This window comes from Adiantum capillus-veneris, chromosome 30 (genome assembly GCF_014529385.1).
Source record: "Adiantum capillus-veneris isolate H3 chromosome 30, ASM1452938v2, whole genome shotgun sequence".
NCBI lineage: Eukaryota > Viridiplantae > Streptophyta > Polypodiopsida > Polypodiales > Pteridaceae > Adiantum > Adiantum capillus-veneris.
The window spans coordinates 28,226,535-28,298,623 of record NC_140960.1 but is presented as its reverse complement, the minus strand read 5'-3'; the positions used below and the strand labels follow the sequence as shown (position 1 = coordinate 28,298,623).

The following is a 72,089-nucleotide window of genomic DNA, read 5'->3' as shown; positions in this document are numbered from 1 at the left end:
CGGTATTGGGACAACAACCACCTTTACCAGGAGCAAGACCAGTGGGCATTAGATATGCACCAACCTTAGAGAATCAGGAAGAACAAGCCTTAGTGCCTGTTCAAGCCTATTACGAAGAATCGGGTGCACACATGTCTCCGACAGTGTATTACCCACCAAAAGAACCAAAACAACCAGAACCATGGGGCATGATGGGGAATGTTGGAACACCAACAGTTACAAGTGCTTCTGATGAAGAGAGATACAATATGGACGCAAGAACATTGATGTTCATAGCTCATGGAGGGTTAACAGGACAAAGACCATCCTATCCACAAAGGACGAATCAAATGGGACCAAGACCAGCACTAGGACCCTGTTACAAGTGTGGAGGTGACCATCTGATGAATGTTTGCCCACATACGGAAATCATTAGAATAAACGCTTATTGCACTGAGTGTGGGGTTACTCACTTCATTGAGGATTGTTCAAAGAATCCAAACAAAGTGCAAAAGACGACATTGAATATGCTAGAAACTATTCCTACCAGCAGTGGGTCTGAAAATGAAACTCTGATACCAACGCAAGTTGTTACTAGAGCTCAAGCTAAGAAAACCACTAGAGAACCTGAGAATGGAAAGTTAGCGACTGAAGTGGTTAGTCAAGGACCGCGGAGTCAGAAAAACACATGGAAAGCTAGAAAAGCACGCATGAAGTTGAGAAAAGAACGTGAAGACGCTATTCTAGCTGAGGAACTAAAGCAAACTAAAGTAGATTAGAAAAACTTGAGAGTCAAAACGGGAAACGAGAGATGAGCCCGGAAAGAACGAAACAAAAGAGTATCAAAGAAACAACGAGCTTAAGCTCAGGGGGATCAGTGCTAGTCGACAAAGTACACGAACCATTGGACGCACTGATGAGAGCTTACGAAGCTAGGTTAAAGAACAACCAAACACAAGAACAGAGGTGGATGACATACCCAAACGCGGAATTGGAAAAGCAGAGACTTGAAATGTGCCAGAGAATGATCGAGACTGCACAAGCCTTATTAGAACCACCAAAAGAAACAATGAATTGTGGAAAGGAAAACCCAATTCAGCAAGAGACTATCGTTTCACGGGTAGCTGAAAAGACTCCCAGTGCACAAAAGCCTGAAAATACACAAAAGGATGACCGCATAGTATTGAACACAACCGATCAGGAGATAGAGAGTTTTCATCCAGTCATACAGAGGAGTTACGGAAAAGATGAGGATTACAATGAATTTTGGAAACAAGTGAGAGAGGCAAACTTTGCAAACGAGCTAAGTTGCCAAGCTAATCAGACAAATTGGGAAAAGGACATCAGGAATCCTCCCATAGTGGAATTTGAGGCAGGATCTCAAGTGGACTTGGATCTGCAATCTTACTGGGGAGATGGGGGCTCTGTTAGAACAATGGAGAGCAAACCTCATTCACTGAAAACCTTACCTTCATACTTAGGAGAGTATGAAGCAAAATCCGAGATTAGAGCACTTTCCTCACGAAAAATCTCATCAGAAAAAGTCATGGACTCGCAAGGATTGATAGAGATTTTGTCAACACCAGTGACATGCACTATCACTCTAGCTGAGCTTTTGAGGCTAAGACCACATATGTGGACCACTGTAGGAAAATGCTTGGAGAAATTCGGGATAAAAGATCCAACATCGAGATTGCAAGAGAGCATAGAGGAGCTGAGCAAGCCACAAAAGAACGCTAAGCCTGTACCCTTAAACAAGGTCGGAGAGTATTGCGAAGGTGAAGAGGGGAATACAACCTTACCAGTTGAATTCCAAGGAGTGAAGACGATGGCAATACTAGACAGCGGAGCAGGGGTAGCCATTGCTACAAAAGAAATCTGGAAAAAATGGGGGAAACCAGCAATAAGGAAGACTAGGTTGAAACTCCAATTAGCAGATGGACACATGGAGAAACCTATGGGGTTATTAGAGAAAGTCGTAGTGACTTCTTGCGGCATTGAATACGAACATACTTTTGCTATTGTCGATTTTGGCAAGGAGAATAACTATGATATCATATTGGGAAGACCATTCATGAGACAGTTGAAAATGGTCCAAGATTGGGGCTACGATCACATATACTTGAGAAATATGGAAACCACTACACGTGTGAACCTGAAAGACCATAGCTACAAAGATGTGAACCGAACACCGGTGGAGGAGTTTGATTCAGCTACTTTGGCGGGATCCGAATTTCCAGCTTGGTTAGGTAAACCCAAGGAGTTATGGATGTGTGGAGCTTCGAAATGTGGAAGTCTGAAACGAGAAGATTGTGTTTTAGAAAGGGCTATCGAAGACGAAACTTATGTAGGAGAACCCTTTCCAGAGGACACATTTGAACCATTAGAGTGGACACACATTCTAGCAACCCTAGATGTTTGTGCAATTCCGGATGGTCCCACAACGAAATTTTGCGACAAGGACGGGTACGACGTGGTTCCGTATTTCATGTTGAGAACTGTACTCGAAAAAGAAACTGAAAAGAATGATACATAGGAAAAGGAAGATGAAGAAGAGGTGTTTCACGACATTCCCAATCATCCAGAGTGGGGAAATGAAGCAGACAACGAGTCAATGGACAATTCAAGCGGAAATGAAAAAACTATAATGGATGTCCGATTTTATGATTTTCCGAACCAAACTAAACAACGCCAGAAACACTATAGAGCAAAGAAAAAAACAAAAGGGGTTAGAACCAATCCGATGACTAGAATAAGAGGAAAAAATCAATTCCTAATGCTAGTAAAGGCTGAAGATTGTGTTAAGGATAAGATTTCTGGAAGAATGAGAGGCAGTGATCAAAAGAGCTTACGAAAAGACAAACGAGGCTCAAGAAATCAAGTTCAAAAGAATGGAACGAAAACTGAAACAAAAAAATCGAAAAAGAACAAGCGCAACAGAGAATACACGGAGTCCACGTTAGAACGTAGAAACAAGTACAAAGAGCTCAAGAAAACTCTGAAGGAAGTTTGGACGACAGAAATTGAGAGTGGAGAGGACGAAAACGTCAAAATCAAGGAAAACATGGATGTTCCCTCTCACTATAGGAAATTCACAATAGAGGATAGGAAGGTGATATTAACCCCACCTATTCGAGAGAGGAAGGAGAACGAATCTTATGACGGACCGGAAGATGCAAAAAAAGTTGATTTAGCAGCTCCAGGTGAGCCACCTAGACCGGTCTACATAGCCACAGATTTGTCTCCAGGCGAGGAAGAGAGACTTTTGAGTCTTCTCAGAGAGTATAGGGATGTGTTTGCATGGTCTTATAAGGACTTAAAGGGAGTTGACCCATCGATATGCCAACACTCAATCCCACTGAAACAAGACGCAAAGCCTAGCAGACAGAGACCATACACATATAATGATACTTTTGCTAAGCGAATCAAGGAAGAGATAGATAAGCTAATGGAAGCTGAATTCATATACGAGATTGAACACACCGATTGGGTATCTCCGATTGTGGTAGTACCTAAGAAGAACGGAAAACTCCGAGTGTGTGTCAACTTAAAGAAAGTGAATGCTGCAACAATCAGGGACAATTATCCCCTGCCGATAACTGATCATGTTCTAGAGCGTGTATCAGGGAAAACAGCATACTCCTTTCTTGATGGTTTTTCAGGATATAACCAGCTAGCCATAGCACCAGAAGATCAACATAAAACAGCTTTTGCAACGGAGTGGGGATTTATGCTTATCGAGTTATGCCTTTTGGTCTAACCAATGCTCCCGCAACCTTCCAGAGGCTGATGACGCATGCTTTCAAAGCATACTTAAGGCTGTTTCTAGAAATCTACATGGATGACTTATGTGTACATTCTCTACTGAGAGATGAGCATCTAGAACACCTAAGAAAAGTATTTGAGAAATGTAGGACATATCGCATTTGTCTCAATCCTGAGAAATGTGTGTTTATGGTCCGACAGGGCAGAATTCTGGGACATATTGTCTCACAAAACGGAATATCCACGGATTTAGAGAAGATAAAAGTTATAGTGGATATGCCTAGACCAACCAATGCGAAACAAGTACAGAGCTTTATGGGACATTGCGGATATTATAGACGATTCATTTACATGTACGCTATAATAGGCCAACCACTTTACAGGCTAATAGTGAACTTTGAATGGACAGAGGAGTGTGAGGAATCGTTCAAGAAATTGAAAGAGGCACTCATTACTGCTCCAGTCTTGAAATCACCAGATTGGGAGAAGATATTCCATGTGCATATAGATGCTTCGGCATATGCAATAGGATGTATTCTGGCTCAGCCAGAAGAAGGAAACATGGATTTTCCTATCTGTTACGCCAGTCGACAGCTCAACAATGCAGAGAAGAATTACACCACAACAGAGCGAGAAGGATTAGGAATGATCTATGCTGTGAAGAAATTTCGGCATTATCTTCTAGCCAACAAGTTTGTGTTTTTTACGGATCACCAAGCCTTGCTCTACCTAGTGAATAAACCATGCAATACCGGGAGAGTAGTGAGATGGTTCATTATCTTACTGGAATTCGACTTCACGGTAGTAGTAAAGAAAGGAAAAACACATCTTAGAGCTGATCATCTTTCGTGATTGACGAATGGAGAAGACCCTATGGGAGTAGATGACGACATGCCAGACGCGTACTTGTTCAACATAGAAATGATACCGAGGTGGTCTCAAAATGTCGTTAACCTATTAACCTATGGAGGAGAGTTCGATAGAAGAGAATACAACCTGAAACATATTGCTATTCAGCAATCCAAGAATCTTCAATTGGTTGCAGGAAGGTTGTATCAATTGGGAAATGATCATGTTTTACGACTATGCATCAATCCTGAGGAATATAGTATATATCTGCGCGAAGCACATGTTCAGGAATGTGCATTTCATTGTTCAAGAAGGAACACATATAGGAATTTGTTACAATTGGGAGTCTATTGGCCAGGAATGAAAGAAAGCGTACATGAATATGTCACTGTATGTATTGTATGTTCATCAAAACCGCCAGCCGAGTATTCGACATTATATCAGATAATGATCGCTCCAGAATGGAGTCAGTATATTGTTGAATATCTCACAAATAGAACTTTCCCAGAAGGAACGTCAAAAGCTCGTCAGAAATCTGTAGAGACAGAAGCTAGAGATACGCTTTAATAGGAGATCAACTCTATAAGAGAGGTAAAGACAACCAGCTTAGGATTTGCGCATCAGAGTCTGAGTATGTGATAATCCTGGAGCAAGCTCATGGAGGAGTAGGTGGAGGCCATTTCTCAGGTGATAAGACAGCAAAACTTGTCTTAGCCGCAGGAATATGGTGGCCAACATTACATATGGACGCTGAGGAATACGTTAAACGGTGTGATGACTGTCAGCGGACCAAAGTACCACTTAAAAGAGATGATATGCCGCTTAGACCAATGATGGGGGCAAGAGCTTTTGCAAAATGGGGATTGATTATGTCGGACCCATTTCACCTCCTGCATATAAGACTCATGCACAATACATCATTGTGGCTACAGACTATCTAACAAAGTGGGTCGAAGCAAAGGCAACTCAAAAAGCAGATGCCAGGACCACGGCACAATTTCTATATGAATACGTCTTTGTACGATATGGATTGCCAATAGAAATTGTGAGTGATCGAGGCACACATTTCATAAATGAAGTGATAGAGATCCTTCTAGATGAATTCATGGTAATCCATAGGAAATCAGCCCCGTATCATCCACAAGCAAACGGACAAGCTGAAGCAACAAACAAAACCATATGCACGGTCCTTACGAAGATTGTATCTGAGTCGAGAACTGACTGGGACCAGAAGTTGCATTCAACATTATGGGCATATAGGGTAGCATATAAAACATCAATAGGAACGACCCCATATAACATGGTTTTTGGGCTAAATGCTATCTTACCAATAGAATTCTTGATTTCAACCTTAAGGGTGGCTAAGGATCTAGAGTGGACAGGGCACGAGCTCTCTGATAGAATAGATGACCTGGAAAAGCTAGATGAGCTTCGCCTAAAAGCAGTAGCTTCCATCTACGCTCAAAAAAGGCGACAAAAGGAATTTTTTGATAAGCATGTGCGGACTAAAGAGTTTAAAGTTGGGGACTATGTCCTAGTTTACACTCTGAAACAGCATGCTAAGAAGCTTAAAAAGCGAGGGATGGGACCTCTGGTGATTAAAGATCTATCACCAAGTGGAGCCGTCAAGCTTGCTACATTAGACGGAGAAGAAATGCCAAATTGGATTAGTGGATGCAGAGTGAAAAAGTATCTGTTGCCGCTAACACAAGACATGCTTCTCAAAATACATCAAGAAAAGCTGCGTGTCCAGAAAAAGAAAAAGATTGAAGAGGAAGCGCAAGCCGAGGCGAAGGAAAGAATGGAGAAAAGAAGACTACTGCGTCAGAAACAGCGCAATGAAGGAGCAATACGAATAAACGCAGTTAGTATAACAGAAATGGGGAATGACAAAGAAGAACCCATCATTGAATGCAAAGTAGGGACCAACCAAATTAAAGCCAGAGCACTATTGGATTCAGGAGCTCAAGCTAACCTACTTTCACTCAGTTTGTATAGACAATTGACAAATGACACGAAATTACAAACTGCCAAGCAAGAGTTAAAAAGTTACTCTGAGAACTCAATCAAAACTGTCGGATGCACAGTTTTACATATACAGATTAACCAGTATGTGTATCCTCATATGTTTTACGTGGTTGAAGACCAAGCTACACAACATCCATTATTGCTAGGACAACCATGGCAGAAGCAATACAATGCAATGATTGACTGGAGTTCTAAATCAGTGCTTATCAAATACGAAGGTGAAAGTCAATCAGTTAAGTTCACCAAAGGAGAAGAGCCAACTCCAAAGGACGAATCCAAAGACAAAGATAAACAACAACCAGAGAAAAAGAAGAAGCAATGGCAACCAAAAGTTTCTATACAACCGGGTTACTCTTCGACGAGGAATTCTCAACAGTGGATAAGGAAGACAAGCAATAATATAACAGCTCAACCTTGGAAAAAAACGGAGTCAAAGTTGATATGGAGACCAAAAAAGGCTGTGCCAGAGAACACAAAGGTGGAAAACAGAGTCTTCAATACCAGACAACAGAGTGATTCCAGACAATCAAGGACAGTGAAACAGATTTGGATTCCAAAGAAGTTCATGACGGCACAAAGCTATAGCAAGCAAATTTGGATCCCAAAGATTTGTAAACAGGAACTCCCTTCAATACAATCAACGGAAACTCCTAGGTATTTCAAGGCGAGGGAATCAACACACAGAACAAAGCAGGTTTGGGTCGCAAAGAGTTTGTGGCAAGCACAAGCAAAGCGGAAGCAGATTTGGATTGTGAAAAAAGACAACAAGGTAACGAAGAATCCATCTACTGATTCTACTACCGAAGTGCCAAAACCAACCCAAAACCCGACCACCAATCCTTCAATCAAACAAAGAGCAGCTTTATTGAAAAGACTGTTGTATCATCGCTCTACAATTGCATTGGGAACTGATGACCAAAAAAACTACAATGCTTCACCCACAGACACTTCATAGTCGTCCGGGAGGACTCAGACTAGGAGGGGGGGAGGTATACAGGAGCTACAAAGCAGCTACAAGCGGAAAAAACAAAGAAAAACAAAAATTATATTACAAGGGCAGTGTCTTACATGATTTTGCAATTTTTTATGTTTGATTGCGGATATTGATAATATTTATGCCCTTATATACCTTGTTTTGCAACAAGAAGAGATCAAATGATGAATTTGGGTCTCCAGATGTGTAAATATCACTAAATAAGAGTGTTTTTGGAGCTAAAAAGTGGAAAAAAGTGGTAATCCAAGTCCAGAAATCACAAAGAAGTGTATATTCATACACACAGGGTTACCAGCTATTTATCGTGTATGTTTGGAATTTTTTGGCTTCAATTTGCTATTTTCTTTATTTTTTATGATTTTCTTAATAAAAATAAAAGAAAAATAAAAAAGCAGGTGAAATGAGATCGGAAAAAAGAAAAGAATAGACGGTGATGGTCCTAATGACAAGGGCAACCCAGGATAAAAATTGGGTACAATTCTGGAAAAGTTGCGGAAAGCCCGAAATGACAGAATTTTGGCAAAGTGGACAGATTTCTCAGAAACAGGTCAAACGGAGTCCAAATTGAGAAATTTCAAATCCTAAAGTGCATTTCACGACGAGATAGGAGCACATGTCAAATTTGGTAACAAGTGATCCGGGAAGCCCGAAGTTAATATTTTTCACTTCACTATCAAGCTCATTTCCACTATTACCTTCTTGGAGAGAGCAAAGAGCACACAGGAGCATCCGACCTTCTACCGCCTTCTACGACTGCTACGAGAGCTCAGAGGACACCAGACATGAGAGGTAGACTCGTTGCCATAAGCTTTTGATGCTTATCGTTAACTTTTGTCGCGAAAACTCACCAAAACCAAGAAACAATAGCAGACGGGGAATGGGGAGGAACGCTAGGTAGGGGCACAACCGCCTAACCAAACCTTGCAAGAACTTAGAGGTGGGTTACCCTAGTATAGGAGATGAGTTTCTAGCACTCAAAGCTCGAGAAAGAACGACTGGAAAAACCCTAGGTCAACAGAGCCTGCAAGAGGCAAACAGAAAAAAATTGTCGGAACGACACAAAACTTCTCAGGAAGCTTAACAACATCGAAGGCAATACAACCTTGGAGTATCTCCGGATTTGGATCACCAAAAGTAGGTCGGAACAACCGATTCGGTTGCGGACACACAAAGCGTCATTTTGGCATAACGGCTAAAATTGACGACCAAATTACATGAAACTTCACAAGCAGCTTCAAATATACATGGATGACTTATGTTTGCAAGCAAAACCCAAAAGAAAGCTGATTCACTTACCGATGGTGAAAAAGACGCTTTCGGGCAACCAAATGGAGAAAGATGGAGAACGGGGAGCCAAAGTCAAGTTCAACCAAATAGGTGGCTTCACAACATATCCAATGAGCTGGAAATGCAACTCTCGAGAAGAAAAGTTGAAGAAATTCAACTCCAAGGCAAAAAGACGACTTCGGAGACTGAAATGCCTATAAGGGGCCTTTTTGGCTAAACTGATGACTTTTTAAGTTGAAAACTAGTTAGCAGGGCTTAGGGCACTAGCACAAAGCATTCTTTGCACAAAAAGACCAACATTTCAAGAAAAGACATCATACGCGTATGATGTCTCACAGCATGATTTTCACATCCATTTCAACATTTGAGTGCATAGCCTCATTCCACATGTTAATCACATCCTATGAACCAAGTATCATGAGAATTGGAGTTAGAAAACCCAAGGAAAGCCAAAAAGACGCAAAGTAGGCCATAAAATTGATTTTTGGTCCTAATTTTGTCAAAATAACTCCAAACTCATTGAAACTTTGTAGGATTGTTGATTAACACATCTACAAGCTATCTGGAACCAAAAAGCACCATTTTGACATAAAAGACATCATACGCGTATAATGTCTATTTGCACTTACAGAGCCAAAAATGCTCATTTGTCATCATACATCCATTATATATATCTAATACATGCTACATATGAAGTTTGGAACCATTTGGTCAGGTGGATCACCCCATTAGCCCAATTAAGAGAAAATCCTTCATACAAAGCCTATTTTTGTCCCAAATCCAACATATTCAAGTCCAAACCAAGATTTGAGTATAAACAGTCCTTCACTAGCACATGGAGAGTCCACAGAACCAATCCCATGAAAAATTGACAAAAAAGACATCATACGCGTATGATGTCTCCAGAGCCATTTTTAGTCCAAATTCTATTTAAACTTGATAAATCCACTGAATAAGCCTATCTAAAGCCAAAACCAAGCTTATAGAGAAAATTGGTCCAAAGATGCACTAAAAGACATCATACGCGTATGATGTCTCACTATGTGATTTTGGCACCTTAGGGCTTCAACCACCAAACAGAAGTGTTCTACATGCCATTTGAAAGTAATCCACCAAGTTTTACCCAATTTGGATCATAAAATCCAATTCCCTTTCAAAATTTTGCCAAGAGCCTGAACTGGACTGAACTGGCCAAAACTTGACCAAATGGGATCCAAACTCAAATCCAAGCATATGACACTCATGTATACACTATCAGCTACAAGCACAACCAATATGAAGTCATTCTGACACAAAAGACATCATACGCGTATGATGTCTCAAGCATGTTTTTGAGCCCAGTTTGCATATTTTTTCACCTACATTGCATCCTTAGGCCCTGAATAGCTCATGTTTCAATTTTCAAGTCATTTGAATAGTTAAAAGCTTCATTTCGGCTTTCAGTACTAAAAAGACGCTAACTTCTGAAATTGGAGTTACAGGATCCATGGATTCCGCTAAGTCATCGACAACTAAGAGAAAAAGACCAACCATCAAGGATGCTCTTGCAGAAGCAGAACCTTTTGATATTCCAACAGAAACCCTCAAGCCAACCAAGACTTGGGTGGAGGAAGCAGTACTAGAAAAAGAGGGAATAAAGATCTACCAGGGGACTTTCAGAGATCCTCAAGGGCAATCGGTCGATGTACCTATGATCCCACGAGAATTAGTGGATTATAGCAGATCAGAGAACATCAGCAGATACCTGGAAAAGGCTGACTTACACAGGTTCTTCACCTCGAGACCATCAGGTGTAGACACAAGAAGAGTGTATGAATTGGCAACATCCATTCAGAAGGATGGGAAAGCCACGTTGACAGCCATGGATGGAGAAACAGTTGAAGTACAGATCACTCCACAGCTCATTGCAGATGCATTGAAGCTGCACAACAAAGGGAGTTCTGTCAGAGAAAGAAGGGAGGCCATAGAGGTCTATGGATCAAAGAAACAAAATACAACCTACGGAGATATGGCAGATCAACGAGCGGCAACCCTTTGCCGATTATACAACCAGTTTTTCCATGTGTGCAGTAAAAGACCGCAGAAGTATACTACACCACCCCATGCCATTGCGACAACCATCACATGGGCACTGAAGAGCAACATGCCAAAAGAGGTGAATTATGCTCAATACATCCACGAGCAAGTAATCGCCATGCACAACCAGAAGCCAAAGTACATAGGAGGAGGAGAAATCCTAACAAGAATAGCTTATGAAGCTATTGGAGCTAGGGATCAAGGGCCACGGGTTCCCTCCCAGAATGAGTGGCTTAGAGAAGCCGATGAAGAGAAAGAACAGCAAGAAGTATCCAAGAGGGCGTCCACAAGAGCACGCCGAAAACTAGAAATAGTTTCAGAACCTGAAGAGGCTGTGGACGAGCCGCTAAAGAAGAAAGCGAAGAAGAAGGCTGATCCCAAGCAAACCAAAAGTCAAAAAGCCGCAAGAATGGAAAGGTTGGTGGAGCAGTTTAGAGCGGAAAGAGCTCTAAAGGGGGACTTTGAAGAAATGTGGGTGCCAGACCCCACTAAAGTCGGAACCAGCTCTGCCAGGCCACATGTTGATCAATATGATCAATATATTAGAGCTTATGAGGAGTCGGAGGCCATATTGGAGCAGCAACCTGTCGAGCCTTATACTGAAGAGGAAGTACAGCTTTTAAAAGCTGAGCTGAAAAAGGACGGCAAGGAGAAGAAGGAAGTAGATGAGTCTACTGAACTTCGAGAGAAAGACGGGCAAGCAAACAAAGGGAAAGCCAAGATGTCTGAGGACAATCAGCCCTCTTTTACTGATGCACCAAGCCCGAAGAAGATGGAAATTATTGTGGAGGAGACCACAATAGAAATAGAAACAGAAGTTATGGAAAAGTCGGAGGCAGGGACCAAGGAAAAGGAGATAGATCCAGTTCAGCAAAAGAAAGATGATTATGAGGATCTGGTAGCGATCGGATACAGTGAAGAAGAGGCCCTGGAGGCAGTTTATGGGATATCCCTACGAAAACAAGATGATCGGAAAGGGACGAAGGAAAAGACAAAAGGTACAATGGAGAGTAAAGAGAAAATGGACGAACAGACCATACTAGAAGAGCCGAAGCCATTGGAGGTGGTGGCAGAAAGAGCTGTCAAGTTGACAGATGAAGATGAAGAAGACATGCACATGGTGCATGAACTGCTCAGCAAGATTAAAGAAAGATCCAGAGCAAAGGAAGTAGCAATTGAGACAGCAAAACAAAAGGAAGCAGAGTTGCAGAAGAAGTTAGAGAATGCTATGACTGAATCTGAAAGTCATAAAGCATCACTTTACGACGCAGAAAACGAGAGAGACGGCTTGATACTCCAACTAGCCGAAGCTTCAAGAGAGGTAGCAAGTTCACAGGAAGCAAAGGAGCGAATAGAAGATGAGCTGGAGGCAGCCAAGGATGAGCTCATTGAGCTAAGGGAAAGAGTCGAACTTCAAGAAAAAACAATCACGAGACTCAGGACCACCCCTAGAGCTAGCAGAGCAGGAACAGAACAAGAGGGAGCCCTCGTACCAGCTCTGGAAGATCAGGTCAGAAGTTTGCAAAGAGAGCTAAGGTTAGAGCAAGTGCAAAGGTTGCACATGGCAGAGGGATCATTGGCTGCAGAGGAGAGGCTCACATCAGAAAACCAAACACTAAGGACAGAAAATGAGGCCCTCCGCAAACAGCTCCAAGACCTCCAGGAGCAACAAAGAAGAGAAACAGAGCCACCACAAGAAGAAGCAGGGGGAGCAACCATAGAGCTACCAGAAACTGGAGAGGCAACCACAATTGAAGATCCAGCCCCAGTTCAAGAAGCGGCCTCGACTTCAGGAATCTCTGAAGAAGAAGAACAAAGGCTCCAGGACCAAATAGAAAAGTCAACAGAGGAAAGTGCCAAGGCAGAAATGGAATGGGAAAGGAGACTCCTCATCTCCATTAGACTTCAAGGTTTAGACACAAAAGTGCTCCATGAAGAGTGGATGCAACCCAGCCTGCCTTTCCCTCTGATGAAATTTGAAGTGATAAAGACGAAAAAGAGAATAGAGGAGGAGTAGTATGTCGCTCTTTACGAAGGCGACATCACAAAGGATGAACAATCAAAGAAGATTGTAGATTCTCAACCTAGATGGAGGAAAGGTTGGCTGAACAAATACCCAGCCTACCTCATCTACTTGGTAGAGGCTCCAAAGGAGATTCGGGAGGATGCAACCTTCTGCCCGGTGCCAAGAGTCAGAAACTGGAAAGAGCATGGCAGGATTGCAGAAAAGAAGCCAAATTGGCTTAATTATCCCAGGATGCCAGGACCAAAGGAAGGAGAGAGAATAGGTAAAGCCTACATGGTGAAAACCCTAACGGGCACCATCAAACTCTTTACTGGCTCTCCTGACCTTTCATGTCAGATGCTAAAGAAAATCTGCAGGACTCTCTTAGCATGCATTGAAGTGTTCGCGCCAGATAAAGCCACGACCTCGAGTCTACTATCGACGGCCGACACAGTGACGGATATGATGTATGATCTTTCATTGCAGCCATCACCAAAGGTGTTACATCTCTTGTACCAAAGAATTATGTTTTTGCCTAGCTTCCACATGCAAACATTCGAAGAAGCTTTCTACACCGGCTTTTTCACTCACGAAAGCAAAATATTCGGCCCAACCTTGACCATCGGCAACCTACGCTACGAATCACATTTGCAGATGCTCAAGACGACAGGACTCTATTGATCAAGCCTAAAAGTCATGTCAGGGACGACATGAACGCGGAGGGGGGGAGTGTTGAGCCAGCAGAGGATCACACCCGCATTTTTGCTCACACCCATCATTTTGTAACCATTGATTGTAATAAATGTCTTTCCGACATTAATTTTGATTCGAGCCATTCATTAAGTAACGGGACTCAATTGAGTTTCCAGCTTGTAATCCCGAAGTAATTTCACCTGTTGATGTAAATAATTAGAGATGTTCTCACCTCCAAGGTTGAGGTATATAAGCCAAAGTTTTGTAACCTAAAGGAGATTCAATTATTAATCAAAGTAAGTTTTTGAGCGTCGTGACTGTGTCTGAGAGAGAGAGAGAGAGAGAGAGAGAGAGAGAGAGAGAGAGAGAGAGAGAGAGTCTTATCTTCTTGCTACGCGAGCTACGGGACCGCCATTGGAGAAGCGTCACCACCATTGTGTTAGCAACGGTGAGAGCTACGCACAGATACCAAGAGTGTGCGCTATCGGCTTCTACGTGTGGTAAGTTCCTACGAGCTTCGGTGTGAGTTTTCTTTCAACTCGTGTGTCGGAATAGAGCGTGCAGCATATCTATAGAACCACAACGAGTAGAGCTACACATTAGTACCATCGGGGTCAAGTTTCGGTCACCGGTATTTTTCGGCCTGTCTTCATACGCGTTTGCCGCACGGAGTGGTTATAGGTTGATTTTGCAGTTCAAGTCTTTAGGGTGTTGTTCTTACCTAGTGTATAGACTTCCCCTTGAGTTTGAGATCGATTCAATGATTCTAGATCCTGTTTCGTATAGCATTCGTTCGTAGTACGGATTTCAGTCACTTGCGTATTCTAGAACTTAGATTTGATTTCCTTAGTAGTGATTGTCATTAGAAGGTCGAGTAGGTGATTTGACACCCACCTAGTTGTTTCCATGCGCCTGCGGGTCAAGCTCCGTCCTCGTCTGACAAATTCTGTTGTTGGTTGAGTTCTCGCTATTTAGCTTCCGCTAGCGGCGTAACCGCCTTAACACCATCTCATATGAATTTTCCCGTCTCGTCAAGCTCTTTGATAGTTGTGTGATCTGAAAAATCCATATCCTGATTTGGCCGAAAATTTACTTGCAAGTCACCAATTTCTACAAAAACTGCGTAAAACAGCATTTTCTCACTTTTTCCTTAATCTACGGGCTGAGACGAGCATCAACATGAAGGAATCTGAAAAAACTCAAAGAAGCAATATTTTTCCTCGTATTGAAGACTACAATTCCTACTTAAAAAACTTTTCCAACTTTTGATCTTAGCACCCTCAAAACTGGCTCCCGAGAGGTGTCCCGGGTCAAAATTTAAAACTTCACGGAAAAAATCAGAATAAGACCCTAGACTGTGGAAAAACACTGAAATGAACAAAATTTGCTCCAAACAAAATATATGTCAAAAAATTTGCAAAATAGTCCTATTACAGCTTTCAATGAGTCTCCATAGTCTTCTTCTTTCAAAAACGTTTAGGCAGACATTATTGACCAAAGTCTTGATGTTGGGTTGACTTTGAGAGGTGTGTGTTGGAAAAAAGAATAGGCTTGACTTGTGAGATAATTGCTATGTGGGCCCGACCAACTGGCCTAGTGCTATTGTGGTGTATGTATTCAAAGACAAGTATTGGGATGGTAGCTTCCTTTGTCATTATTATGAGAAGTTGACCATGTTGCACACTTATCTTCGTGCTCTGAAAGTGGTCTATACTTCAATCCTATTTTTGAATGGTGTGGCATCATCATCTATAGCTAGACATAGAGGGTAGATGGGATGTTGTTGTACGAAGAAACGATGAGAAGTTGACCATGTTGCACACTTATCTTCATGCTCTGAAAGTGGTCTATAATTCAATCCTGTTTTTGAATGGTGTGGCATCATCATCTATAGCGAGACATAGAGGGTAGATGGGATGTCGTTGTACGAAGAAACGATGACAATCATTGCTAACCCAAAGGATATCGTCAAAATAGAGAGAGAGAGAGAGAGAGAGAGAGAGAGGAAAATTGCATGCATGCCCGATAGTCAGTGAACGAAAGGGAGAGAAAAATGAAGGGGTGGCAGCTAGTGTGTGTGTGTGTGGGTTGGCAAAGATGTCCTACAGATAGTAGGTGGTTGGCGAGTGTGGGCCGAGAGAGAGAAAGAGTGGTGGATATGTTTGTCGATTTCCAGTGGCTAGTTGCATGGTAACGAATGAAAAAATGTGTGGGCGTCGTCACTCGCAGATGAGAGGGAGAGAGAGTCTGCAATGGTGGTTGGAGAGAGAGAGAGAGAGAGAGAGAGAGAGAGAGAGAGAGAGAGAGAGCTCGGGTTGGTTACTGTAGAGAACGAGAGTGTGTATGGTTGGTGGCAGTCGGTAACCGAGAGTGGGTGTGTGCACCTGTGTAGCCAACGAGTGGTAGAGAGAAGTTGGCGGCACCGCTTTGCATGCTCCTTACAATATGCTGCATGTCTTTTTTTTGTTGCTGCCATTTTAACGGACACACGTGTGTTGTTGTTGTTGTTTGTGTTGCCGAGCGCCACTATCAAAGGACATAACTCAGTGATAAAATTAAAGCAGCAGGAGCCCAACTTGAATAGGTGGCAAGCCTCAGACATTAATTCATAGAACCTTCCACTGGTGGGCTCACTATTCTGCACAAGCTTTTCAAGGAGGGCCACGGTGGGGTAGGAAGGAATTTAAATTGTGCTAATTTTGGCTTTAATATGGGCTCTTGCAGTAACCTTTTAATGTACTTTAACTCTATGGCATATAGATATAAGTTCTACATGGGTGAGCAAGCTATATAGGCCCACATGGATACCATTGATCTGCCATTGATCTGTCAAAAGTTGTCCCACTTGCATTGTACGATCATGTGATCAATTAGCTAGGTGTTTGACATGATTACTTGGTCTTTGGAAAAGGAGAGGCGGTTCTTGTATTCCCAATTAGTCCATGAGCCAAGATAGCATTTGCCATGTCCGTGCTCAAAATCATATTCTAAGAGGCTAGTTGTAAACAAATTGGTTGGATAGGTTTATGGTCAAGACTATTGCAAAGCATGGTCTTAAGTTTCATCATCAAGAGCATTGAGATCATAAAAAAGATTAGGCTTAAAATAGATTTTAAACAAAGTTGGCCATAGTAAATGGACAACCCATTATATATGGCTCAAGAACATTTGAGGAGTTCTTCATCAAAATTTTATACAACCTAGGCTACCCTTTTGTTCTTATCATTTAACAAGGTAAGTAAGAATCCCTCATTAATAAGGGTTAGTAAAGCAAAGTTACCAAAATTGCACGCCTTTCATCGTGTGTCATGTAGCATGATTCCAAAAGTGAATCGGTTATGTAGGGGTTGCTATAAGTCACCTCAAGTGAGGTGGCTGTACCCATAGAATGCTAGACATAGAGAATTTTTGCTTCACGGTGTCTACTTCTTTTGCATCCAATTCCTCTGAATTAAGTTGATAGTGGGGTCGATGGGTGGAAAAAGAGAGTATTACCGAGCCCCTTGCAGTATGCTCTGTCTTTGTTGGCATGCGAGAGGGTCATTTCCTCAACAATATTCCATGTAGCTCCATGAATCTTCTCATGGTAGCGGGCGGATGCTTTTGGCACTCCATTTCTTCCTTAGAGTTTTGAGAAATAGTCAATCTTTTCATGCATGAACAAAGAGGTTTCATCTCCTCAAAACACTTGTTATTCATGTCCACCAAGGACTTTCGAAAAAAAGCACAAAAACACACACAAGACTATTAGACCTATGTAGCCACCATGTTCATGTAGTTGGTATTGGAGAAATACAGCTCTATTAGGAGTTGCTAATTCTCTTGGTTTACCACCACAACCATTAAGAAAAATTGCATTTGCTGGATCCATTGTGTGTAGGTGAGAGTGGTGGGGGGCAAGGGAGAGGGGGTGATCCACTTTGTAATGATGCAAAGTAAAGAGTGAGAATGGCCTTCCATGCATTCAAATGATAATAATGAGAGTGTGGTGCAGTAAGATGGTACGATTACCTTCTTTTGCAATTGCATATGGTAGTTTTGTATGCATCTCCTTTTTTGGGGTGATGGTGTGTGTGTGCAATATACAACCAGTTAGCTCACCACACTATGAAAGATAAATATGGGAAAAAGAAGAGAGAGAAGAAGGGTTAAGAGGAATTTCCCTTAGATAAACAAGATACTCACAAGTCCAATGCATCAAATTAATAAGAAATGGCTTGAGTACATGAGAGAGGGGGAGGGAGGCTACACCATTTCTACAAGTTTATTTCACCACATAGGAAATTGTATAGTCATTAGTTGTCATATGTGTGTGAATAAGTAGAGGAAATTGGAATTTCCATCACCCAAGTGTGGTAGATTGGTTATCCCATCTTGCTCTCGAATAACAAGTCTCAAGTTGAAGATTCTTTTGACGGACCTTGGAGGTCTCTTGTGATTGCTCTTATGACATTAGATGCTACAAACAGATGCGTGGCTACCCTGCAAAATACCAAAAACAATATACTACAAGCCGTAAAACGGATAAATCTCCATACCTAGCGAATCCACGAGCACATAATCGACAATATACACGAATAGAGAGAGATAGAGAGCGGGAGAGAGTGAAAGAACGCGTGTAGGTGTACCTCCTAGAGCGGAGTGCTACGCCAACACGGCGAGAGAAGAGGGGAGATGAGAGAAGAATACACACACTGGGTGCAATCTCCCTCCGTGCAAGAGTGACCATTTCCCTCTTGTACGTATTTCATTTATAGATTTCTTAAATGGTCAAATTGAGTACAAACTGGCCGGCCGGTCATAAATGGCCAAAACTCATAAAAGAGCACTTGAATAAATATACATAAAATGTAATTTCCTTTTGCAATAGCCTAGCTTGGTCAAGCCTTTTCCACCTATCAACTGCAATAAAAGTAAAATATCAATTCCATAACATACCTCTCCGTTGGAAAGCAACTGTCCTCAGTTACGAAGATAAAAATATGTAAACAATACTTGTCAAAAACAATGATTAGAAATCTGTATCAAATAGTAAAAGAAAAATTCATAAAATTAGACAACATTCCTTATGCCTGCCGTCATCCACATACTACCTATTCTAGTGTCCCATACCACTAGAATAAGTAGTATATGTCATACCCCGAGGAATCAGGATATCATTGGTCATACTCATAATGTCAAGTCCCATTACATAAACACTGCCATGACAAAATAATCATCAGATACCAAATCCCAATCCAATTCCAATTCCACAATATAAGTACAAATCCAAATCACTTTCATTATGTACCCGGGTAACAAAATCATACCAGTTACAGTGGTGGCCAGTCACTGCAGCATGATTTTGTGATCGGTGTTGCCTCATGCGGCGAGTCTACACCAATAAAGCGTGCTGCCTAAAACGGCGAATCTGCATTTGATATTGTTTAAAAATCATGAATTTGTGATTTATCAATGTGCTGCCTAAATCGGCGGATCTGCACCAAGATGAGTATCTACACACTGCCTAAATCGGTGAATCTGTGTGTCTGTGACCAATGGACTAGGCTAAGCATTAAAAAATATAACAATTATCACATGTGTAAGACCAATTTGGAGCATGTTGGAGTTGGAGGATACTTACGAGTTGTTGTTTACTATCCTAGAGCACCTTAGCTCACATCAGTGTCGTTTATATATATATATATATATATATATATATATATATTCCAATATGTGCATTGAGAGAGATACAAGTAGGGGTGGGGGGGGGGGGCTACCATTATCACTCCTGCATGAAAGTATAGTTAACAATGGCAAAATGTGGTAATTTTGTGCTGAAAATATTGTATGTAATAAAATAGAATTGCAGCCTGTTTAAGATAATGCAATGTATGTCAAAAGAAGAGCAGTACTACCTGTCTGCTCTAAGGATACCATTGTATAAAAGGCTACACGTTGAACTCAATTGCACATGGAGGATGTTTATGACTATTTATACCAGAATTTAGAAAAAGAAATGCTTACAAAAACTTGCAAGCATATTTAGGGAAGGTAGAAATGGCAAGTCAAATCACTAGTATGCCTGAAAGTTTGTTGACATGAAACAAATAGTCAAAGATTTATCTGCAATAGTAATCCTCAAAGACAAGGAGTAAAATAATTGACGTCTGATCAATTGTAAAACTAATTGAAGCACCCACTAATTGTTTGAACAGGTGAAAAGTTTGTAATGAGAGTTGTGATGAAGGTAGAAATGGGTGGTAGTACAAAGGAGGGTCATGTGATAAGAAGACGAAGGTCAAAAAGTCAGTCCAAGGAAGAAGCTAATAAAGGGGATAAAATTTCATTCTAACTATATGACCTTATGTTAGCATTGAAGTTGTAAAATGAGTGGACAAAACAAGGTGACTAGATGTGCACATTATGGTTGCATAAATACGTGTGAATCCGTAAGTGAGTTAGAGACATGTAACAAAAACATATGAGGATCATGATAAAAGAAAACATTGGATTAATGACAATCAAGACAGAGATATAGACAATTGAACAAACTCAAAGTGTGAATAGTAATAACCACCGTGACATTTTCGCTTTGGCGGTCGGAGAAGAGATGATTATTTTCCGTTGAGCGGGGGATGTTGAGATTAAAATTGAAGTTTTATGTCGGGGATAGTGTAGGCATAGACTAGAAAATCTAGAAAAATGACAATTGAGGAAAAATAAATAAATAAATAAGTTAGGTGGGTTTTTTATCACCATAGATACGGTGAACGTCTGCCTCCCAGTTGTAACCCGCAGCAATTGGGGTCATTTCTTTCCAGTCAGAGTGGTTGTGTTGTGGTTCTTGAGACTGCCACCACGGGCCATATTCGAGGTGAGAAAAATAAGGTTTATGGTCGTCGTACCAAGCATCGGGAAGGGTAAGATTGGTAGCGGGGATGTGTTCACGTGCATGGATTTTGGCTCTGTGTTCTGATAGATGGTCAGAGAGATAGGGTGAATGCTCATCCCATCGATTACCAATGCAGACATCACGAAAGTCCGCAAACATACATGGTTTGTGATAAGTATCATACATGATGAGGATATTGTGGGGGTTATTACATAGAATTTTACCAAAGACATTGTGGAAGTGGTTGGGTAGTACACAATGAAATGACTGATAGACATTATGCTTGAAAGACCTGTCCCAAACTTTAAACATAACAATAGGAAAGTAGCCCCACAGTTGATTGAGGATGAGTGCTTTACGAGCCTGAGTGGTCTCCACCGTCGGTGAGTGTACTAAGTCGAAGGCATTAATGTAAAGAATTTTATTGGTGATGCGGATTTCTCCCGTGTGAAGTTATGCTTTAGCCCACTCGATGTTTCCGGGGCGAGGTGTGCCGAGGTCCGAAAGGCCACGAAATTCTGGTTGCCCTTCAACATATTCATGCCAAGCGCGGAGGGTGTTGGGTACCAAATAGTCTGTAATTGATCGACCAGTGGGAAAGTAGCGACATACTTCGATACCCCAGCAGATGTCATTGCCGATGGCGTAATCCTGCAGAATGGAAATTTGAATGTCGTGGAGGGCCATGAGAAAGGTGGTTCGACACACATAACTGAAGCACTTGCAAAGAGGCTGACGTGTCGAGTATCAACAATAGCACTACGTGATGATGGGAGAGGCGGACACGTAAAAGATCTTTGTCAAGGTACGTAAACTGTCAGGTAGTGAGTCGAGACCCGCCGCAAAAGCTTCACTAGTGTACCGTTCGTTGAAGAGCTTGCTACAACTATCTGGGGCCGACGACACATGTATTGTGGTTGTCAATTTTAATAGAGAAGGGCGGTCGAGAGAGGGGGCGTTAGCTACGGCTTCAAGCGCTGGGAAGGCTCTTTCTCGTGCTGCTTCACAATGTAGGTCTTGTAGGCTATCAACAATATCACCAATGCCTTGGCATTGAGCGGTCCACCTTCAGGACAGAAGCATGGTGTTTGCCTGCAATGGCTGTGTGTTAGTAGGCAAGTGAGGATTTTTTTTTTTGGAGAAGCTAGTGTTGCATGTCAGTTACTACATGAAAAGGAGAGAGAAATCAAGTTCGCCACGAGAGAGAGAGAGAGAGAGAGAGAGAGAGAGAGAGAGAGAGAGAGAGAGAGAGAGAGAGAGAGAGAGAGAGAGAGAGAGAGAGAGAGAGAGAGAGAGAGAGAGAGAGAAAGTCATGCAATTTCTCAGCTGTTGAGCCTTGGGAGGCTGTGAGTGCCTGTGATTTTATTGTCAAAGAGTGCAAAAGATGGTGATGTACTTAATATGTATGATCGAATCAAGCAACTCAAACAAGACAAACTCATTCAAGCCCCCCCCAGTGAGCAGAAGTATATAGCAAGCTTGCAATTACATTTTGCTAATGAAAAGAAGAACAAGCTAGAGGATGCACATTCTCTGCTTGCGGACAGACAGACATAGTAACCTACATGCATGACATCTATGATAATCGCTTGCCTTCTAAAGCTTCTATCAAAAGGGCGGGATTTGCACGGGATGATCTGAAAAGGAGCGGCACAAGAAAGCTCAAAGTTGGGCATGGTCAACTAACAAAGAAATCCGGTTAATCTTCTGCCGACATTGACGCTTCTTGATGTGTATTCAATAATTCTCCTTGAAATCCTATGATTGAGGTTGATACAATTAGGGTGCACTCCCACGAATCTCTCCCCCCATTCTTTCTTCTGCTTCCCTCTTTCATGTCCCCAATTAGCGCTGATGTAGTTGTACTACCCCATGTTTATGCTACATGCAGGAGTTGAGGCGTGTAAAACTAAACACAAACATCAAATATCGATAATTTGTGTTCTTCTTGAGTCTACTCTCTCATGTCTCTGAGCTAGCTCATCACCTTTCTATGATGCTCGGAACCACAATGCTTTCTTCAAAAACTCCAATTATGATAATAAGAAACCATTAATAATAATATTAGCATACTTTGACCATACCTACATCTACACATGCAACTATGCTACCAAAGCTACATAGACTCTATGGCATGTGAAAGAGGCTTGTTATAAACAATCTTTTAGTGGAAAATTAATACAAATTTAAGTAACCAAAGATTGTCGAGAGCAACGCATGCTAAAACTCATGAAAAAAAAAGACACTTATCTTCCTTGTAACATCGAAAGAGCATTTCATGGCTTTGATTCTAGATCTTTGTAATTTTTAAATTATCAAGAACATTTCCTACGCTCTGATACCACTGCTACAAACAGATGTGTGGCTGCCCTGCAAAATACCGAAAACAATATACTACAAGCCGTAAAACGGACAAATCTCCGTACCTGCATGCGAATCCACGAGCACATAATCGACGATATATACGAACAGAGAGAGGGAGAGAGCGAAAGAACGCGTGTAAGCGCATCTCCTAGAGTGGAGTGCTACGCCAACACGGCGAGAGAAGAGGGGAGATGAGAGAAGAATACACAAACACTGGGTGCAATCTCCCCCCGTGCAAGAGGGACCATTTCCCTCTAGTACGTATTTCATTTATAGATTTCTTAAATGGTCAAATTGAGTACAAACTGGCCGGCCGGTCATAAATGGCCACAACTCATAAAAGAGCACTTGAATAAATATACATAAAATGTAATTTTCTTTTGCAATAGCCTAGCTCGATCAAGCCTTTTCCACCTGTCAGCTGCAATAAAAGTAAAATATCAATTCCATAACATTAGAACTTGTCCTCTCATGGCCATGCGCACTTTGTGTGCGTGCATGAATAAGGAGAGGAAAGTGAGATGACATTTCCATCACCTAAGTGTGGTAGATTGGTTATCCTAGCTCCCTCTTCAATAACAAGACTTAAGTTCAAGACTTGTGAGATAGACCCTTGAGGTCTCTTGGATTGTTCCTACTACGACATTAGAGCTTCTCCTCTCATTAGTGAATGTGTGTGTGGGTGTGTGAATAAGAATAGGCAATCTTTCCATCACCCAAGTGTGGTAGACATTATCCCAACTTCCTTTTGAACGACAGGTCTTGAGTTCAAGACTCAAGCTGGGTTCATACGTGGTAGTGGAAGAGAGAGAGAAAAGGGCGTGCCTCCTCCATTGCACCATCTCATTGGCAGCAAAAAGCAAAGGGATTTAAGAACCCATCATTTCATGGGCGACCCTCCCCCCCTCGAAAATGAGGTACTTCCACCTGGAAGCTTGCACATCTTCAACCACGTAGGAGATTGGTGCAATTCCAGCCATTGATCTGTTGCTGACCACTCAAACTGCTCACCCTGCCTTCGCTTTGTGTGAATTCTATGGGTGAAAATGCATTGCATTGTTGCCGCCTCGTCTGAACCCACCCTCATTTGGTAACAGGGGCACGTCTATTCAAAGACCCTCTTTTCAGGAATCTAACCGAGAAAGCACTGGGTAAGCTAAAAAAATATATCGACCTCAACAGACACAATGCGTGGGATCTCTTTGCTCGGAGCATCCAGAAAGCAATCAAAACCTCGGTCCCCCGAATCAAGAAAGCTAGGGAGGATCACCTTTCGCATCTTACAGCGTAGGTACAATTGCTTACCTCTATAAAAGCCAACGGGCAGGCTACTGAGGATGAACACAAACGATGGCTCGAAGCAAAATCTAACCTTTCTAATGAGCAGTTAGAAGATATCAAAAAGGCTAGGCTTCTCTCCAGGGAGACTTTTCTGCAACCTGAAGCCTCCAATCAAGCTCATTTTTTTAGGGCTTTAAAAATCAAGAAGAGCCGGGGCCATGTCCGCTCGCTCAATGATGAGAACGGGATAGCAACTCATAACCAGGATGAAATGGCTGGTCTGATGTTGAGCTATCTCAGTCAAATCATTGGACGGCCGGAGACCCAGTCCCAAGAAGTGGAAGAAGCCAGAGGGACCTTACTTCAGAGTGTCAAGAAGGAAATTCCCCACTCAAAAGCTAATAGCTTGGAACGGGCATTCTCCGAAGACGAATGTTCACTAGCATTGCAAGCCCTTGGCAAGGAAAAGTCCCCTGGTTGGGATGGGATGACAGTGGAATTCTATAGAGAATTTTGGGATGATCTCAAGGCCCCAATCACAAGATTGGCCAATAAAGCCATGGTCGAAGGGTCGTTGGAGTTAAGTGTGAAGAGAGGGCTTATCAAGCCCATCCCAAAACAGATTTGTTGTTCTAAACTGAAACATTGGCGCCCTATAACAATGATGTCGGTGGACTACAAATTAATTATAGCTAAAGCAGTGGCCCTCAGACTAGCCCCCTTACTAACCAAGATCATCTCTTCCCATCAACATGGTTTCATCAAAGGAAGGTCCATTTATGATAACATCTTGGCAGCAATGGTGGGCATAGAATACGCAACTATCACAAAGCAGGAGTGCATTCTGTTGCAGTTGGACATGGACAAGGCTGATGACAGAATAACATGGACATATATAGAAGCCGTCATGGAAGCTCTGGGCTTTGGGCCGCGCCTATGTCGGCTGGTTCGTGTAATGGGGGATGGAAGCCAGTCAGAGCTCCTATTCAATGATAGAATTGTGGGTTGTTTTGAGGTTAAAAGGTCTATTAAATAGGGATGCTCTCTGGCCCTCCTACTTTTCGCCATAGGATCACATCCTCTAATCACAACGCTTGAAGCTAGTGCTGAACGAGGGGAGGTGCAAGGCCTTGTCTTACCTAGAAATATCCAACTCCTGGAAAAACTTTTTGCAAACGATTCTCTCCTCTTCTTGAAGGCGTGCCCCCATGTCATTAGAAAATCTTTGGAGATTGTACAAATATTCTCGGTAGCTTCGGGGTCCCAGTGTAATATAGAGAATTCAAGGATGATTTCCCTATCAGAAAATGACTCATTTGACCCTATTGTCTGGTCGGGGGAGATTGTCACAAAAGGGAATATCTTTAGACATCTGGGAGCCCCCTTGGGGGTGGACGTAACTCACAAGCAAAGATTCGAGTGGGTGCTTGAAAAAATCAAAACAAAAATGAGTAGGTGGGAGTATGCTCTTCTCCCATTCTCAAGTCGGATAAAAGTGATGAATGCCTTTATGATTCCTTATATTGCCTTCACTAGCCCGCTTCTCAAGATGGCTAAGTGTCACTGAAAAGAGTTCTTAAAACCAGTAAAAAGTTTTTAATGGAAAAATAACACGAAATCTTCCAGGCCATGGCAATGGGCCCATTGGGAATCAGTTGCTCGGCCGGGGAATCAAGGAGGCCTCGGAATTCTCAACCCTATGGCCCATGCAGAAGCTTGTTGCGCCAAATTTGTGGTTTCCTTGGCTAAACATGATCAAGTTTGGGCTGTCATGATCAAAGATATGATAGCTAAACTTGGTTCGAAGGGTGGAAAGTGGGGAGGGATGGAGGTTCATGACAAATTGTTAGCCCCGGCATGGTCTACTTTAAGACTGGGGGGCAGCTCAGGAGAATTGGTAAGAAAATGCAATAGAGCAGCAGGAGCCTTAAGGTGGGGGGAAGAAGCCAGATACTTCAAGAACTCCATCCTACATTGGTCCCCCTGGCTCTCCCAAGTTGTAGATTTGCCACAAACTCCCTATTGGATTGAGACAGCGAGGAAGCTGAATAATAAGGGTCTGAACCGACTTGAGCACTTCTGGGACAGTGGCAACAAGAGTTGGAAAACCATTGAACGTATGGTTACCCAGTACCAACTTAATAGCTTGGAGGTCTTCTTGTCCAAAAAGTGATGAAAGAGCTTGACAATCTAGCGATGCCAATCTGTGATTCGGATTTGGACTGGAATGCATGGAAATGGCCAGGAAGGAGTCTCTTCATACTAAAAGCATCTATCAGACAATGATGCAAAAGAAGAATTGGTCTAGCCCCCTTAACAAGATATGGAAAAAGAAATTGTCGGAGGAAAGGTGGGAGCATGTAATGGAGAACATGTGGAAGCCAAAGGTTCCGCAGTACATGAAGGTTTTCTTATGGAAGGTTATTTGGAGTGCTCTACCGACGGGGGTGAAGATTCAGGAGAGAGGGATTGGGTCTGATCAATGCTTGGGGTGCAGGGTAGCTAGTGAAGATCTGGCCCACCTATTCATGGACTGCCCATCTATCAAAGGCCTCTTAGGGAAAGTATGCAAGTAGGTCCAGAGAACATGGAAAATTAGTTTTTTCAAGACTGACCTATTCCTTGGAGGTAAAATTTCAGGTAGTCTTGCACTCCTCGTCAGCACAAAATTGTCAGATACTTCTTCTTTCATAATGTATGGCAGACAAGGAACCTCCGTGTGTTTGAAGGAGGTTGTGAGGTGGCAAGCTTCACAGAAATTATACAAGAAAGCAAAGTGCTAATATGGGCACTCGGACGCAAGCATCACTCAGAGGATTGGTCTATGACTACTTGTGCCTTGTTGTCAGTAGATGGAATGCCTAGGATGGGGGCAAATCTTGGCCATCGGTAAATAAAAGATCTCAGAATGACAAGAGTATGGACCTTGTGTATCAAGGATGTGGAGGCGGGTTCGTAGGGGTGGCTGCCCTGATAGCCGATGTAATTATGATCCCTGGAGGTTGTCATGGCTTAAAACGAGCATGACAAAACCTTGTAATTTTATGGGCTACTCAATATAATTCACTCACAATTGTGAGTTTTGCTTTAAAAACAAGTGATAAAATCACCAGGCCTGCCAAGCATAGTAGAAATTTCTTTTTGACATTCAATTTTTCAAGCCCCCTTTCATATGCTTTGTGTAATGCGATCAAATTATATAATTTTCCATATATAACGTTAACTCAAAGGTATAAATACAAAAAATGACATACAATTTCGAGATTCTAGCCTTGCCCTTTGGGAACACATCACTATGACCTTAGCCAAAAAGGGAACATATCACTATGGCCTTAGCCCTTTGGACATGCCAAAAAGGAGGGGAGGCTACTCTTCCTCGATTGCACGCTATATATAAGCTCTGCTTTGACTCAGCTTAAGCTCGCCCATTGTCTTGCTCTTAACTCTCCAGACGCTCACGTTAACTCCATAGCATACTCCAGCTCCGCTCATGCACTCGGCTTATCCCTTTGTCAGCTCAAAGCTCAAGTAATCACAGGCTACAACTTCTACTCGTCGCCTTCTACCCTTTACCATCTTCCATCTAGCACTGTATCAGTTTGCAGTAAGTACGTCTCTCAACATACACATATGTTTTGAAAATTTACCTATTCATAGTTATATGTATGCAGTACGTTTGGTATAATTATAATTCTTTTAAGGGAAAATTACCAAAATACCCCTCTAATTTATGGAAATTCCCAAAATACTCCTCAAATTTCAAAAATTATCAAAATACCCCCAATATTTTGTCATAAATTCCCAAAATGCCCTTCAAATTTTCCAAAATTTCCAAAATACCTTTGGCTGTGAGAGTAAATTTCTCCAAAAATAATTTTTTTTTGTAGCTTTTCATAAGAAGGCTAATTGTCTATCATAAAAGATGCTAAAACTAGAAATTGAGTTGGTTATGTAGGCTTTGGAGATGAATTGCATAATTGCCTTTTTTGGCGCGGTAATTTGTGCCAAATTACATGCTAAAACTGATCTCAATTGTCAAAAAGGAATAAAGATTAGGAAGTCTTGATACAAGGGTATTATGGGAATTTTTGAAATTTAAGGGGTATTTTGGGAATTTCCACAAATTAGAGTAATCCCACTCTTGCCTCCATGTTTGGTTCCTCTGGTCACTATCATCACTATCACTGTCTCCCTTTCCACCACAGCAATGTACCGAATGCCCGACCTGTTGCATTCCAACTAATGGACATGATTTCTGACAAGCAGGACCTTAGCTTTGTCGAAAAAGTGCCAAGTCTTCGAGGCTGAGATTCTAAAGCTATGCAATACACTAGCTCTAGCTTCTACAAAAAGCAAGGATAATGTCATTGCAAGCATTGATTTTGATGCTATGAACTCCCAAGCAGCTAGTGTCATTGGTTTCTATGGGGATAAGGTCATCCTTACAAGGATATTCAAAGAGAAATATAGCACCATCATCTTTAATACTTAAAATGCACTTAAGCTGCTTGAGATCTGGCCTGTATGCATGTGTTGATGCAGCTAGTAAGCTCTGTCTATTCTATTGGGATGGAAGAGACCAATTTGTAGAGGCCAGCAGAAAAGATGTGTCCTGCAACTTTGTGAGATACTTGATGGAGCTCTGTGAAACGGTCTTTGTGTGTGTGGATGGAAAGGCCATGGAGGAGGTCTCAATGAATGGAGTAAACATCCTCTCTATTCAAAAACATCGGACACAACGACTTCAAGTTTCCATGCTTAAAGAGTCAGAAAATGACTTGAAGCTGCACAAAGGCTTCCATATTAAGCTTGATGCAAACCTATCTCATAACCATCAATTGGTGGGGCTTCCCCAAGGTCTACACGGGTGTCTATTCTTGACTGCTTCTCTCAATGTGCCAAAGCTAGTCTCAAGAAGAGACTCTCAAGAATAGACACACCTGCCAATCTTCACGCTTGGATTGCCTCTCAAGCTATTAACTTCTCCCTCGATTGTTGTCCGCTCGACGACAAAGATTTCTTGCTACTCCTGAAAGTGCTCGACAAACACATCAGAGCCAAGCCGCAATTCTCATCTTAAGCATGAGGCCAAGCTATGTTGTTTGTGGAGTGACCAAAATGATCCAGAACAGAGGTTTTTATATCATGGTTCCATAGTGGAGATGGCTCATGTGGAAAAGGATGGTGAAGAATATGAATCAGGTCTGGTCTTCTCTATTGAAGTGCTTCATACCCAGCACAAAACGATAGGTGGGCCTCTTTACACTGATAAGTCTTTTACACCAACTGGAAAGGATACCTCCGAGTCTCACAAAACGGTTGGTGTCCCTATTTTCTTTGGGTAGCATTTTGTGTTGATTGTCAAGGATTCGGTGTCTCATGCAGGTTGCATGCATAACTTACTTTTCCCATCTAGATGGGGTGGCCTTGTCTAATCATGAGCCAGTGATCTTGAATGTAGATACAAAGCTCATATTGAACCTATCGATAACAAATGAAGGTGAGCTTGTTGTAGTCAGGCATGCTGGTGGTGGCAATACAGGTCTCCTAACATGGCTGACATCGTTTTGCAATGAATCTATGTCCCTGTACGGAAATGCAGCTGCAATAAGTCATGTTATAAGCAAAACTCACAGCAAGGCACTGAATGATGAAGTACTTGAAAAATGCTTGAAGGAGCCTCAGAGAAAATGGCCTGAGATGAAGTGTTTACCCTCTGAAGCAGCTTCAATCATGTTGGAATTTTTGTCAGAGAAACAAGAAGAAAATATTTATATTCAAAACCGCATAGCTAAAATTTGTAGAGGTATTTACAATGATGCATGCCAGAAATCTTTAATGCCTGCCGACACTTGTGTCAGCAATGAAATTTTCCCTGCTCTTCATGAGCGCAGCTGAAGAAGCAACTACAGCAACAAAGGGAAACCATGAGAAAAGCCCATGACACAAAAGCAAAATCTCTACCATCTTTTCGGTAGCTTGTTGGATGTAGCTGGAGGCAGATGCACAGATGGTGTGTGGATTACTGCGAAAAGTGAATCTGATTGTCTTTATGTGGTTCTTGACTTTGAGGGGCTGGGGAGTTTTGAGCAAAGCGAGCAAGAAGACATTAGGAAGAGCATTCATAGTATTACAAGCGCTTGACTCTTGAGCATGAAACTTTGCAACCGAACATCATAAACTCAAATAGGATAGATAACTACTAAAGCGTTCGAAAACACACTGAGGCAGACGCTTGACTCCCAACTCCCAACTCTACAAATCTGCAAACGAAGAGCAAAACCAAAACGGGGATAAATCAAACTAAAAAGTTGAAAAAGTTTGAAGGAGTCTCACCATGCATGAATCTAGAAATGAAGCCTCGCAGCAGGAACTGATCCATGAGGTAAGCGCCAACAAGTAGCCCTCTGGAACCACCAACGCTATGAGCAAGACATCGGGCTGGGTTGCAAGTAAGCGCAGGGCTGCGCCAAGCGCATCGGTTGAGAAAGGAGAAACCCTATTCGGTAGGCCTAGGGACTTGACGCACATCGTTGTTGTGTTTTTATTCGATGAGGTGTTGCAGTTGAGCCTTGAGGGCAAGTTAGGGTTGGCAGCGCTTCATGCATGAGTGCTCATGACTCTCTTGATCCATTTGTTCAGCTAGTGGTGGCCAACTTTGTCAAGTCTTCAACATCGTTGCCTCGTGCCCATCCTCATCTCCTCAAGGGCTGTGCCAAATGTCTCCTCAGCATTCACGCATTGCAAGTTTCATGGCTCGTGTACCACCCAACATTGAAACTCCATGATGTGCTCGACGGCTCGTGAACTCATTTCATATTTTTCAAAACTCAAGACATGTCCATCATTACATTACACTCTCTTTATTTAAATGATTGTCCACTATCTTATTTCAACGAATCTGTCTTTTTGGCCTATAAAAAAATGCTTGAAAATATAACTCCATCTTTTTTCTATTTTAGTGAGCAAAAAGAAAAGGTATCACTATAACCTTTGGGCAGCCCAAAAAATATTCCTCATAATTTTTTAAAAATTTTTTAGCCATCCAAAAAGAGAACCCATCTCAAATAAAAATAAAATAAAAACGAAAGAACTTCTCAAAATGAAAAGATGATTCTTGGGATTTGTGAACCCACAAAATGAACAAACCCACGTTCTTTTCATTAGAGGCAACCCAAAATCTTTAATATTTGAAGACTCAAGACATGTCATCATTAGAGTTACACACTCTTCATTTAAATGAGTACCCACTATCTTAATTCAACCAATCAACATTTTTGGCTTAGCAAAAAATGCTTAAAAATACAACTCAATTTATTTTTTCTATTTTAGTCAACAAAAAGACATTGCATCGCTATAGCCTTTGCCCTTTGGGCAGGCCAAAAAAAAACTTCTCTTCTTCTTCTCTCGTGTGGAAAATGATGAAGTTTGAAATTCAATGACATTAGGTCACAACCAAGAGCAGCGCGCATGCTGAAGTTCCCACCAAAAAAACCTCAAGAGCCTTCTTTATACTTCCATCTCGAATCGGGCTACAGCAGTGTCCCCTGCCTTTACTAGATCCTGCAGGGCCATGGCGTCTATGCTGGTAAGTACTTCATCCCCTTCCTGAACATCCCTTCTTTCTTGTGCTTCGTCTTCGTCATTTCCAGCGGAAACCTGGAACTCAGAAAATGAGCTCCTTTCGTGGATTCCTTCTAGGCTTTAGATCATGTACGTACATTTTTTGCGGAAACATGAAACTTGGAAAACCTGAGTTCCGTGCGTGGGTTATTCCTCCATCATTTACATGCATCTTCTGCGTTCGTTACCATTGTATGTTAGGCTCGTGAAAGTACATGCCTTCCGTGGCATATCCTGTTGCTTTCTGATAGCATTTACAAAGCTTTCGAATTTCATGCAGCAACCTCAAATCATTCTGCTGAAGGAGGGGACAGATACATCACAGGGGAAGGCACAACTGATCAGTAACATCAATGCTTGCACTGCGGTTGTTGATGCAGTTCGCACAACCCTTGGCCCCAGAGGTATGGACAAGCTCATCCATGATGACAAGTCCACCACTATTTCCAACGATGGTGCCACAATCATGAAGCTTCTTGACATTGTCCATCCGGCTGCAAAAGTTTTAGTGGATATCGCCAAGTCCCAAGATTCTGAGGTAATTTTGTGATTGAATGTTGCAAACTTGCAAGCAGACTTCTTCTTTTTTGAGACTTGTCATTGGTTACATTCATTGTTTTCTGCATATGAATGGGCTTGGGCCGTATCATGTATGGCAATGTTTTGGGTAGATAGGTTGATGTGATTGGATTGGGGCAATGTCTGGAATTGGATCTCTTTGTAGGATTTGAAGTCAATTAATTTATTGATTGTACCTCTAGTTAGTTGTTACTCATATTGCTACTTTATAGTCTAGGGACCTAAATGACATGGGGGAGAGAAAATTATGAGGTTGAATTGCGTGAAGTATTTTGTTCTGCTAAGAACAAGGTTTTAAGTTTGGTTTTTCTAGTAAAAGGTTTTGACTTGGGCTTTTAACTTCTGCTTGTCATAAATGGTACCATTTTGGGAGTTGGCTTGACTAGCATTTAGTTTAATGCAGAGAATAGATCTTAAGGAGAGACTTAAATGGTCGGAATTTTGAGAGAATGGGAATGTCACATTGCTACAATATTTGATGACTCTTGAAACACTATGATGCAAGGTCTACAACTAGTGTTTTGAATACAAGAATGGATGACACTTGGTGTTCCTAGGAAAGACAAATCCAAGGCCAAGAATACTTTATCACATCATTAATGGAAAAAGGCGGGGTGTACGTGGCACACATAATTGGTATGAGAAACTACCTCACGCAAGCTAGGCACGATGTTACAACAACCTTGACTCCTTTAGGTTCGCCCCTAGAAGATATTGGGGCACTTGCAATTCTATCGAGAGAGGTGAAAATGTCACAAATGGTTGACGTGTCAAGCCATTGAAGACTTGAGCCGACTTGTAAATCCCGGCCGAGGGGCCTAAACCCTAGAAGCAGTAGAAGAAGTTTTACCAACTTACAATGTCTTGCAGAGTGGCCTATTTTTAAAGAGGAGTTTCCATCAACTTATGGGACCTTGTCCTATGGGGCCCAATTGAAGATTGTCCATATAGTTGCCACGTCAGTATGTTTTATGCCTATACTTTGTGTGTGTGTAGATCTTGTTTTGTGTCACAGACTTGGGCACCCCAAGTCGAAAATTCGACACGACACACGAGATAACCACTTCAAATACTTCACAACTTTAAAATCATAGTTCAATTCGAGACGACACGGTTCGATGTAGTTCCATTCCCAGAAGTATTGGCCCCAAAGACTGGCGCCCCTTTCGGTAGTTCTTTTATATAAATGCTTGATCAAAGTACAACTCCCGCAGGTCCTGTACTCTCACTCTACGTCCATATGCCCCTGAGAAGTGAGGCTCCTTAGGCTCCTTTTATTCTTACAAGGGATGCCAAAAGCAGAGCCCCAAAAGTTGTTAAACCCAAAAGCAAACTATTCCAAAAGCAATGATTCCAAAATCTGCCAACAAAAAGCACAAACGTGATTTATAGAAATTCGTAAAACCGCCACGTCAACAATCAATGCAAAACGCGAAAATCCGTGCATTCTGCCACATCATCATGTCAACGCAAAATCCGGGTGTCCGTACAGTTCTGCCACATCATCTCGATGTACAACATGTCACATCACCATGCTGCCATGCCATTTGTTGTCTGGGCAATCCTACCACGTCATCATTTTGTGACATTTTAGGCAGATGAAAAATTCAGCTTCGTACCAAGATTATCCATCAAGGCACGCCAAAAATTTCCTGTCACGCGAGGATCTCGATCACTCACAATAGACTTAGGCATTCCATGATGCTTAAAGATCTGTGCCAGGAAGACCCTAGCCATATGATCTGCTTTGATCGTTTTCTTGATTGGTATAAAGTGTGCTTGCTTGCTAAACCTGTCCACAATGGTCCAGATTGCGTCATTTCCAGTCTGAGTTCTAGGGAGGTCCATGATGAAGTCCATGGCAATACTTTCCCAAGGTTCATTAGGCACAGGCAAAGGTTGTAGCAACCCAGGCGTCTTATGCCGATCATACTTCACTTTTTGGCAAACCAAGCATTCACTGACATACTTATCAATGTCTGCTTTAAGGCTAGGCCAAAAGAAATATCTTTCCATTGCTAAGGTCGTAGGGAGAATACCCCGATGACCCGCATAAGGCGAAGCGTGTGCTTCATCCATGATCTTCTTTCTTAATGGTTCCGCCACACATATGGCCTGATGGTGGTAGAGATAACCGTCCCGAATGGAATAGGGAAACTCATTCTCTCCACGATGTAGCTTTTCCCAAATGGTGGAGAAGTCTGGATCATTCGGATACAAATCCGGTAGTGCTTCTAATTCTTGGTGATACACCGAAGTGATAGCGTTCACCCTTGGCCGCCTAGACAATGCGTCCGCGACCACATTCTTACTCCCAGCCGTGTGAAGGATCTGGAAGTGAAACATAGACAAAAAGTTTGCCCATCTCATCTGCTTCTCAGATAGTTCCTTTGCGTAAGAAAATACTGCAAACTCTGGTGATCAGTCTTGATCACAAAATCTGCCCCTAGAAGATAGTGCTTCCAGTTGGATAAGGCGTGAATCACAGCCGTGAGTTCCTTTTCGTAGATTGATGCATGCAACTCTGCATCCTTAAGTCGTCTGCTTTCGTAGGCCACTGCATGGCCTTGGTTTAACACTGCTCCGATGCAATCGCCTGAAGCATCGCAGTGAACCTCAAATGGTTTTCTTAAGTCAGGCACTATCAAAATAGGTCCATGGCTTAACAAGTACTTGATCCGATCAAAAGCTCCTTGTTGTCTCGATCCCCATCTGAAAGGAATCTTCTTCTTTGTCAAGTCATGAAGTGGTCCTGCTACATGAGCAAATCCTCGGACAAACCTTCGATAATATGAACATAATCCTAGGAAACTACGTACATCATGTACCGTAGTGGGAATAGGCCAATCTTCTACCACTCGGATCTTGGCAGGATCCATACTCACTTGATTGTGAGAGACTATATGGCCGAGATAGTGTATCTCTGAGAGAAAGAACTCGCTCTTCTTTGCATTCACATGCAACTCATGCTCTCGCAATTCTTGAAACACTAAGTTCAAGTGCTTCCGATGTTCCTCTTTTGACTTAGAGAAGATGAGTATGTCGTCAAAGAATACTCCCGTAAAAGCTCGATACGGGCTGAAAATGCGGTCCATCATGCGATTGAACGTCGCAGGAGCATTGGTCAAGCCGAAAGGCATTACCAAAAATTCATATAGTCCAAAGGTTGTGCGGAAAGCAGTCTTATGGACATCCTCAGGGGCGATCCGTATCTGATGATACCCACTCTTTAAGTCTATGCGACTAAAGACACTTGCACCCTGCAACTTATCAAGTATATCATCAATTCGAGGGATCGGAGAGCGATTCTTGATCGTGATCTTGTTTAAAGACCTATAGTCTATGCACATTTGAAACGTGCCATCTTTCTTTTGCACCAGTAAAACTGGAGAGCAGTAGGTGAAGCACTTGGCCGTACTAACCCTTTCTCTAGAAGCTCGTTGACTTGCTTCAAAATTTCCTCTTGCTGAGCAAGACTCACCCGATAAGGGGATTGATTGGGAGGCGAGCTACCTGGTATGAGATCTATGTGGTGATCTTCCGGGCGTATCGGAGGGAGTTCATCAGGAAGTGTTTCCGTGAAACAAACTTTGTACTTTTCAATAAATTGAAGACGATTAATTTCCAGACTAGAGAGAGAGTCCCTACTAGTTTTATCCTTCTCACGTGCAAAAATCAAGTAAGCAGAAACACACTTCTTCATTTCTTTCTTAATGGAGATATGGCTTACAATTGGGAACTGCCAATCTCCTGCATCAGCATGAATCTTTATTTTCTTACCCCCATGATCAAAAGTGAGGGTCTTTTCCACATAATCGGGAATAGGTGTCATGTGGAAGTGCCATGGCATACCCAGGATGATATCCCTCGATGGGTGCCATCAAAAATGATTCGCGGTCCTTGTACTCGCCAATCCGAAGATTGAACTGTCCTTGCACGGGAGTTGCATTGGTTGTCAACCCCTCGAATGCCGATCCGAATGTAACCGGTGTGCCAAGCTGAGCCGGTGTGAGGCACAAACGTTCCGCAGTATCCAGGGAGATGAAGTTATCCGTGGATTTTGGATCATAAAGAATCAGTACTCGCTAGTTGTTCAAAGACCCCCAGCCCTTCTGAAGTTGACGCTTTCCTTTCTCCATTTCTATGTTTCCTTGAACATCTGGAATTGAGTTCGAGCTTGGCGGTGCGGGTTCCTTCCTTGCTTTTTCTTGCCTCGCAGAAGCTTGTTCTTGCCGTTGCTGCTTTAGAGGGCAATCCGGTTTCACATGTCCTTTCTTGCCACAGTAGAAGCATCTTCCTTCCTCTCTGTAAGTTTGAAGTTGAGTAGGAGAAAGATACTTAGTTCGCTTGCCATTGCCCTCTGGCTTCTTAGAACGATCATCGTCCCTCGATGGAGGACGTTTTCTTCCTTGGCCCCCTTGGTCATCGTAGACCCCTCTGTCTTGCACGGTAAGTGCTATGTTCCATTTTTCTGGGCGTCCCAGTAGAGTGCAAATCCTCAGCAATGATTGCTGACTCCATCATCCTCTGAAGAGTGTCATGCGGATACACTTTCATACTCTTTCGAAGCTGCGGTTGGAGACCCGCTTCGAACTTTCTTTTCTTTTCCTCGTCGGCAATCTTCATGAAGGGAGTGACCTTCAGAAGAACCGACCAATACTTGTCCACATAGGTCGTTACTCTTTCATGTTCCTTCTGGGCAAGCCAGTCCCATTCCTTCCGTATGTCTTGCTCGAAGTCAGGTGGAAGAAATTGTTCATAAAATTCAGATTTGAAGCTCTCCCAAGTTCTGGTGTGAGAACCTTCCAGAATCTTGGCTAGCCACCAATTACTTGTCGTTTCCTTGAGGTGCATCCCCACATGGCGTAATTTGGATCTTTCTGTGAAGTGCCCATTGGTAAAGGCGACTTCAAACTGTCTGATGAAGGACAATGCTTTGGAGATGTCTCTCCGTCCGTTGTAGGTTTCGAACTTGATGTCCTTGTCGCCCGATTTGAAGACTCTCATGCGATGTTGAGACTTGCGACCATGCTTCTTGAATCGAGGCTTATCTTTAGGTTGTTGAAGAGTAGTAGTAGTAGCGGCTTCCTTCTTCTGACGAGATGATCGAGAAGTAGAAGTATAATCAGGAGAGTAAGATGGAGAGGAGATAGAGATGTCCTTGCTCTCGTTTAGCAAAGAGAGCGCTTTTTCCTGGCCTTTCCTTGGAGTAGGCCGTTCATTCCGATCCGAAGATCCTTTGTGCACCTCGGCACGTTCTTCTTCTCTTTCCTCCTGTGGTCTCACGCCAACAGTGTTGTCTTGATGCTTGGCTGCATCAGTTCCATTCGTTTTCTTCATTCCGCCCAAGAGCTTTTGGACATCCGACAATAATAAGATTTGTTGCAAATCCGCAAGCTGAGCTTGCACTTGTTGAAGCTCCTCTTCAACGCTTCTCCCTTGGCCCGACATGGTTCTTTCCGTTCTTCCCGGAATCGTCCTTCTTTGCAGAGAAAGAGAGGAGTCCGAGCTCTGATACCACTGTCACAAGACGGGAGCGTACACGAGCACTTAGAAATCTGAAAAATTAAAATACTTTGCAAAGGTGAGAGAAGGGAGAAGATGACACAGTATTGGGGACCAGAAGATGGGCTGGTCCCCCCCCCGTTAAGAGTATTCTTTTATTTAGGGAGAATTCGTATACAAGCACGAGAACCCGAGGAAACCCCTCCGTTCTGTAATCTTAGACCCGAAGGTCGTGCTTTCCCGTAAAGGGCTTGGGCACAAGGCCGTTCCTTCCCGTAAGGGGCTTAGACGCGAAGCTGTACTTTCCCGTAAGGGACTTAGGCGTGAAGTCGTACTTCCCGTGAAGGGCCTTCCCGTAAGACGGGAGATTCCTGCAAAACAAACCACACCAAGCAACAATTCTCAATGCGTATCAACATCTTATACCTGTCGCTCCTTGCTCGGAAAAACGACCTCCGTACTCAGTCGTCACACGAACACTTGTCGTTTTCCGTCGTCAGCCTCTGCTCCAGAATCCCAGCGCTAGTGCTTTCTGCTGCTTCCGGCATGTCCTAAAACTGAACGCTTGCTACCCTTTTATAGGGTTTGGCACCCGGCAGGAATAGAGCTGAAAAAGCAGGCCCTGATGCCCTAGAGAGAGGAGAGAGAGATCGTTGGTGCTGGCGCTTTTCAAAGAGAGGAGAGAGAGAGAGAGATCGCAGATTTCAGCCCCCTGCGTAGCTTTTAGCGCTGGTTTTTTTTTCTTCATAAGAGCCTTGCTTTATTTTATTAATAAAAGGGTTGGTCACTTAAAAGTGACCGGCCACTTTATAAAATAAAGTGTGAACCTGTTCAAACTTTAAAAACTCACTTAGTTAGTGAAAACAATGCTACACGAACACATTCCAGGCGTCCCCAGGTGCAGAACTCGGCCATAGATGCAATGCAGACATAGACTCCTCGCGGGAAAGCATCTGTCCTCCCGTGAATGTTCCTGCTTTTCGTAAAAAGCTTCAGTGAACCCATCTTTATTCTTGTGCTTGCGTTCTTACGCGTATTTTCTTACTCAGTTTGGATTTCCTCCTTAGCCTACGGAATGCCCCCTTTCTGATGCACCCGTCACCCATCATGTGACGCATCAGGGGCACTCGTAACCTGGCCCTTTCCACCGAACTTACGGAAACTCCTTCGCGATGTTTACTGTCACCCATCAAATGACACATCAGAGTTGCTCGTTCTTGATGGCAGTTCTTGTAGCTACAATCTTTTAACAGTTCTTAGTGCACATAATAAAATATCCTAAAAAAGAGATTAATCATTAAAAAATAAGAAAATAGTCCAATTAGCAACAAAGAGCTGTGCACTGACACGAGTGCAGTGGGATCTTGGAGAGCGGTTTTGGAGGGACGCTTACTCTTTAGTCGACCATCTAGGGGTCCCTTTCTTTTAGTACACTGTTCGACTCGGACGTCACATAGTGGAAGCACGGAGAGAGGCTCGTTTTGCTGCAACACCTCATTGGCAGGAGGAGGGTCTCACAACAGAGTTCTTGTCAACCTTTTGGGCGAGGTTGTGGGACGCCAGACAACCGTGGCGAGTCACTGTTCCAGTGGCTAGTTGCACATAGAGCTACATCAATGGGGAGCTGGCTAGTACATAGTGGCCTTTCGACAGCATGCGCAGCTTGTGACCACCCTTTGGAGAGTTAGCGCCACTGTCTGTGGGACTGCCCTATGGCACAACAAGTTTGGCTTCGGGTCCTTCGGTTGATGCTAGCGCTTTCCACAGCACGACAGTACACTTGGGGAACAGTTGCTTGGTCCACTCTCACAGGCCCTGCACTACAATTTGAGCTATCCTCCACTAGCAAGATGATAGTGATGCAGGGGGGTCGACCTACACTCCAGCCGGCTACAGAGCTTACTCCATAGGAGTGGTGCAGTGAGAGATAGGTGTGCTTGGAGTTTGCTGTGGCCCGACACTCTGGTTCATCTGGCGGGCCCATTGCTTTTGTATCTTCGAGGCTCTTCTTGTGCCACCAACGGAGACTGTTCGAGATTTTTGGCCGGAGTTGATCCATACTCTTAGGGCACAATTCAAGAGACTTCAGGGCAGCTCCGACCGCATGCTAGAGCGCAGAGAGGCGTTCCTTCGACTCTGGCGCCCGGGGCCTTTCTTCACCATGGTCCGGGGTGAGCTCAAATGGCACTACTTGTGTGGCTTTTCCCTCCTCCCATCTCCTGATTTAGCCCTCATTGTACATATGCTGTTTTTCTTTGGGATAGTCTCCTCTTATGGTTGTTGTAGCCCTCTCTATTAGAGGTGGTTGACCGTTGTAGCCCTATGGACATTTTTATTAACTAATAGAAGGATTTTTTTCTCGGGAAAAAAAAACAATTTCAAGGAGATGGCTCACCTTGTCGCAAAAGAGTGGATGTCTAGCTCCATACTTCCCAATGCTTACAGATGCAAGTTCGTCGCTTCTATTACCTTTTATATTTGTACACAAATAACAAGATCTTGCAAAAACATTAATTCCACACATGCTGAAATTTTTTGTAGAAACCCTAATTTTCCAAAGTTGTTGGATGTAAAATCCGTTCACGTCAATGCGCATAGCTTGTTGAGTGGATCAACTTTGCCTTCTGTCGCATATCCAAATTCTCAACCATCGAAGAGATTTTTAAAAGTCTTTGCAACACAGAATAAGCGTCAAAAAACGAACTCCTTTGTCTCTTGCAAGTGGTCTTGAATTCCTTATGGCTTATGTCCTGTAAGACAGAGCGATGAAGACGGGAGCGCGCTCGATGCGCAATGAAGTAAGGGTGGGAGTAGTTGATAAGTCCGGGGTCGGCGCACGAAGATTCTTTAATAAAAGGGTCTGCACACGAAGATTCTTATATAAAATTTCCAGTGAGCTTTGGAAACGCCACTTTGCTCTGTCTCCTCTTTGGTAGGACCGGTGTCAGGAGTTTTTTGGAGCAAGGGATTGCGCATATGTACATATACATGCATGGTGCATCAAATAAAGGATTGCCCATTTTCCTTAGCCAGGTGGTTATGTGGGGCCCACATGTGTATAGGTAGGACTGCATGTACATAGTGCAGCGATTTTCACTATTATCAATACTAGTGTGTTCTTTCTACAATAAGGAGGATTTGGTAGCGCGTAAAACTTCTCGAGGAAGCTATCCACGGGCCGACGACGTGAGGTCAGCAGGTGCGTCAGATGGCATCTAGTGGCGTCAGGAGGGCGAACGAGGTCAATATTTGCACGCAGATGAGGACGGACACAACGTGGGTGTTTTCTTGTGAGAGTTACGCAGAAAGGTCATCATTAGGACCACTTTTTGGGGCCACTTCACGTGGTGGCGAGATGCATTATTGGAAAAAAGCTGAATGCCAGGTGTGCGAATGATGCAAAAAGGTGACAACTATGTACTGCGAGGTCAGTTTTTGGCCTGTTCGGGGTCCGTTTGAGCCCATCTAAAAGGCCAAGGGTGACCAACTAATAAATCTAAGTGTGGGAACTGAAAAAACTGAGAGAAGACCAGAAAAAACGTGGAGAAGAGAGGAGGAACAGTCGCAGCTGTGTTTTTGCTCATTTTGGAGTCTGTTTTGGCCGTAAACTGCTCATCCGAGGTCGTATTTGAGCACTTTGACATTGTAGACTGGGGTTTTGGGCCGTTCCGGACGCGATGGCATTGTCCATTTTGCCAAATTCCTCACTCTTTTCCTGCTGTTTTTCTGTGTAAGTTTCTCCTATGAGCGAAGTTTCTGCTCTAGTTTGTGATTGTATCTGGCTTATTTTACCCATATTGTGTGAGCTATTTGCCCCATTGGTGTTGGCCCAAGCTCAATTGTATCTAAACATCAGAAATTCTCCTCTTTTGAGCTGAGTTTTTTAGGGGTGTGTGTGTGTGTGTGTGTGTGTGGAGTGGACAAGTGGATAATTTCTCTCCTCTCACTCCAGAGGTGTGTTCCCTGTCTCGGCCAGGTGTGTTGTCTAAGCCGAGTGGTGCCCTATAGTGTGTGTGTATCTTCCCAAGAGTGTGTGTCGGGTCGTTATAGAGGCGCTGTGTGTGTTTTCATCCGGCTCACACCGGTATTCTTTCAAAAAAGCACACGCTTGAAGCTTGGATACCACTGTTAGAGACTTGGACACCCCAAGTCGGAAATCTTGCACGATACACGAGAGAATCACTTAAAACACTTCACAAAACTTTATCACAGTTCAACTAGAGTCGACACGGCTTGGTGTAGTTCTGTGCCCAGAGGTATTGGCCCCAAAGTTTGGCACCCCTTTTGGTATTTATTTTTATATAAATGCTTGAATATTTAAAGGCCCATGGCCTCTCACAAAAGCAGTTGATGAAAAGCTTCAAACTCAAAACCTTGTGGCCCAATAGCTGCCAAGGAAAAACGCGATAATCCGTATACTGCCACGTCAACAATTGTCAAGGAGCTATTCGTACGGCTTGCCATGTTCGATGCGAGATGCGGGGTTCCGTATTGTGTATTCCACGTCAGCATTCCGACGTCAATTCGAGACTGCTATGTCATCAGTTTGTGACATGCCCACCGTAGTGTCGTACCAAGTCTTTGGACTATTAGGTTTCTTGGTTAGGGCAGCCCACCATAGTCACATGGGGACGAGGACGGGTCTCGGGGATGTGGCAGATCCCAGGGACGGGGACGTGGCAAAACAAGGGACGGGGGACGCGCTCTAAAAAACACTAGTTCTTGCAAATTTAATACTGAGACAACAGTGAACACTAAGAGCACAAGATTGCAAAGAAAAAGTGGGTTTTGCACTCATATTACATAATACCAAATATAACAAAGGGCGTGCGTGAGAGAGAGAGAGAGAGAGAGAGAGAGAGAGAGAGAGAGAGAGAGAGAGAGAGAGAGAGAGAGAGAGAGAGAGAGAGAGAGAGAGAGAGAGAGAGAGAGAGAGAGCCTATGTGGCATGGATGAGAGAGAGAGAGAGAGAGAGAGAGAGAGAGAGAGAGAGAGAGAGAGAGAGAGAGAGAGAGAGAGAGAGAGCCTATGTGGCATGGATGATGGCTCGCCGCCCATGGGACTCGGTAGCACTTAGAAGTTAGAAGGGTAGGCTTGCCAGGCCTTCCCTTGTGTGCCCTTAAATAGCAAAGAGAGATGGCCTATGTGGCATGGATGATGGCTCGCCGCCCATGGGACTCGGGAGCACTTAGAAGTTAGAAGCGTAGGCTTGCCAAGGCCTTCCCTTGTGTGCCCTTAAATAGCAAACTATTGCCCCCAAAAATGGCCCAAAATTGGTTCGTCCCACCCCTGTCCGCGTCCCATGCTGCCCCGTCACCGGGGACCCACGTCCTAGGACGCGTTCCGCCCGTGTCCCTTGTAAGGGACGTCCCTGCGTCTCAAATAGGCGTCCCATTCTCGCGTCCCCCGTCACGTCTCGCATGTTGAGGGCCGCGTCCCCTCGTTCCCTGCAGCCCACCTTGTCAAAGCCTACCTTTAAGAAAAGATGTGACTCATAGCAACTTGGATTCTTTCATAAAATTTTCGATACTGAATAGGACGTCAAAATGTTGTTAAAACTTGAGAGTGTTGTGGGAATCTTGGACGCATGAGAAGCTTAAAAATTTGGGCGTAGCACCACCATCCATAAAAGGTTTTGGACCCAAATCGGCCACCGGAGGTGTTGAGTAATTATAGTAATGGTGATGATGCGCATGAGATGAATAGGTAGGTGCAGTAGGTGGTGGTGGGACATGGAAGGAGGTGTAGAGGGCAACGGTAGTGGTACTTTGGAGGCTATATGCGATTATTCTCCTGAAGCCATATTCTTGAAAATGCCTCCCAAAGGCTAAGAGACATCTCCAGAGCTCTGCCATGAAGAGGTGGTCAGGTGGAAGAGGAGTAAATCTAATAGGGTTGGGATGGCATTATAGGGTTAGCAAGGGGATTCAAGGTGCTCAAATAGTTGTGCAAAGCTTCCAAGTCAATCGTGTCATCCGTTGGTCTTTGTTTTTGTTGTTTGCCACATACTTGGCATGTGTCTCGTTTGGGTGTCTCTGAGTGGTTGGGCTCAACAGATTTTCTTCTTCGGTAGTGCGATCTCTCGGTGCTTCGTTCATGTCGATAGGATCGCGCTTTGGTTTGCATAGGGCAAGGGAGCAAGCTATGCTGTGATCCCACTGTAGTCGCTTACAATGAGAGACCGGAGGGAAACACAACGACAATTGCAACTACACGCCCGACTACACTTAAACACTTCAAAATACTGAGGAAGAGAGTAGGTGACACGGCTCGACAGAATTCCGAACAAAGACGTATTGGCCCCAAAGATTGGCGCCCCTTTCGGTATTTCCTTATTATTATTAGTGTTCGCAAAGTACAATTTGTGAGAGTCTGATTCTCTATGAGACTTCGCGTCCAGATGCCCTTGAGGATTGGCCCTTGGGCACTTATAAACATTACAAGGGATGCCAAAAGTAGAGCCCCAAAAGCTTACGTCCTAAAAGCTCTTCCCCAAAAGCATTTGCATCAAAAAGCTTGTCTACCAGAAGGTCACTGAGAGGTCCAAACATCCGAAAGTTAGCCTTGGACCCGAAGGTCACTCAAAGGTCCTAACATCATGCAGGTGGCATTCAGATGTAGAAATCACATAGAGAGAACTGATCACGACACATAGGATTCTGGCTTTGACCAAGAGATTGACATGGACCACCTTCTGAGGGAGAGTGAATCTGAGCCATGCCTAGGTGGAAAAGTATTTCTACTGGCCCGAGCTCAAGAATAGCTTGTACGAGTTTGTGTGCACTTGCTTAGTGTGTCAAAAAGGTAAAGTTTGATAGGCATAGATGGCCAAGACTCCTATAGTCTTTATCTATTCTTGACCGACCTTGGGAAAGTGTAGCACTGGATCTTCAAGTACAGATGGAAAAGGAATTGAGAGCTCGTCCCTAGGATTTTACTTACGGGAAGGAAACGATCATCGAGTCTAACAACTAGAACGGAGGGGTTTCTCCGGTTCTTGTGCTTGTAAAAAGATTCTCCCTAATAAAGATTCTATCTAGGGAGGGGGCAGGGGACCAACCCATCTTCTGGTCTCTGATATTGTGTCGATCTTCTCCTTCGTCTCTTTCTTCAGAGTTTATTTATTTTCAGCTTATTGATTATTTGTGTGCGCTCTTGTTTGTGACACATCCATTTGTGACACGTGTCACAACTCTATGACGAGGCTGCCCAACACACCCTCTTGCAAAGGACCCTCCCCCGGTTGGCTTGTTGACACGTGGCATGACTGTACGGACTGCCGGAACTTGCAGCGCATTTCACGGGTTGACAGGTTGTCGCAAATTGGAGAGAGAGAGAGAGAGAGAGAGAGCTCTTTTGTTTGCTTTATTTGAGAGAGAGAGAGAGAGAGAGAGAGAGAGAGAGAGAGAGCTTTTGCTTTATTTTACAAGGCTTTTGATTTCAGCTTTTGGGCTTTGCTTTTGGCACCCCTTGTAAACTCTTTAAATAAGTTGTTTGGGCTCTGACTTCTCAGAGCATCTGGACGCAGAGTGTAAGAGTGAGTCCTGGCTACTCGCTTGTACTTTGAGTTGCAGATTAATACAAAAAGAAATACCGAAACGGGCGCCAGTCTTTGGGGCCAATATCTCTAGGCACGGAACTCCGCAGAGCCAGTGTCAAATCAATTGTGAATTGTGAACTCTTTTGAAGTGATTATTTGTCGTGTCGAGGTAGACTCTCGACTTGGAGAGTCCAAATCTATTACAACATGCAAAATGTGTCATAGGCTTGGGCTCCCCAAGTCGAGAATCTGGCACGTCATACAAGAGAATCACTTAAAATACCTCAACTTTAAAATCACAGTTTAATTTGGTCGACACGGCCTTGCCTAGTTCCATGCCCAGAGGTATTGGCCCCAAAAGCTGGTGCCCCTTTCGGTATTTATTTTTATGTTAATGCTTGAGCAAAGTACAACTCTCGAAGGGGACCTCTGCTCTCAGACTCTGCGTCCAGATATGCTCTGCAGAGTGAGGCCCCAAAGGGTTTATTTATTCTTACAAGGGATGCCAAAAGCAGAGCCCCAAAAGCTTCTAACTCAAAAGCAAGTAATCCCAAAAGCAACTGGTCAAAAATCTGCTAGCGCAAAATGTGGAAAATCCGTACAGCTGTCAATGCAATTTGCGGTTGGCCGTACAGGCTGCCACGTCATCAGCTGTCAGCGTAATTTCCGGGTCTGCCATACTGTTCTGCCACGTCAGCATCCTCTGTCTGCGGTGTTCATACCACGTCACCACTTCATGACAAAATGAATCCAATTTTTGAGTAGACATTGGCCTCGTGCAGACATACCAATGACCATCCCTTGCTGGACAATACATTCTCTAACCATTCATCCACCTAAAATCCAGTTCAAGAAGCACTAAACATTCATATCCTAATCTATCTAGTCATCTCATCCTTATGGAGCTTTTGGTGCACTAAAATGAGCGGCTGTTTAGTCTTTTGGAACTTTATTGACCATCTATCCAGTCATCTCATCCTTCCAGAACTTTTCTCTTTCACCTAGTATTCAAGAATGTATTGAGTTTCTATAACAATTAAGTGTAATTTACGCATGGGAAAACTTTACCAAAGAAGCCAATCTGATTTCAGTCACCTCCTGAACTTGCCAATATGAGGCAATTTATGGCACATGCCCATACTGGATACTGTATGACGAGGAAGGATTTTGTTTGACAATCGCATAGCAGAAGATAGCAACTCATTTGTAACATTAACAAGCGCTGGACTTAGAAGAAATGGGTTTGAAGTGCGTGCTTTAATTGTGGCCAAGGGAATCATGTATCTTGAGTCTCTTAAGGCCTGCCATGTTCACTTTCGTGACAGCCATGCCTCTCCAGAGCTGAGATGCGGATATCAGTGTGCAGACCCTTGTGTGTCTGTGTGTTTGTGTTTGTGTTTGTGTGTGTGTGTGTGTGTGTGTGAGTTTGCATTTCTTGACACCTAGTTCTACACGCATTAGTGGCCACTTATGAAGTTAGTGGGGATGTCATTGGACTTAGTCAACAATTCTCGGAACTGACGCTTATGTTGTCTTGCGGACCGTGGATGAGAACCATATGTTAGCAACTTGCACTTTTGATAGTGAATTTGGGCTTTGCCTGGTTGCATCTATGCATACGTTGTTATTGTTGATGTATTTATGTAATTGCTCTGAAGCTCAAATTCTTGTTGAAGGTAGGGGATGGTACTACGACAGTTGTTCTCCTAGCCGGTGAATTTCTGAAAGAAGCAAAACCATTTGTGGAGGAGGGTGTTCATCCTCAAAACCTTATCAGGAGTTTCCGCATTGCCTCTAATCTGGTTAGTTTGTCTAAATGTTCCTGCTCATTTTAAAAGGGATGTTGCTCATTCAAAACGTTAAAAAAAAGTTAGTTATCGAGGCTTTATTTAAGGACTACTGGTGTGTGACATTGCAGGCTATTGCTAAAATTAAAGAGCTTGCCATCAGCATTGAAAGAAAAAGTTTGGATGAAAAAAAGGGTCTTCTGGAAAAATGTGCAGCCACAACGCTTTCGTCAAAGTTAATAGGTGGAGAAAAGGAGTTTTTTGCCAAAATGGTTGTTGATGCAGTTACAGCCCTTGGAGAAGATGATCGCTTGAATATGATTGGAATAAAAAAGGCACATTCTAAAGATTTTGCATCTGGTTCATTCACATTAACTGAAGCATGCTATTTTCATTATTATTTACTCAATAATGTCTTTCAGGTTCCTGGTGGAACAATGCGTGACTCTTTTCTGGTGAAAGGTGTTGCTTTTAAGAAGACTTTTTCTTATGCCGGTTTTGAACAACAGCCCAAAAGTTTCACAAACCCAAAAATCTTGACTCTAAATGTGGAGCTGGAGTTGAAGTCTGAGAAGGAGAATGCAGAGATCAGGTGTGCATTGTGTTCTATTTGCTCTGCCATCCTCTTTGTAGTGGAATCATTGCCCTAATTTACATAGATACATGACTAGAGGGTTTCTTTTGACATAAGGTGGAAGCACTGAGCTTCAAGCTCTTCAGATCTGCTTAGAATTATTGAGGTTGTGGTACAAATCATGTTAGTAGCTTGCTTGTTCACGTTGGCATCTGCTGTTCTGAATATAATCAGCATCGTTCATGGCCAACAAAATGGATTTAGAAAATACGTAATTTGTGGACGGTGTATGGTTTTGTTTTTTGTGGAAAGAAGACTCTCAGGAATCTTGTTTTTGCGTTGTGCAATAAAATACTTTCTGTGGGGCTAAGAAACTTGGGTTGAAGAACACTTTGATACTCTGTCCTTGGTTGCTTCCTTAGTATGTACGTACACCGTCCAAGCCTATTCAATTCTAAGTTCTTGTTTTTTTTTTTTTTGCAGGTTGTCTGATCCAGCACAATATCAATCTATTGTAGACGCAGAATGGAACATAATTTATGATAAGCTCGACAAGTGTGTCAAAAGTGGAGCAAAAATTGTTCTGTCGAGGCTTGCAATTGGTGACCTAGGTACCCAGGTAGAACAAAACAAAATACGTGGACCTTCATGACTTCATAACATTTTATTAATTGGGAGAAGGCGCGCTTGCGTCCAAGTGGAGAAAAATAGTCTCAATTTATTTGTTTTGTTTAAAGTTTCAAGGCCACAAAGGAAAATTATGCATATCCTGAACACACCCATACATGCTATCGATAATATCATAAGCCCTGCAACCGTTGATTGGCAAATGTTCATTCTTGGTTCTGTTTTCCAAATTCCATGATTGGGACAATGCTGTTGTTGATATCTTTTTAATGATCCTTTGCACTATTTTCCTGCATTTCTGAGACTGGAATTGGCACTGACAGACAATTTGTGCTAAGACACTATTAAACAAATTTGTACATTTAAACTGCAAGACATAACATGTCTAAGCTTGGGTCTCTTGTGTGAGCAATCACACATCTGGCAACCTTATTCAGAAATCTTGAATATCAAGGTCTAGACTTAGAGATGCCTTGAAAACACCAGGGCAGGTTGCATTTGCTGCACCAACTGGGCCAATTAGCTGTTTTCAATTATGGCATCATGGGCACTGTTCCTCTTTAGCAGGATGACTTGTGTGTGGTGTGTGATGTGCAATCTCCTCCAGAATGCTGACCAAATACAACCATGTTCACAACTGAACAAATTCTTCATTTCTACCTAAATGAGGTGCAACTCTTCTTGAGGCTATATTAAATGTAAGTAAGCTCGCTCTCCTATGTGCTGAAATTTGTCACATCATATTGCAGAAGTGGGCTTACGAAGAGATAGCATTCGTATAACTGGACTTACAGAGAATAGGTGCAAATTTTAGAGCATCGGAAGCCTCTTTGGAGGCCGCTTCAGAGCTACTTCCTACATACGAGTGGGGAGAGCGCTAGTTGTCCTGTACTTCTGGCCTCCTTTATCTCTTTAGGGAGTTGGTGTGGTTGTCTTGTCTTGATTAGAAATTCATTAAGTTAATTCATGCTGATTAGCGTGTTGTACTTTTCAAAACATTTATAGATCTTAATCCTATGCTGGTGTCTTGGAGGCTGGGCCAATCCGACTAGCAGAACAGAGGTACTCACGACAGTCTAGAGAGGATAGTGTGGGCTCATCCATTTGTGGCAGTTTGCACTCTATCTGAATCTCAATCTGGTGGATGTATATGCAAATTGGATGCCAAAAGCAAGAAACTGATGGGAGAAGGGGAGAGGGTTCAGTCTCCACTTTCCAAGTAAATTTTGTAGGAGATTCGGGGGGGGGGGGGGGGGGGGGGGGGGGGGGGGGGGAGGGGGCATGGAAACTTACTTCTTGGGCTCAAAGCCGCATATTTCTGTTGGCAGTACAGGGGGTAATGGTTCAGGTTTGAAGGCTAGTGGCAAGGCTTTTCCTGCTGACATACATTATAATAGAAAAGGAGGCCATTTGCACTGTCTTGAAGCGCAATCAGGGAAAAGAGAAGAATTCAAGAGCCAATGGCTTGATTCACAACGGTGCCCCAATTGTATCCCAATAGCAAAGGTGTAGTGGTGGCTATCAATTGGTATGAAGGAGGTTTTGGCTACTTTAAAGTAGCTGGTCATTTGCACTATCTTGAAGTGCAAAGAGAAGAATTCAAGAGCCAATGTCTTGATTTCACAACATTGCTACCCCAATGGTCCAATAGCGAAGATGTAGTGGGTGCTATCAATTGGTATGAAAGAATACTAAAATATTTCCAGGTGTTGTTGGCTGGATGAACGTCCAAATCTTGTTTACAATTTAATTTCTTTTCGGATTTATGGAAATGGATTTGACATTTTCTTATGAAGAGACTAAACAGGGTGAAATGGTGTGCAGTATTTTGCAGATCGAGACGTGTTTTGCGCTGGCCGTGTCACGGAAGAGGATCTACAGCGTGTGGCCAGTGCAACTGGAGCTGCTGTTCAAACTAGTGTCAACAACATTGTTCCTGAGGTGAACAAGTGTGGGTTGGGGTTTATTTGTTTTTCCAAACATTAATGGCAACGAAATCAGATATTTTATTTCTTGGGCATGTTTCTTTCAGGTTCTGGGGCTGTGTGAGGTTTTTGAGGAGAAGCAGGTCGGAAATGAGCGCTTTAATATATTCAGTGGGTGTCCTTCGGGAGAAACAGCCACTATTGTGCTGCGTGGTGGAGCTGATCAGGTTTAGATCCTATAGCCATCATGTATTGGGCACTGTGTTATTGTTGATGGGAGGCTCCATTATGAGGTGGACTACAACGGGTGCATATATCTATTCTAAATAGCAAATGACAATTTTGAAATTGAAAATGTGAAGCAATTCCTGGTCAGAGTTTCGAAATGAAGGATTCTTGGAAAATAAACTGGCCCATTTTGTGTGAGTGGATGCTGCAGTGCAGAAAAAATGTAATCAAATTTTGAGGGCTTTTGTCTTTGCAGTTTATTGAAGAAGCAGAACGGAGCTTACATGATGCCATCATGATAGTGAGAAGGGCGCTAAAGAATTCAGCAGTTGTTGCGGGTGGTGGAGCTATTGATGTATTGCGTCTTTTGAAAGCTGCCAGATTTTTTTTTAACCCCCTAGGGGGTTATCATGGTTGATGGATTGTGCTTCCTCTGCAGATGGAGCTTAGCAGATACTTGAGACAGCATGCTCGAACAATTGCTGGGAAGTCCCAACTTTTTATAAATTCATATGCCAAGGCTTTAGAGGTGATTCCTCGCCAGCTTTGTGACAATGCTGGGTTTGATGCGACAGACGTGCTGAACAAACTCAGGCAAAAACATGCCATGAGTTCAGGTGCATAGCGTCCTTTTCACATCATCATAACAAGGTTTTGGGTTAGATCTCGCACTCAATATGGCTGCGCTGTTTTGCTGATTCCAGGTGAAGGCGCGCTTTTTGGAGTAGACATAAACAATGGAGGTATCATCGATACATTTTCTAACTTTGTGTGGGAGCCATCTGTTGTGAAGGTGAGTAAAATAATCAAAGCTTATCTTGTTACCGAAAGCCAGCAGTGTGGTTTCTTATTAGTGTTCTGCCGCTAGATCAATGCTATCAATGCAGCAACAGAGGCTGCATGCCTAGTTCTTAGTGTCGATGAGACTATACGGAACCCTAAGGTGAGTTTAATGCCCCAGCAAGTTGAAATTTGTAGATGTCTGGATAAAAGCATAAAATGAAGGTCGACATCTATGCATTGCAGTCGGAAAGTGCGCAAGGGGAGGGTGCGGCAAATGCAATGGCAGGAAGAGGACGAGGTGGATTTAGAGGAAGAGGACGCGGGATGCGGAGAAGATAGGCCGATGTGAAGAGTCAGAGTTGGCTGTTTTTATGATTGCATTTGAGGCAGATGACAGGCTGGCGCTGGCGTTTTCAGCTGTAAATGTTTTGCAGATTTGTGCTCTACATGACACCTGCTTGTGTGCCATAGCCTAAAATTTTGCAGTCTCGATCGTTGCCACGACAGTTTTTGAGTATTGCAATCTGCTCATGTAATAGACTCTTTTTTGGAAATTGAAGGTTTTCCTGTAGCTGAGGCTGTAAACGATTGTTCTACAGGTAATACATGATTTGGTTTTTGTTGCTGATCTCTCTGATTTTGTTTTTGGAATCGAATTTGTTGACCACCAAACGGTTTTGACTTTTCTGAGTTTTAACTAGCTGTGAATCACTGAAATGCATGTTTTCTGCCATTCACATGTCAATGAACATGATAATGTTACAACCTGCCCTAAATTAAATAGTCCACTGCCACTAGGGGATGTTGGTTTTTTGAGCTTTGGTTGGGATGTAAATTGGAGTATTATGCTGGAAAGAATAAAAAGAATTTGCAATTTTGAATGTTGATTGTTCTTATTCTATCTTGGAAGTGACCTTGTGATTAAGGATTACTATTCTCAAAAATAGTTCGTGGCCTTCACAAAACATGTTCACTTTTGTGAACTGATGGGTAACCAGAGGGGCTCGATAACAACTCGTAGAGTTGGTAGAAAGCTGTAAAATGCATTCAAACTTGTGAGAAATGTTTTGCTCTTTTGTATGGATGGGGGGGTGAAGGCCCTTTCTTGATTGTTTACATTTCATAACTCTATAATGTATAAGGAAGAGTTATACCTTCTGCTCTTCCATTTATTAGTTTAATGTTTCATTCTAATGCATATAAAAAACTCAGTAGAACACAATTGAAATTAAGAAGCTATGTGTTGATGGTAGCATTCCCCCCCCCCCCCCCCCCCCCCCCCCCCCCCCCCCCCCCCCCCTTCCTCCCCCAATTTTTTTTAATTTACAACCAAGATATCCTTTGCCTACACTACTACATTTGGAGTGGCTCTCTATGCTTGACAAAGGCATGCGTTTGTTAACTATGACAAGGTTACTGTCAAAACAATTTTAATTAAATTTTATCGAGGTCCAAAACCATGACTAGATTGAGAATGTCAAAAAAGTAATCTCTCAGATCTTAAGATTGTGTGTGTATGAGGAAAATATCATTCAATTAAACAACTAAATTCATAATTGACTTAACTAAATGGGGCAATTAGGTATTTTTGATTAGATATGAGGCTTCATATATGTATCTAGGCAATATTGTTAGTATTACTCAATTCATTGATTGCAAGTGCCATACATTACTCAATTCTTGTGAGTCACCACGTAAGAATGCGTTCTTCACATTCATGTAAGACCCAACATTTTGTCATAGCCATTGCAACAATGCTATGGATAGTAGCCATTTCAGCTATGGGTTTGAATGCCTTCACATAAGTTTATGCATAATCTTTTGGTGCCAATCTAGCTTTAAGCATACACATTGTGCCATTTGCATTGTGTTTCATCTTGTAAACCCATTTGCAACCGATAAAATTATTTCTTTTTGGCAATGACACCAAATCCCATGTCTTATTAACATCAAGGGTAGCCATCTCCTCACCCATAACTTGATCCCACTTGGGATCTCCAAAGTCATCCTTAGAACAAGTAGGTTGTGCATCTTGCACAAAATTTACCAAATATGCTTAATGGTGAGGCACATAGTTTTCCACTACTTAACAAAAAAAGTGTAGAAAAAACAAATTGGAGAACCTTGTTTCCCTACATACCCTTCTACTTAAGAGCTATTGTGGTGGAAGAGTATACCAGGAACTTGAGGACTACCTCATTTGCCTCTTTGCTTTCCACAATGAACCCATTGATTATGCTTCGTAGGTATTGTATGTCAACTTTAGTTGCGTTTGCTTTGCATCAAGCCGACATCAATAACAAGTGCTTTACGTATATGACCTTTTACTGAAACCCAAAGGTGCTTAGCCAGCTTCAAAATCGAAGGCATTATTTTGTTGCATGCAATGAGCAGAGTTACACTAATCAACTATGGCATATCCATAGACCCTTATTAAATGTGGATGCGCATTTTGTGGGTGAAGGGTATTCTTATCCTAATGGTAAATGTTCTTTGGTTTTATTTCTACGATTGTTAAGGTGTTTGCCTTTTTCCTTGCAGACTTGCTAAAGAAACCAACTTTGAAGTTTCCACAATGGGTAGCCTTTGAGGACCAAGAAGCTATCAAGGCCCTCCTTATCCACCTACTTTATCGAGGACGGCTTAAAGAATATGTTAAAAGTGCCTCTCTATATCAATGGGCCCTACCCAACTTACTTGGAAGATAATTCGAGGTCTTTTTGCAAAACCCACAAAAGAATGCACCTCGGGTTCTCACAGTCCCAAATGAGGATGCTTTGATCAAGGAAAAGGACCCAACAAAGCTAAAGGGTGCAACCCTCGATTCCTCACAGAAAATTAGATGCTTAAGAGAGATAAGGAAAGCACAAAAGGCTCTTACACTTGCAGTGCCAAGGCTTCCTTTTCAAAGGTCCTGTAGGCAAATAGCAGAGCAATTTAAGATTGACATGAGATGGACAAGAGGTGCTTTGGCATGCATATAGGAAGCTGCTGAAGACTTTTTAATTGAGCTCTTCCAAGATGCATACATATGTGCAACCCACTCTCATAGGGTAACACTTATGGAAAAAGATATGATTATCTTGAGGAGAATAAGATACAGATTCCGCAAAATTCTTGAGCCAATAAAGGAGGCTCAAACTTCTATTGCAGAGCTTTTGGGAGTGAAAACTGAAAGAAAGGAAAGAGAAGAAACTTGCAAGGTGAAGTGAAGAGAAGTGAGAGATGGTACAGTAGAGAGAGAGGGAGGGAATGATCAACACGTTTTTGGGGGGACCCCTCAACCATGAAGATGTCATCCTAGGGGCACCATGGTTTGATCGTATGGCTAGTAATGTAAAGTTCCCTGAAAGAAGGTTGTACTTCAAGTACATGGAAAAGAACATGTATATAGATGGCTAATGAGTGTGGTCGTACCATACCCCTTGTAAATTCCCCTGCTTTTGACAAATAAATGAAAAGATTAGTTTCTACGTACATGATTTTTGTCAAACAATCCATGAAAGGTCCTAATGTTTTATCAAATGAAAATGGTAGGAATCAAGAAGAGTTGGACTTGTCTAATTTTCTAAATGGATTCCAAGATGTTTTTATCGATGATATCCCTATGGAATTACCTCCAAAACGAGGGGATGATGACCATCAAATTGAGGTCCTACCAGAAAACTCACCACCTAACAAGCCTCCTTATTGAGTTTTCCAAGCTCAACAAGACGAGATCATGAGGCAAGTACAAGAATTGGTAGAGAAAGGGATGGTGAGGCCTTTCTACGGGCTAATGTGGCTCATCCTAAGCCCCACGCGCCATATGAACCCAGTAATCATGCACATGGTAGAAAATCAAGCCGTTCCATGGCCTCTTCTGTCACAAAGTGACTTTTGGCAGTTTGATTGCGGCTTGATATTCCGCCATGTGCACGACGGTTGGGTTCAAACGTCCCGCCGGTGGGCAAGAAAACATCATGTTAGTACATAAATTGCTCGTGAAGCACATTGAACCTACAAGGTGCTTAGAACAAATGTTTCTACGCTCATGGGATCTGTTTATCTAGCAAGTAGCAAATACAACTCATGTGATGTCTATCCCGAGCCCCACAGGCCGTATGAACCCCGTTGTTGTGCATATGGAGGAAAATCGAGCGATTCCATGGCCCAATGTGCCATTTAGCAACATTTGGCAGTTGGATCGGGTCAAACTACCAAAAGTTGCTCCGTGGCATACAGGGCCACGGAACGGCTTGATATTCTTCCATGTGCACAATGATGGGGTTCATACGGCCGGTGAGACTCGAGATGGGCAAGAAAACATCATGTTGATACACAAATTTCTTGTGATGCACATTTAATCCGCAAGTTTCTCAGAACAAATGTTTCTACGCTCGTGTAATCTAGCTAGTAGAAAATACAACTCTTGTGGTGCCCATCCCGAGTCCCACTGGCTGTATGAACCCCGTGACCGTGCACATGGCAGAATATTGAGCCATTCTGTGGCCCCGTGTGCACGGAATGGCTCTATATTTTGCCATGTGCGTATGGCGACAAGGTTCATACGGCTGGTGGGGCTTGGGAGGGCAAGAAAACATCATGTTAGTACGTAAATTACTTGTGACACACATGTATTAAGACAAAACTTCACTCAGGCTGATAATTTTATTAATTTCAAAGATACATTCAGACGTGCAATGCACATGGCTAAGATAGCCTTTTTACAAGCTCATTGAAAGCAGCATGACCTAGGCTCCTTGAAGTTGGTTTTTCACCAAGACGTGATACAATATCTTCCTTGCTAGTTATTCCTTGCCCGAGGCAAAGGCCGCAATACTCTAAAAGGCTTCTAGCCCATTTCTCACCAAAACTATGGATTGTTTCCTCTCTGTTTACAAGAATACATTTGTGGGAATTTAGGGCTATATGAAACTCAACCAAAACACAGCCTAACACCCTACACTTGTAAATCTCCGTTGATGCATAGTCTCAAGGGGTTCACCATTCAATACACTCCTATATAACGTGCATTCGCGGGGTATTAAAAAACCCCTCAAATGAATAAAATGACCCTTTATTTTAGGATTTTTTCTCAAAATTTAATATTAAAACCCCTTATTTTAATGTATCTCTTTTGAATTGCCTAATTTTTTTGCATTTTAAAACCCCTCCTTTCGGACTCATGTTATACATTAATATGTTTACATAGTGCACACCCGGAGTGCACAGTCCATATACTCGTTGTGGATGACCTGGATCATCTCTTCATTGAAGCTTGGGAGATAACGACACATGGCGGCATCCTTTGAGTCACCCTTTGTGCGAGATCCACATGTTTGTTGGAAAAACTGATCCATCTCCAAAGAGGATTGCAAGCAAACAACGTCGAATTATGATTCTAAGAAACAACAAAGATAATTGAGAAGAATGAAGGAGGCTCAAACTTCTATTGCAGAGCTTTTGGGAGCGAAAAGTGAAAGAAAGGAAAGAGAAGAAACTTGCAAGGTGAAGTGAAGAGAAGTGAGAGATGGTATAGTAGAGAGAGAGTGAGGGAATGATAAACACGGACCCCCTCAACCATGAAGATGTCATCCTAGGGGCACCATGGTTTGATCGTATGGCTAGTAATGTAAAGTTCCCTGAAAGAAGGTTGTACATGGAAAAGAACATGTATATAGATGGCTAATGAGTGTGGTCGTACCATACCCCTTGTAAATTCCCCTGCTTTTGACAAATAAATGAAAAGCTTAGTTTCTACGTACATGATTTTTGTCAAACAATCCATGAAAGGTCCTAATGTTTTATCAAATGAAAATGGTAGGAATAAAAAAGAGTTGGACTTGTCTAATTTTCTAAATGGATTCCAAGATGTTTTTATCGATGATATCCCTATGGAATTACCTCCAAAACGAGGGGATGATGACCATCAAATTGAGGTCCTACCAGAAAACTCACCGCCTAACAAGCCTCCTTATTGAGTTTTCCAAGCTCAACAAGACGAGATCATGAGGCAAGTACAAGAATTGGTAGAGAAAGGGATGGTGAGGCCTTTCTACGGGCTAATGTGGCTCATCCTAAGCCCCACGCGCCATATGAACCCAATAATCATGCATATGGTAGAAAATCAAGCCATTCCATGGCCTCTTCTGTCACACAGAGTGACTTTTGGCAGTTTGATTGCGGCTTGATATTCCGCCATGTGCACGGCGGCGGGGTTCATACGTCCCGTGGGTGGGCAAGAAAACATCATGTTAGTACATAAATTGCTCGTGAAGCACATTGAATCTACAAGGTGCTTAGAACAAATGTTTCTATGCTCATGGGATCTGTTTATCTAGCAAGTAGCAAATACAACTCAGAACGGCTTGATATTCTTCCATGTGCACAATGATGGGGTTCATACGACCGGTGAGACTCGAGATGGGCAAGAAAACATCATGTTGATACACAAATTTCTTGTGATGCACATTGAATCCGCAAGTTTCTCAAAAAAAATGTTTCTACGCTCGTGTAATCTAGCTAATAGAAAATACAACTCTTAGGGTGCCCATCCCGAGTCCCACTGGCCGTATGAACCCTGTGACCGTGCACATGGCAGAATATTGAGCCATTCTATGGCCCCGAGTGCACGGAATGGCTCTATACTTTGCCATGTGCGTATGGCGACAAGGTTCATACGGCTGGTGGGGCTTGGGAGGGCAAGAAAACATCATGTTAGTATGTAAATTACTTGTGACACACATGTATTAAGACAAAACTTCACTCAGGCTGATAATTTTATTAATTTCAAAGATACATTCAGACCTGCAATGCACATGGCTAAGATAGCCTTTTTACAAGCTCATTGAAAGCAGCTTGACCTAGGATACAATATCTTCCTTGCTTGTTATTCCTTGCCCTGAGGCAAAGGCTGCAATACTCTAAAAGGCTTCTAGCCCATTTCTCACCAAAACTATGGATTTTTTCCTCCCTGTTTACAAGAATACATTTGTGGGCATTTAGGGCTATAGGAAACTCAACCAAAACAGAGCTTAGCACCCTACACTTGTAAATCTCCGTTGATGCATAGTCTCAAGGGGTTCACCATTCAATACCCTCCTATATAACGTGCATTTGCGGGGTATTCAAAAACCCCACAAATGAATACAATGACCCCTTATTTTAGGATTTTTTCCCAAAATTAAATATTAAAACCCCTTATTTTAATGTATCTCTTTTGAATTGCCTATTTTTTTTGCATTTTAAAACCCCTCCTTTCGGACTCACGTTATACATTAATATGTTTACATAGTGCACCCCCCGAGTGCATAGTCCATATACTCGTTGTGGATGACTTGGATCATCTCTTCATTGAAGCTTCGGAGATAATGACACATGGCGGCATCCTTTGAGTCACCCTCTGTGCGAGATCCACATGTTTGTTGGGCAAACTGATCCTCCAAAGAGGATTGCAAGCAAACAACGTGGAATTATGATTCTAAGAAACAACAAAGATAATTGAGAAAAATGAAGTACTTACTAGTGTCGCATCATCTTGCCCACAAAGGTTCTTGTTGTTTATGTCGATTGTGCCAAGATCAGTGCTCTCTGAGTACGTGAGACATTTGTGGGGAGCGAAGCTACTCTTGGGAAAACTCTCGTAGAAATATTTCTCCTCATCAATGGTTTGTAGAGTTTCTGCCACGAGGGAATCCATGGAATTATGTCCCTCTAGCAAGGCTATCGTGTTGATGAGGGGAGCAGAGGAGTAGTCCACTTGGAACTCGGTCTTCTTACTGGGGTTCTCTGTATCAAAAACCCTAGCATATATTGTAAGAACAGAGATGGCTTGTCCTGATGCATTTCAAGGGAGTGGATAATGTTGTCAAGGAAGAGAAGTTCTTGATCGTCCACTATAATTGGATGCAGGGTGCACAAGAGCAGCTCTGGGATCTCATCTTTGACCTTGGGGGGTTCACTATATGGTAAACTACCATATCACGTGCGTTCAAGACATGTTTGTAAAACCCCTTATCTGTGATTTTTTTTAAAGAATATAATGTACCCTTTTTTAAAAATATGTAAGCTTTTTTCAAATTTTAGAAAAATAGTATCCGTTTGTATATATTTTTTTGTAAGTTTTGAGAACTTTAAATACCCTTCTGTTGAACTCACGTGATAGGTTACACTTTTCTTAGGTGACCTTCTTGAGTCTTTGACATCCTCCCCTTCTAGGTCTTGGTCAACTTCTTCCAAAGGAGGCTTTCCTTGAAGCCATAGGAGGGCCAACAAAGCCTCTTCTTGGCTAGAGATCTTCTCCTCTTTGGGCTCTGCCTCCTTTATAAGCATCCTCAAAGACGGCTTGTTACAGTCACTTGCTTTGGCTTTTCCCTTGCTTTTTTCAATTGCCTCCATCACCATCACAACGACCTTCATGTCCCACCTCATAAATCACGTGCCAATGTTCCCCATGCCCAGGTATATGAGGTTGTCCTCCTCTTCCTCGGGGATAGTGTTCCTTGGTGAGCCCTTTGATCACCCTATCCAATCTGAAGCGAAAACTATTGTCTTCTTTGAAGGTGTGCTTGAGGAGATCAACTGCCATCCGCAAACCTTCTTCATCTTCAAAATTGATGGAGTACTTTTCTATATGTGTCTCCATGTAGGATGTAAGTGCTTCAAATGCATGAGTATGCAGTTTGATGGTAGCCTCTATGTTGATGGATACTTGGAACATGGTGCTAAGATTCTCCATCATGTGTGTGCAAGGAGTTGGTCAATGAGGTCTTGATTAACAGAGCAACCATTCTTACTGGCGGAGTGCAAGGGACAATGGCACGTGCTTGGGGATGGATAGAGCAACGAAGTAGTGGAGAAGATGAGAGAAGCTCAAAAACAAGAAAGTGACTTAAAAATGGGCCTTGCAAGTCACTTACAAAGAAGACAATTAAAAATAGGACAATTTTATAAAACTTAAAAATTTATCGATGATTAAAATTTAAACGTTCTCTTCTGCAGAAAGCCCGGGCTATAATGCATAGTATTGCCACCCAAACACCACAGTTTGAAACACCATAACTTCACCACCCACCATGACTCTACTCCAGCCATCAATATTTAGAATAAAAAATAGCCCCAAATATTTTAATTTTGAAGATTTTGCAATTACCATGTCCATTTACAAAAAAGGAAAGCCTACACTCCAAGTTTGACCCCCAAAAATTAGGGGCCTATAAACCCAACATTTTTATCCACATGGCTTTCTCCTGTTGCTCCACTACTTAAAGAGCCCAAGAAGACCCCAAACAAGTCCTAATGGAGGAAGAGAAAGAGGACGTTGTACAGGTCATGGAGGAGGTCGATGAAGACACAACCACCAAGCAAATAGTAATATAACAATCAAAGATAGAATACAGGTTGTGGTTGAGAAAAATTCAGAGGAAGAGGGAGTCCAAGAGGTCGTGGAAATGTGCAATGTAACAATAAAGGTAATGGAAATGTAGTATGCTAGGGTTGTGGAAGACATGGCCACTTTGAACTTGACCGTCTTGACATGAGGTAGGAAAATAATTATGCAATTACTAGTAAGAATGCAGATGAGCTTGAGAGGACATTTTTGTTACAACGCATGCTAACTACTATGTCTGCAAATGTGGGAAAAATACATACATAGTAAGATATTACATCTAAAAAATCTTTAGCTCTAGGATCAAAATTTATATAGCTGTATTAGGAAGAGGATGGGGTCTAGGAGGGCCTCTTTATTTGCCATGAGATTATGGAGGTGATTGACATTTGGACGAATAGATACATGCCATGTGTGCAAGAACGGTGGGTGTGTAAGAGAGTTTAAGAGTGGTCAAAGGATGCACTTTTCCCCCCAAAAAGAGGGAGGACAAATTTATGATTTTTGACCTTCCATAACTCCTACATATGATCTCTGATCCGAGCGGAGATTATAGATCTAAAATCTGCACACAAAGCTCTTTCCATAGATATGTTACATGATATACTTTTTCCCGCTAGATTTAAAATTTCATTTTGGGGGGAAAATTTGAATTCAAATAAAATTCAAAAGTTTTCCTTTGATTGCTTTCTTAATACTAAAGGTTGGACTCCCTTAAATTGCCAAATAAAGAGGCCCTCCTAAACTCCATTCTCTTCCTAATGCATGTACATTGTTCTCGGAAAAAATAAACTACAATGTATCAATTTTGTTTTCTCTATAGTACGTTGGTGCAGCCAAAGTTGGTTCGAGCTGGGAAGTGTGCAATGCTAAGCAAAGGCTGTAGATAGGTGCATTGCAGAAGGCTAGGGCAGGTACCAAGGTCCTGTGCAACCAGGAAAATGTATGCTTAATGTGGATTTTTAGGAAAAAAAGCTCAAAGGTGGCTCAATTGGGATAGCAAATGAAGTTTCCCAAAGTGCCACGTTAGTGCTCTGGAATGTAGTGTTTAATGTGCTCTAGAAGCCGGTCTAGACGGCTCATCAAACGGAGCCCCGATGCTCAATATATTGCAGTTCAAAATTGGAAGGTTTAGCAGATCCTCGACGGATAGGATAGCTAGGGACAAATGGCCCAGGCAAATGTCAGTAGATAGATGTGTAGAGCTCAAATTATGGAGCATGCTTGTCTTTTTGGATTGCGGATCAGAGCTCGGGATAGCAAGTTATGATCAATTGAAGTTTTTTTGGGGGCAAGTTATGGGCCAAGTCGACCGCATGGAAAATCGGGTCATTCGCCATTTTTTAGGCCTTGAAACGATTCCACCAGATAGAGCAGATCATGTGGAGTCAACAGAGCTTGACGGCTCATGATTCTGAGCCCCGAGCACCGAGCTACGACCTGGGGAAGCCAAGAGCAGTTGAGAGTGAAGTGGTCAGATGATTTTTAAAGTTTTGGTTGCCTCGAATCGCAGGCCCGGGAAAGTTGGAGTGCACTGAGCATGAGGAAGTTTAAAGTTGGGAACCAGATCCATCGGTTGGGCTTTACGGCTCCAAAATCCGGTCACTGGGTGGGATATTACAACAATTTGGAGGTAAGGCAGTTCAAAGAGGTTTTTTAATGACTTTCGGAAGCTTGGCCAAGGGCGAGTGCTCACAGCTGCAACGTGGCATGGTTTAGTCCCACATGCTCAACGCAGGCCCAACTGCAAGGTGTATGAGAGCAAGGACTGGTGCCCCTTGTTAGCATCACTTGAGTGAAGTGCTCCCGTGGAGCTCAACAATGGGGGACAAGGGTGTGGCGCTGTGTTGACGTGGCGCACGGCGGCGCTGCCGTCTAGGCGGCGGTTTTGAAGGCTGTAGGCGACGGCGCCCGGCAACGTTAGGTGGCGCGCTGATAGTGGCGGTGGCTCGACGCAATAATGACATGGCGTGCCCGCCAGGGGATGGTTCCTGCGCCCAAAATGGGGCACCTCTTTTTTATGTAAAAGGCTGAGCACCCACCCCCCACTAGCAATATCGCTAGTGGTAGGGTAAGGATTAGTCCCACGACAGAAAGAGAAAGAATGGGGGGCAGTTCCAGTGGGCATAGTAGGAGGCAAGTTCCATAGGGTTCAAGGGAGAGAAAGAAAGCGAGAGAGAGTGAGAGAGAGAGAAAGAAGGAGAGTGGCCGACCAGAGGAGCCGAGCCCGAACCGGGGGAGGTGTCCAATGAAATGAGGGAGAGAGAGAGAGAGAGTTCAAGGGCCACCCAAGGGGGGCCGCCATGTGAGCAAGGAGCAGTCAGAGGAGATGGCCGGGTAGTGAAAAGGGCTACCCAAAGGTCAGGACCATGAGAAGAGAAAAGGAGAAGACTAGGAAAGGAGGATCAAGCAAGAAGTGGGTCAAATGGGTCAAAGGGCAAATGAGAGCAAAGACAAGCCGACCAAAGGGGCAGATAGAGTGCAAATGGGTCAAAATCCCAAGGGACAAATTGAAAGGTAAAAAGGGTAAGGTTAAGAAGGAAAAAAGTAGAAAATAATGAAAAATGCCAAAGGGCACTAGCAACATCGCTAGTGCACCCCCTTCTCAAGAGCACAAGCTCAAGGAGAGCAAAAGAGAGCAGAGGAAAATGAAGCGGTTCGCTCCTGCCAGATGGACCAATTAGGAGGCAATTTCCAAAGGTATGAAGCTCTGGAAGGCGAGCCGAGGCAAGCATGGCCGGCTCTATGGTTGAGGTTTCTTAACGACTTTTGCAAGGAGGCATCCCCAATCGAGATGGATACGAAGCTGAAGGCGCTTAAACAAGATGTAAGCGAAGAGTTCAATCTGTATTTAGGTCATTTTGATGAGTGTTGGGCAGAATTAGCGACAGCCATGCAATTGGCTAATGGAGATTACTTTAAGTTGGACAAATTCATGGCGTGTCTGCACCCTAAGGTGAGAGAAAAGGTCGATTTTGAAAGCCCAAAATACTACAATGGTGCGGTAGCAATTTCACGGTCAAAGAGAAGAAAGATAAAGAAGAAGATAGAGCAAGGTGTGTCGGGCTACAAGACGATGGCCCCCCTTCAACAACAGAGTCCGAGGGAGGCTATGCACGAAGAAAATAATGGAAACCGAGGTGTAGCTATTGTTTGGGTATGCACGGTGCAGGATTTGTCCAAGAAAATGCAGGAGTTACAACTAAGCGTGATGGATAGAGGACAATCAAGAGAAGCAAGGGGCAGGGCAAGGCCGCTACCAGGTAGGTGCTACAATTGTAGAAAAGAGGGGCATTATGCGCCTGATTGTCCTCAGCCACCAAGAGAGAGAGGACATTTACCCGCTGTTTGGTAGAGGTCCAGGTCAAGGGAAATTCAATGGTCCAAGAGAGCAAGCAGTGGAGAATCCTGTGCAACCAGCTCTGCCAAATGGAGGTGAAGTCCCTAGGGTGAATATCATCGGGGTGGATAAGAAGGATATCGAAGTTTTGGCCAACAAGAGGGCAAGAGCTAAGAGGGAGACAAAAACAAATCATGAAAACAGAGCTCGCAAAGAAAAGGAGAAAGTGTACGAAGGCAAAAAATAGTGTGAGCCTAGCAAAAGAAGGAGACGCCGCAAAATCAAGCAAGCGGATTTCCAATTAGGACGTGGCTATCTCCAGTACAACCTACACCAGGCTGCCAAGAACTAAGGGGAATGTGAAAGAGGTACAAAACATGGCTATGAGGGTAGGTAGCCCCACTGATGTCCTATCACTGGTGGATGCTATTATGGAGACGAGGACACAGGTACAAGCCTACATAGACGGTGGAGCGGAGGTTTGTGTCATGACATAAGCGGCCATGAAAGAGACGGGCGTTAAGGCGATAGCCAAGCCGAATGTGCACATGAGGATGACCAACCATACTAAAGCTAGTGAGAGCGGATTTTTTGAGATGGGGCTCAACTCAAGGCTCCCACCAGACAACCACTCTGTGAGACCCTACACACGCATATTTCTTAGGGGCACCACCCTCTTTTATGGAGAAAGAAGGAAACCAAAACAAACCATATACAACACACACACACACACACACACACACACACACACACACACACACACACACACACACACACACACACTCACACCTTCCTTATGTGCTTCAACCCAAAATGCCCTTCAACCATTCAACACACACTCCTTAAGCAATCCCTTTGAACACTGCACAAACTTACATGCAAAGATTGACCTTCACCATATTAGTGCTCATATACTTCTAAGAAAAGCAAGCACAAAACCTCAAAACTCAAAACACCATAATGCACAAATACTTGACAACTCCTTTCCTTTCCCAAAAGAAGAGACTACTTACACACATAAGGCGGCATGCATAGAGAGCTCTTCTCCATCTATGCAGCCCCAAGACTTACTTACACACAACATAAGGAGAGAAGCCAAGCAAATAGACACCATGGTGCACAAAAACTTTCTCAACAAACAAGCAATCCAATGAGCACAAAATATGAGAAGCTGCCAAGATAGGCTTACCAATTTTACATGCGTTTAGAGCAAAAGTGTGATGACGACACCCCAATTGCAACAATTTGTTGATCAAACCATGAGATAGATCATTGAACTTGATATCCTTGCTCTCATATAGAATCTATAATCCTTATTTAGGGATGAATATGATAAGAGAAATGTTTGCAAGAGAATGGTAGCAATAGCATATTGATGCTCTCTCTATGGTGCCGCTTATGATAGTGAGCTTAGGAAATGGATAGGGAGACAAGAGGAGAGAGAGATTAGGGCTTCCCTAACCTTAGAGGAGCTTATTTGCAGCAATGGAGTAGGTGTGTGTATTTTTGTGCTTGCCAAAGGGCCTTTTTATAGCTGTACAAGACCTTGGGTTAGGGTAAACTTGACTAGGGTAGGTAATTAACCATAGTTAGGTTCCCTTTTGACCATTCCTTCAATTATGCAAATAAGGGACTTATTTTTTCATTAAAAATAGCCTTTTAGGTCGTGGAGTCTCCATAAGGGTTGATAATGTATGTGGGCCCCACCATGATGTCCCTCCAGTGGCTCCTGCAGAGTGTCCCCATCCTGTTTGTTGTGTCTCTGGAAGCATCTTGAGCCGACCCCTGATTGTAACTTTGACCTGCAGTAACAGTGTCCGCAGCACCTTGTTTTCACCATAACTTTCAGCCTGTAACTCAGAATTGGGTGCTGTAAAAGGCAAAGTTGACCTTCTCAAAGTGTTTAAGCTGATTTTGGAGCGTTCCTCAAGTATACCCACGAGCTAAGGCGTTCAAGATGCATCCAAAACACCTTTTGAACCAAGTCTCCTTGTAGGGGCCCTTTAGCATGCATCCAAGGTGTAGCATGCTTTTTCAAAAGGGAATCCACCTTAAACAAATGATGTAGGCTCCAATAAAGTTTGATTTATTGGGGATATACATTATATTTAAGATTTGTTGACCAACACAAGTAAATGATCCAAGACTTGGGTCACATAGTGGTGGGGAAGGGAAGGCCTACAAGGTTAACCCTACCCTTGAGAGAAGATGGGTAAGATAAGTGCCCATAAATTATTTATTTACAAATTATGGGATGTAGATAGCTATTTAAATTAGTAAAGGTAATTAGTTAAAAGAATATACAGTAAAAAAACTAGGAGAGTAGAATTAAGTTTACTATTTACATTTAGCATGAAGAGAGAAATATGATGTAAATGCATAAAGATCTAAGAAGGGTAAGGTGTTTGTATGGAAAAAGGCTATTACGGAAAGAGAGAATGAACACTAGGTTAAAACTTTGATAGAAAATATATACATTTGAGTAGAAATGTAGTGCAAATGCAAGGTTACCATTTAACGCTACTCATATTAGCCCTCCCCCTTCATCGAGGATCATTCATGCTCCTAGATGAAACAAAAGAGTTTTTTTTATTATTTTTATTTTTTTTCTTTTTTTCTTGTTTTTCTAAAAAAAGGAGGAGTGATATACACTCTTTTACTCCATTAGACCTGCTTTTCATTACCTTAATCCCATAAATCGGAGATGGGAGGGTTGCCTTGGGTATGTTGAGATTCCAAGGCTGGTTCTTCTTTGCACATCAAAGCTTTAAAAATAGGTGGAGCATTTGCCAAGCCGAAGGGAGCCATGCCAATTTGGAGCTTAGACGATGTAGGTAGATGACTTCCTATCAACGGATTGATACGTTGAAAGTAGGGCTTTAATCTCCATCCATTGACTCTGGTCTTGTGGAGTTTTCCTCATAAATCTGCTAATCTGTAACTACCATTCCCAAACTTTGTTTTTATCATGAAAGGTCCCTCCCATCTTTGCAAAAACTTTTTGTCAAGTCGAGTATCAAGTCGGTTATCATAGCGAAGAACCAACATACCTTCCTTCAATCCTTTCTCCTTGAGCTTCTTGTTGATTTTGTCCCTTTGGCTTGTGGCTTGGGCAATGTAATAGTCGATGGACTCTTCTCTATCAAGCTCAAGTCGTTGAAGATCTAAAATTCTTTCCTGCAAAGCTTCTTTTGGCCTCTTTGCTCCCCGTGAGAGAATGCGTAGGCTTGCAATCTCCACCTCAATAGGAAGGAGTGCCTCCTGTCCATATACCAAATGAAAAGGAGTAAATTGAGTGGATACCTTGAAAGATGTTCTGTATGCCCATAGAGCTGCGGTCAAATGACGATCCCAGTCGTTTGGTCGATCTGTAACCTGCTTAGAAATGATCTTACATATCATTCCATTCACCTTTTCAACCAACCCATTGCACTGAGGGTAGTAAGGTGTAGAATGCAAATGTTTGACTTTTAACTTTGTCAAAAGATTATCTAAGAGCTCTGCTCTAAACCTTGGACCACGATCTGACAAAATCTCTAATGGTGTGCCGAATCTACTGCATATGTGATCAAAGATAAATTTTGATACCTCCTCGGCTGTAATTCGTGTTGTACTTGCTGCCTCCGCCCATCGTGTCATGTAATCTACTCCCACAATGATGAAGACCTTCCCGGTAGATGTGCGAGGTAAGGGGCCTATTGCATCCACACCCCACTTCTCAAAAGGACCATACAAAATTATTGGAACTCGAGGTTCGTAAGTGAGTCGTCGATTTCCAGCAATCTGACAACCTTTGCATGACTTACACCAATGCTGGACATCACGGTGTAGACTTGGCCAAACAAACCCTGCTTGTAAAATCTTCCTGTTTGTAATATCATGAGAAAAATGACCCCCACAGACATCATCATGGCATGAAAAGAGGATTCTCTCTATTTCTTGAACAGAGGGCACCCTTCTTAGCACCAAATCTTTCCCTTTATGATACAGATCATCTCCTATGAGTTGGTAAGGAGTTGCCTTTTTTACCAACCTATGCCTTTGCACTTTATCCAAGTGTTTAGGGCACTCACCAGTTTGGAGGAAAAATATGATGTCCTTCAATTCCTCTTGGCCTTGGTACTTTGGTTCGTAGAGCTTCACACCTCCCACCATGATCTGAAGTTTCTCACTGGCGAGATAATCTGCTTCCTTGTTGAGGGTTCTCACAACATGCTGTACCTGTGTAGCTTCAAAGTTCTTTATCAAAGCCTTCACCTGTCTAAGCCACTCCACTAGAGTAGGGTTCTTGCACTTCCATATCCCTTGGATTTGCCTAATAACTAGTAAGGAATCACCTCTTATTATAAGTCTTTCGATGCCAAGTTTCCTACATTATTCAAGCCCCAACTTTAAGGTGACATACTCAGCCTCATTATTAGAATGAACATTTTCCAAGGTGATACCTTTCTTAACAAGAACTTCCCTTTGTGGACTTAGAATAAGAACCCCCCCTGCTGCCTGATCGTGTTGTCGTCGGTAAGCTCCATCAAAGCACAAAATGTGTGCATTGTCCATCTCCTCCTCATTATTTTGTGGTGTAGCTTTGTCTCCTGCCTTTGGTGACTCTTTCCTTTCCCTCACTTTGTATGTGAGAATGTCTGCAAGACCTGCCCTTGTGCTATCTTCAACAAGAAAAGTGTATTCGAACTCTTGAAGTTCTAGAACCCATTTGGCTATCCTAGATGAGAGGCTCATGTGTTGCACAACATATGGTAAATTGTTTTCCATGGTGAGAATGACAAATGGTGCAGGTAAGAGATATGATCGGAACTTTCTTACCGCAAACATAATTGTGAATACCACCTTCTCCATATCGGTGTAGCCCTTCTCTGCAGCGGTCATGACTTTGCTTGCAAAGTCTACTGGCCTCATGTAGCATGTTTTTGGGTCTTTTTGCATGAGAACTACACCGATGGCCTCCATTCCTACACTTGGCGTGATGTAATATGTATCCTTTGGATTTGGTGGCATTATTGTTGGAAGAGAGTTGAGAATACCCTTTACTTCAGTAAAGCATAATTCGTGTTCCTCTCTCCATTCAAATGTGGGTTTGTTTGCTAGCTTGTGCAAAGGTGCAATAGCTTCCGCTAGAAGGTGAATGAAACGAGACATGTACCTTACTTTGTGGTTGAAAGTCATGAGCTCCTTGGTTGTTGTTGGTGGTTGTAGTGACAAGAGAGCATTTACTTTTGATGGATCCACTTGAATTCCTTGCAAAGAAACCACATGACCTAGCAATACTACTTGTGACTCTGCAATGTGACACTTCTCAGGATTAAGCTGTCCCCCAAATTGATGAAGCCTCCTAAGCCCCTCCTCAACTTTTTGGCAATGAAGTCTTTGGCTACTATAGATACAGAAGTCATCCATAAAAACCCTAATAGACTTTCCAAAGAAGGGCTGAAAGACAAGAGTTGTAAACCTTATAAAGGTACTAGGAGCATTTGTGAGCCCAAATGGCATCACTCTATAGGCAAAGCAACCCCAAGGTGTGATGAAAGTGGTTTTTAACTGATCTTCTTCTGCTATTCTGATTTGAAAATACCCTGAATACCCATCACACACTGTGTAACATTCATAGCCGGCTACTTCGTTTAAGATTTCATCTTGGAAAGGAAGAGGAAAATGATCCCTCTTTGTTGCAGCATTGAGCGGTTTGTAGTCAACACAGACCCTCCATTTTCCGTTCTTTTTAGGGGTTACTACAATTGGGGACACCCACTCAGAGTTAGACACAGGGTAAATGAAACCAGCTTTGAGGAGTCGGTTAACCTTTGTCAAAAGTGCCTCTTGTTGTATTTTTCCTAGGCGCCTTAGCTTTTGAGCCACAGGTTTAGTACCTGGTTTTAATTCTATGCCATGCTCTATAACATCCAAACCTCTAATTTGTGAGTAATCAGTGATAAACAAATTGGGATACCTCTTGAGCATATCGATGTAGGAACGCTTCTCCTCAGGGGTAAGATCTTTTGCAAGCATCCTCTCAAAGTCTTCAAAGTGCTTGTGGTCACCTTTGTCATCCTTTGTTTGCTCCTTTGTTGGGTCAACCTCTATTGATGGAGTTTTTGACGTGTTGAAGATGATTCCCATTACCTCCAAAGATGATTCTTCTTTGCTATTGGATGTAGTGGTTGAACTTTCCTCGTCGCTTGAGCCAAAACTCTCTTCACTTTCTTCATCAGCCGTGGTCTCATAGTTGATGTCGAGCTGCTTTCCTTCATGCCAATCGTATACTACATGTTGCCCCTTTTTGAGAATCAATTGTCCTCGTCCCCATTTTTGATCTGCATTCACAGCAATGAGCCAAGGCCTCCCTAGGATGATGGGATAGCCCTCCCCCTTGGCTGGCATAACATACATATCCACACGTGCATCTATATTACATACAGAAACTTTTACATTCTCGATGATCCCTAGGCACTTCACACTTGCATTGTTGGCCAGCGTAGCTTGACAATTAGAGGATTTAGTGATTTCAAGCCCTAGTCTATTCATGGCTCTTTCCGTGATCACACACATTTGTGCTCCACCATCAACAGACACATTGGATACCTTCCTACCCCTTGCATAAGCATCTACAATAGGTTCCACATCTTGTTGTGGCTTTGAAGTCAATGCCTTTACTGTCACCTTTTCTTTCTTTCTTGGGAGTCTTGTGCTTACAAGTTTGGACCAGTGCTTTCTCACCTTGGGTGATAGATGTAGGAGTTGAGGCCAAGAAATATTGGGCTTTTGAGTTTGCAGATCTTCTAAGATGTTGTAGGGTTCCATATTCTTTCCTAATGGAAAATCGTTGATGCCGATCTCCCTTCGCCTTGACCTCTGCTTCTTGCCTCCTTCCTCCTTCTTTGAGTTTTTCTTCCTCTCCTTCCTTGCAGGTTCTGACTCTTCATTCCTTGTGTCTTCATCCTTGTTGTGTGCTCTTGTGCGCTTTTCTGCTGGCATAACATCAAAATGTATAGGGATCACCTCTATCTCCTCTTCCAGCTTTATGACGTTTACTCCTCTCTCTTCCTCCACTGGTGGGACAGGAGGGATGTTTGCCACTAGAGGTGGTGGTGGTCGACAAAGAATTTGCGGGGCTTGAGCATGCTCTTGCTGCACCATGAGCGGAGGGGGTCTAGGAGGGTATATGTCCCCTGGAATCCTTCGAGGGTGTGGGAAATTATACATGCCATGACCAACTTCGTTGCAATTCCAGCATCTCAACTCTTGTGCTTGACGTCGTTGATTGCGATTCCCTTCTCGTGGTTGTCGTTGTTGGGGTAGGCCCTGCACTAGATTCAAGGTGAGACTCTCTAGTTGTTGAGTTAATCTTTGCAAGATCTCTTGTTGTGATCCTTCCCCTATTTGTGAAGTTTGGGCAAGAGAGTCCCTAACTTGTGCTCCCATGCTTGGTGAAGAATCCCTCTCAATGACTTCATTTAGGTCCCTTGTTCTATGTGCTTGAAAATTTAACTTCTTGAATTTGACCATGGCCACCTCACGTGCTTCCTCAAATGTTGATGGGAATTTTAACTCTACCTTGGTCTTCAAAATTGAGTACAAGCCAGCCATGAACCTATCTTTGGTGCACCACCTTGGTTTTGTAAGGTAGCCTCCCATCTATCCCATAGGTTAAGGAAAACGGCCTCATAAGATGGGTAGTCTTCAAGGAATACCTGTTTATGTTGAAGTAGACAATTCCAAAGACCCTTTGGAGTATCTCCTTGCCCAAATTTGGCAAGAAAAATTGCACATAGCCTCTCCCAATTGGTTTTGTTTTGAGGTTGCAAGGCCTCGTACCATGCCTTAGCCTCCCCTTTGAGAACGAGTGGAAAAGCACGCAGCTTTACCTCTTCTTGATCTCTCCCAGAGATGAGGTGTGCCATCTCCAAATTATCCAGAAATTCTTGTGCATCCTCACCATTTTTAGAATGAAAGGTAGGAAAAGTGCTTGACATTTTTACAATACAAGGAGGTTTGTGTACC

General features: G+C 42.8%; 1 protein-coding gene and 2 pseudogenes across 1 annotated transcript; all 3 read left to right on the top strand.

Annotated features, from left to right (window-relative positions):
• Positions 1 to 28,344: 28,344 nt before the first annotated feature.
• On the top strand, positions 28,345 to 29,239 carry LOC147417722 (uncharacterized; annotated as a pseudogene).
• Positions 29,240 to 29,243: 4 nt separating this feature from the next.
• On the top strand, positions 29,244 to 30,093 carry LOC147417721 (uncharacterized; annotated as a pseudogene).
• A 1,524-nt stretch (positions 30,094 to 31,617) lies between these two features.
• Positions 31,618 to 51,996, top strand: LOC147417720 (TCP-1/cpn60 chaperonin family protein). The gene is made up of 13 exons (XM_086506875.1): positions 31,618 to 31,783; positions 32,099 to 32,356; positions 47,119 to 47,244; positions 47,361 to 47,564; positions 47,652 to 47,821; positions 48,287 to 48,422; positions 50,255 to 50,371; positions 50,463 to 50,582; positions 50,840 to 50,938; positions 51,023 to 51,200; positions 51,288 to 51,376; positions 51,452 to 51,526; positions 51,610 to 51,996. The coding sequence occupies exons 1-13, from the start codon at positions 31,769 to 31,771 to the stop codon at positions 51,703 to 51,705; spliced, it is 1,683 nt and encodes a 560-aa protein (XP_086363001.1). The 5' UTR covers positions 31,618 to 31,768; the 3' UTR covers positions 51,706 to 51,996.
• The last annotated feature ends 20,093 nt before the right edge of the window (positions 51,997 to 72,089 follow it).

Excerpts from the sequence above, each read along its gene's own strand:
- LOC147417720 (XM_086506875.1), top strand. Across the intron at positions 32,357-47,118 it reads CCAAGTCCCAAGATTCTGAG|GTAGGGGATGGTACTACGAC; the intron begins GTAATTTTGTGA and ends TTCTTGTTGAAG. Across the intron at positions 48,423-50,254 it reads TTGGTGACCTAGGTACCCAG|TATTTTGCAGATCGAGACGT; the intron begins GTAGAACAAAAC and ends AATGGTGTGCAG.